General features: G+C 46.1%; 1 long non-coding RNA gene across 1 annotated transcript; it reads left to right on the top strand.

Annotated features, from left to right (window-relative positions):
* Nucleotides 1-23,654: 23,654 nt before the first annotated feature.
* On the top strand, nucleotides 23,655-31,464 carry LOC132658281 (uncharacterized). Its single transcript, XR_009597690.1, has 2 exons — nucleotides 23,655-24,002; nucleotides 30,805-31,464. It is a non-coding gene; the product is annotated as an uncharacterized LOC132658281 (long non-coding RNA).
* The last annotated feature ends 40,625 nt before the right edge of the window (nucleotides 31,465-72,089 follow it).

Consider the following 72,089-nt stretch of genomic DNA (forward strand, 5'->3'; position numbering starts at 1 on the left):
TGAACCCTGAGCAGTTAACAAGTAACTTTCATCCAGACCTTAAAATGTGGCATTTGAAGCGATCGTTCAGGACAAGAACAAACTCATACAATCCAGATAGTCTGCCTGAGTAGGGAGGGAGCTACACAAGCATGAGGTACCAAGTTGGGTTCAGAGAGCCTGCCAGGCTACAGGAAGGTTATAACAGAACAAGAGTTTCATGCTACAGGGATGAAGGTGCCAAGTAAGATGCTTGTGGTACAGAACCCCATGAGCCCTGCACTAACTCTGTGGCAGTCTATGGGGCAGCAGCTATAGAGTATATTGAGTACCCACCATGATGGGTACTGGTCTACAGTCTCCTATCGCCACAAGACCTGTTTAAGCCAGTTTCCCAGAGATTGGAAACTTGCCCAGGTTCTCAGAGCTAGTAAGTGACAGAGCCAGGGAAAGAACCCAGGTGAGCTCCAGCCAGTATCCTTAACTACGACCTGCCGTCCCAGTTCAACTCATACTGATCTTTTCAGCTGGGGAAATACATGAGTCTCCAAACATTTTAGTTTTTGCCAGATTTGAGTTCACATCTATGCTGGATTTGCCAACAGCAAGTCTCCTCTGTAGTACCTTACTCCCAGAGGAAAACTTTAGGATGCTTCAGAGGAGGAGAAGGAAAACAAGTGGGAGTGCCTCACCTCTGAGACCTGAGCACAGAAGCCAGGCCACAGGTTGTTTGAAAACAGGCTTGAGCAGGAAAGCTTTATCACCCTATCACAGGGCGGGCTAATGCTGAGTCACTGCTTGCTGCAAGTTTGAGTTTTTGGCTCTTGGGAGAAAAATCACCCCCTTCAGTGCATATACTCCAACTCAGAGTCCCATGCTCTTCATGTGAGCTCAGAGTTCATACCTGTGGCGCTAAGCAGAGACAGTTTCCCTCCATCCCCTGCCTGTGGATATAGGCCATTAGTCCCTGGAACAACCAACCCCCAGAAAGATCTTTCCCAGGAAAAAAGACAGCTTCCCAAAGAAACTGTAGCTCTGTTTCATGTACCAGGATTTTTTTTTTTAAGGCTTCAAGTTGGTAAAAGAAAACCCCCGAAGAAAGATCTTTACACAGAGGTTGATGTGGGGCCTCGAGCCAAGGAATTCAGACAGTCTCTCGAAACTACATAAAGCAAGAAAATAAATTCTCTCCTAGAACCTCTAGAAGGAATCACAGCTTTACCAACACCTTGATTTTAGCTTTGTAAGACCCTTTTCTCACATTTCTGACCTCCAGAACGTTAATAAATCAGTACTGTTTTAAGTCACACACAAAAAGGCTTTTCAGATGTAAGAAAGCAGGTAGAGGGAAAAAAAATCCCTGGGAGAAAGAGGCAGAGATTAGTGTTCTTATGACCCCAGGACTACCCGTGAAGAAAACAGAAGAGAAAATCCACATAGAAGAGCACTAACAGAGACTGGTGTTTGGAGAGAGTAGAGTCCTACACCCCTATTCCAAGAGTTTTCTCTTCTGAAAGAAAAGGAAGCTTTGTACCCTACCCTGTAGGCTTTTATCTGCTTTCTCTACTCCAACCCTGAGAAGCCACAACCACCCCAACCAACCAACACTCAGGCACAGACTGCGGGTTTTATAGGCTATGAAGACTAGTCCCACCCCTCCCACCCCAAAGCACTCTGGGTGGGCAGCGGTTCCTCTGTTTCTCATTGGCTCCCTGTCAATCAGCAGATTGCCTCCACCCTCCTCTGCTCATTTCCTGTCTGTAAGTCACCAACAGCAGTGTAAGCCAGGGGAGGTTTTAACAGTCTGCACTCAACCCTCGCCTAAAAGTGTGACTTCTCATGTTTTTAGGCAAGATTCCAGAAGCAATCTTGATTGGAAAAAGAGACAGCCTCTTCACAGACAGAATATATCATTCTTTTTCTATGTTCACCCAACTTTCCAGTTGTTAAGAATCATCTGAATCAGGGCTCTTTCCTGGAAATTATGTTTCAGAAAATCTTGATGAGAGCCTTGGAGTCTGTGGTTTTCCAGAGGCACCGTCAAGATTTGTGTCTTTAAGGAAGCCAGCATCCTATTAAAAGGTGGTATTGAAAAATTCCCTTCTAAGAAATGGCTTCTGTTTACCTGTTATGGTTATCCCCATATTCCCAATTCCTCCTTTGGATTTGAGTTTCTCCAGCAGCTGCCTCAAATAAGTGTTGTTTCTGGAAAAGAAAGAAAAATGCAGCGTTTAGGAGGAGGTGGCCTCATTCTGATCTTCACCACCTCTCTGCACTTAGGGAATGAACCACAGGTGGGAAGTAGCTTTCATAAGTCAATTCACCTGAGTCAGTCTGAGTTTGGCCACATTCCCCTTCTAGTCCTGAGTGAGGTCACAGGAAAGAGAAGGAGCCTTTTGATGAAAGGAACTGGGGTGTTTAAGGGCAGCCAGCAGATAGCGGGAACACATGAAACTTTTGGCAAGAAGACAATTGTCTGTGCACCATGCCTGTGGTAAGTGAACTTCATATCAGATACCCACCCTGGGATCAGAAAAACTTCAAGAGAGGAAAAAGCATTAAACTCGGTGGTTAATTCTCTTGTTGCTTATTTGAAAGCTGATTCATAAGCATTGGTTCCTAATCAAAGTAACTGTTGATTCCCTCCTTTCAACAGGCCCTTCATTTTTCTGACTTCCTGTCTTTACTCCTGCTGTTCCTCAGTCAGCCCTTTTCCTCATTTTCTGCCACAAATCAAAATTCTAGCCATGTAAGACCCAGCTGAGATGCTAAACCTTTGTGTTGTCTTGTCTGATCTCCCAGTTTGATTCCGCGTGCTCACCTTACTTTCTGAGATGGTTAGAGAATTCATGTGGCTGACACTTGGTCTTGTCCCTGAAGGACCTCACACCCTGATTAACAGATCACCCTTGCCTTGCTCTGTCATAGCACGCCTTGCACCTCCATATAACAAACACTGTATTTGCTTGGTGTTTGGTTGCTATCACGCTTGTCTACTGCCCCTGCTTTGCAAGTGCCTGCTAGGAGGGTAAAATGACTGCTTCAGCTCTGTGTCAAGAATATGGTACAAATATAATGTGTTTCTTGAGTGAATGGGGAAAAAAAGAGGAGGAGGAAATGACTGCAAAGAAATCAAGAAAGTTCTGCCTCCTTCAGTGTTCTCTTTGTAGACTCAGTTTGGTCTGGGGCGGGGGGTGGGGTGGGAATGAGATTAAGTTCTAGTATTCCTTGGGCTCGAGAAACAGTTCTAACTCCATCAAGTCAGATCAGGAAGAGCAGATATTACCAGAGTGAGAGAGGGGAGAGACTTCAGGGCAAGAACTAAGTCCTCTCTCCCTTATCCATGGTTTATGAGCTCACTTACTGCCCAACACAGCTATGAATAAACTTTGAGAACTTGGGCGGTGGTATAGTGTGGTCATTAAATATGGAGATTTGGGGTTCACATCCTGGCTCTGTGGCTTACTGGCCTGTGACTTTATGTGACTTGGTGCAAGTTATATAATCTCTTTAAGCTCCCACTTCTTTTTAGGCAAAATGGGGATGATTACGATCATAATAGCGGTCACCTCTCAGGATTATTGTGAGGTTTAAATCAGCCAATACATAGAAAACAGAATAGTGACTAGCACAGAGTAAGTACCAAATTATTATCAACATCTGCCGTGTAACATTCTTGGCTAAATCATAACAGCTAAACCTTACTGAGTTAGATATTATTCACTTGTTCTAATGGGAAAATGTAAATTCAACACAGCTGTAGACCAAAGGGGCACATTGAGAATTGTTAGGTCATGGCTCCTAACCCGTGGCAGGGATAAGTCAGTTCTGACTCCATGTTGGAACTGTTTGACCTGCTTTCTGTTGCTTTTGTTATTATAATCACACATAACGGCTTGCCTCAAAGAATCTTGCCCCTCTGCCTGACTGTTAAACTAGAGTGCCTTTGTTCAGAACACTGTCCTCCTGTAGATGGCAGGAAGGAAGAAATGAACACATCCCCCTGCCCGAGGCTTGCCATTCTAGGAGATATTCGCAAGATTAATGGCCTTTTTACTTTGTTTCCTCACCTCTCCCCATCTCTGACCCATAGAAGAAACTGGTATCCAGACCCAGGTAAGATCTTCTCAGTCAGCTGACTTTCTGAATAAGGTCGTATTCCTTGACTCAATATCTTGGCTCTCAGATTCACTGGACTGTTGTGCAGTGAGCTTAGCGCAAGCTTGGACTCAGTAACAAACCCCTTTCAAGGGCACCCATGCCTTCCCCCGACCTAGTACACATGCTCCTGTTAGAGTCAGAGCTCTGAGCACGAGAGGGCCTTGTGTGACTCAGGATGGAGAGAGTGACTGATGTGTTCATATTCTTGTTATTGGAGGAGCGGACTTCTCATCCATTTGCAGAGAACTAACAAACTATAAATGACTAATTCTGTCTGTGATATATAATGACTTTGCATCATGCGGGCTGTCGTTGTATAGTGACAATAAGACAATACAACCTTCTGGGATTCTAATTAGTTTCTGGAAGAAGCAAAAGGGGCATAAAGGTTGCCTATTTCCCCCTCCCCCGAAGGAGGAACTGAAAAACAGCTATGGGGCTGGGGTAGCCGTGGCAGTGAGTATCCAAAGAGGAACAGAAGTGCGACCAACAAGCCTACAACCCGCGGGCAGAGTCTCCTCCTCCACTGAAATGCCCTGGGGAAATACCCATCCCTGAGCTGGGGCCTTGGCAGGGATGGGCGACTAGATCATTCGCAATGGTGGTGGCTGAAGGGGGTGTGAGTGTGTGCGAGAGGGACAGGTGGAGTCTGTTCTGAAGACTGTGGTTTCTCGTCCTGTCCCTGGCAGGATGGGGACAATCATTCTTGTCCACCTGCTCCCCATTCCACCGCTACCTGGAACGCTGAGCGCATTCCTCTAAACCAGTGCTTCTCCTGCGCACAGCACACACAAATCCCCCAGGGACCTCGTTAACCTGTAGACTCTAATTCAGTAGATCTGGGTTGGGGTCTGAGATTCTGCATTTTCAAATGTTTCCAGGTGATGTTCATGCTGCTGGAAATGAGAAGAATTTGACAAGGTCAAAGACCTTGTATCTGACAGCTCCGTCACCACCAGGAAGCTCTTTAGAAATGCAAATGCTTGGGCCCTGCCTCAGAACCAGAAACTTGTTTTAACAAGCCATCCAGGAGATGATGGCGCGTATTTAAATTAGAGTCACTGTTACAGGTGATACATGAACTAGTCTCATTGGAAGGACAGATGAGGTTTTAGAAAAGTGGTGTTCAACTAGCCAAGAGCCCCAGGGTGGGGAGGCTTCCCCAAGAGGTTACCTGGCCAAGTCCCCTTCCAGGCGGGCCCTGGGACAAGTCCCTTGCCCAGGGGGCACCCTTCACAGGATGTTCCACAGGAACTCATTCTGATAAGGAGGCTTTCCTGCAGTGCTGGCTCCCAGCATCCACAAAGGGAAGCTTCTCACCAACATTGGCAAATACACACAGCCCCTGGGCTGATGAACAGAACTGACCTCTCTACCTGGTGGAGACACACTGAGTGTCTGAGGCCTGAACAACGGGCCAGCAGGGTCCTTGAGCTCAGAGGAGAGAAGGAAAGGACAGGGAAACACGTCTCACAAAATTCTCCAGCTGTCTTCACATCCAGTTAATTAACTAAATTAAACCCTGAAAGCCTTACTAGATTTGGAGGGGACCTTTGATGTCTCTGAGCACCAAGCCCAGGGAGGCGGGTAGTGCTGGGTTGGGAACATCTCCCACGGATGGCCGAGCAGCATTCTGTTAATCGTGGCTATTAAACTGCTTTCCTGGGAGTTGTTTTTGAATCATGTGAAATAGATTAAGAGTCTGTTTTGAATCCCTCAGGGTTTCCTGTGGCGCATAATTATAGATGCACTGGAAAAAGAATTGAGGTCAACAATTACTTTAATGAGATGTCTGAAGAGCATGGCCCAGCAAGGCGGAGGGCAGAGGAGGAGCTGGGAGAGGACGTAGGGTGGGGGAGAGACGAGAGAAACTGGAGGAAGGCAGGGAAATGGGCAGGATGAGGGGCAAAGATAGGAAGGTTTCTGCAAGGAGAGCAGAAGAGGAAAAGGAAGAACGCAGAGCAAGAGAGCCGGAGGAGCAAGCAGAGGGCAGAGGAGCAGACTTCTCTGAGTCTGGGGTATTTTTGCTGCTGCTGCTGCTGCTGCTGCTGCTGCTGCCGCCGCCCCTGCTAAGTCGCTTCAGTCGTGTCTGACTCTGTGTGACCCCATGTTCTTGCCTGGAGAATCCCAGGGACGGGGGAGCCTGGTGGGCTGCCATCTATGGGGTCGCACAGAGTCAGACACGACTGAAGTGACTTAGCAGCAGCAGCAGCAGCAGCAGCGAGTCTGGTTTCCATGGGCATGGACAGAGCAGGGCCAAAAGCGAATCAGGAGAGGCAAAAAGAAGCTGCCTGGCACAACTGTGTCTGGCCCAAAGCTTTGCAAAGTCTTATTTTACCCCACTGCCCTCTCTTAACCTCTCTCCCCATTCAAACCAGAGTGACATACTAAAGAGGGCTAACTTTCCCAGCTACTTAACTCCATCCAGCGGCTCCCCTCAAGGACTAACTTGTACAAGGTCAAGGGATGTCTGCCTGCCTCAAGGCACAGGGTGGCCCTTGAAGACGCTTGCTTTTTTATGAGTAAATAAAATGCTATGGGCAAGCCATGTATTTTGGAGTTCAGGATGGTGCTGATTTCAAACATGTCTTCCTCTTTTCCCCAAGCATTGAAAAGTCCTGGAGTTTCAGTGTCTGTATATCCAAACTCTATCTCCTAGGTGCCACTAACTGAGACCTACGATGCGGCAGGCACCCTGGAAATGTCTTTCTGAATAGGATGACTAATCTGCACAATGAGTGCCCCCACCTGTGTTTTTCACGTTAGAAGAGGGACTCAGTGGTCAAAAATGAGTTGCCCACAGGCCATCTGGGGTCCCAGTAGAGAAAGTCACTCCTTTTACGTTTCCCTTCCGTCCTTCCCACAGGCACACTTCCCCTAGATGCACCTTCCTCGTGGGATTATTCCAAGGACGTGCTGTGCTCTGCTTAGTCGCTCAGTCATGTCTGACTCTTTGTGACCCCATGAACTGTAGCCCACCAGACTCCTCTGTCCGTGGGATTCTCCAGGCAAGAATACTGGAGTGGGTTGCCGTGCCTTCCTCCAGGGCATCTTCCCAACCCAGGGATCAAACCCAGGTCTCCCCCATTGCAGGTGGATTCTTTACCATCTGAGCCATCAGGGAAGCCTAAGAATGGAGTAGATTAACTCATGCCAAGAGTTTAGAACAGTGCCTGGACCTTAGTCAGTGTGTAGTCGCTGTTAGCTCTTATTAACATGTCATCCTCTTCCAAGCTTTTGCATGGAGTATCATTTCTGCCAAGTGGACCCTCCCCCACCATCTGGCACACACTCACGCAATTTCATATAATGATCAAGACTTATGGCATCCTGGACACTTTCCAAGGCTTGCACCTCCTGAATGTATTGCCTCCAGGGACTCTGAAGAATATGTCAATAGTTTTGAAGAATGAGAGCATGGGTTCAACCCCCTTGGATAAGGATGCTGAGTGGACTTGATCTGTCCTCACATCAGGAAAGCCTACATGTCCATCCACTTCCCGGTACTCATACTGGCTTGAACTCCAGCCCTACCTCCCCTGCACCCTGGGGGCTCCCCTGCTCTCTGGGCACCTGCTCAGAAGGGTCACCCCACCCTACTCCCAATATTTCTTCCTTCCCATCCCCACAGGCATGCACTACAGCCTCCTCAGGGGAGGTATTTTATTGTAAGTCACGGAGTGGAGGCAGCACATCACAAGTATTAATACATCCCTCCTCCCCTCTCCTCCCTCCAGTTCTCACCACATCCCCCACCCCTTCTCTTCGTCCCCTCCCCACTTTCCCTGCTCCCACTGTCTGCTCAGGTTGAATTACCCTCCTGGGCCTGTGGAGACTTGAGATGCCCTCACTTCAATAGGATCCCTTGAATCAGACATCTCTTGGTTACCACTTCCCATCCTGTTGGCCTTCCCATCCTCCAGACACAGGCTGAGAACAGCTTCCTGCACATGGCTTCGGACAGCTCCCACCCCATCTTAGCCTGAATTGCACACTTTAGATTCCTGTCCTTGGACTTTTCTGATGCTGAGGGATGGGACAGCTGCAGAGACCCACGGGGCACTCTCACTGGCACACCTGGCAATGCAAGGGGAGTTCCCACCCTTGGCTACTGGTGGTGGATGGTGAAGGCTTTCCCCTTTCGCCATCCTCTGCCCAGATCTGTGGTTCACTGTAGGAAGCCCTGGTGGGAAGGGGACCTGCAACAAGGCATCCTTAGCTGGTTCTCATTCCTTCCCTGTTTCACTCCCCTGACTACTTCCAATGTAAACTGCTTGTACACAAGTCACGTCTCAGTCTGTTTTGGGGAAATACAAATTAAGACACCATTGTCTCCTGGAACAATATTCCTTCCCATCTTCCAGTTTTTTCCATGGAATTCTTCATGAGCTCCTTTCCACCTTTCAAAGTCTGACCCATCCTTCAAGGATCATCTGAAATTCCAGGCCCCTGATTGCATCAACCCACAAAGATCTCTTCTCTTCCTGGGTAGCTGGAGCCCTTTCTAAGCACTTAGAACAGTTGTATGCTCTTATTTTCTTCTCAACATTAATAATGAATAATAGTAACTAATAATTGTTGATGCATACAGTTGCTGGCTTCAATTCTAAACCCTAAAGAAATTATAAACACCCTGAGGCCAAGCCTGCATCTAAGTACCCACAGAGCCTGGCATAGAGGGTAGCCTGAACTGTGGGATTTTCCCAAACTCCTTCAGTAGGGGACAGCTGTCTCCTGGGCACCAGAGCCAGGTGGAGAGGCCCCTCTTTCCTATCTCTGCTGTATCTGGTATCTAACCTACAGGAAGACATGAGCTCCTCACAGCCTTCCTTAAAAGCTCTATGAAGAAAAGTGAAGGATTTCCTTAGGGTCCAATGGCTAAGACTCTGAGCTCCCAATGCAAGGAGCCATGGTTCGATCCCTGGTCAGGGAAATAGACCCCATGTGCCACAACTGAGAGTTTGCATGCCGCAACTGAAGATCCCACATGAAGTCTGAAGATCCCACACGCCACCGTGAAGTCTGAAGATCCCACATGCCACCGTGAAGTCTGAAGATCCCACATGCCGCAACTAAGACCCAGCACAGCTAGCTAAGTCCTGGTGTAGCTGGCTAGCTAGTTAGTAAATACGTGCATAGAAAAGCGAATGGTCACTCATCCCAGCATATGAGTCTGCAAATCCTTCTTGACCTCCAAGGCCCAGCTTACATGCAACCTTCTCCGTGTGGTCTCCCTCATCCTTCCAGAAAGACCCCTCTGTGCTCTAAACTTCAGTAGTTCTTTATCTTCACCCTTTTAACGAACCTGTCATTTTCACACACGTCTTGCAATTAGTTATCCATCATTTGTCTCTCATTTAACGATGAGTAAGTTAATCAGTTACCAAGCCCCGGAGCCCACCCCTTAGTAGCTACTCAATACATTTTGAATGAATGAACAACTGGGGTGGGGTGGGGGCGGGGAGAGAGCCTGAGAGGCTACAGGCAGACAAGTATCAGGCTTCCTGGCATCTTGTTGTAAGTCCAGGGAGGCCCACAGTTACAAATTCATAAAGATGATGGAGGAGTCTGCTACTTGCCTCCTCAAACCCATTCTTCTCTTCGGATGCAAATTTCCCAGCCTCCATCTTATGACTAAGTACTGATGTCTGTGAACAGACGTGGTGTGACAACAAATTACAGAGCATGTTCTTGAAAGGAAGAGCCCTGTGTTCCCTGGGAGGGCCGGAGCTCGGGCAGCCATTTCGGACCATGAGGTGAGAACTGCGTGTTGAGACTGGCAGAGCAAAAAGGCAAAAGGCGTCTGGGCTCAGAAGGATTATGGAGCCACCTTGTCAGTCCTAGGCCACTCACTTGAGACTCTTGCATGGGAGAAGCATAAACTTCTTTGTTGTGTGAGCCAGTCTTATTTGGTCTCCCAGTTATAGTAGCTGAACTTGTATTTTAACTAAAGCCAGACACATTCTGTAAGTCTATCAGTTCTGAAGGAGTGAAAGGAAAGCACACTCCAGAGAGATGCTGGGCTGAGGGTCTGCGGTGGGTGTAGGCTGGGGCTGAGGGCAGCTGCATGGCTGGATGGGCTCAGAGCACGATGCTTGTGTGCTCTTAAACATACTCTGCTGCAGTTCTGCTGTTTCTTCACATGGGACAGAAGTGACTGCGCTAACTGGACTCGAGCTCGCATTTGGAGCTCAGATGGAGAAGGGCTGGGGAAGGTATGCCAGCGAGGAGGCAGAGGGCAGAAAGCTGGTGTAAGGAGCCCTGGTGGGAGACGCGGAAGGCAGCCGTGAGTTCCTAATACAGACACCGAGTGTCCAGGGGCCGGAGCAAGACGCTGAATCAAAGCCAGACCCAATAGTTGAGGACTAGGACGGTGGGCCCAGCAAGCAGATTCTGGGATGACTTCCATGAATACAGATGAGTAACATGGGGTATGGTAGTATATGGTGTATTCTATTGAATTAAAGATTCAGAAGGGCAACAAGGAGCAATTTTTCACCCTGTGTCCTCATTCATGATCCCAGGCTTGGAATCCCTGCCCTGGCCTGTCTCCATTTGTTAGCTTCACTTACCCTAAAAGACTTGTCTCGGGTGTCACCTTCTCCAGGAAGCCCTCCATGACACTATGGCTAGGTCAGCTGCCCCTCCTCTGAGCTTCCCCTAGACCATGCGCTTCTATTGTAGTTACTAACATGTCAGTTATTGCAGGAGTGCAATGCTTGCAACACAGCTTATGACCAAGTTTAACAGAGGTGCCCAAGAGCAATGATCATTGCTTGATACCCTCAGTGTTTCCTATGATTGCTGATACACGGAGGGAGAAAATTCACCTGAACAGGACCACAGGGGCAAGTGGGTGGGTGATCGGATCGGTTGGAAGCAGAGCATGGGGGCCTCAGACATCACAGAAGGTGGACAGTGAGTGGATTCTCTAAAAGCCCACTGAGATCCTGAGCGGGGCCGGGGTGGGGTGGGGGGGTGCGTTACCCTGGGAGGTGGGAACAGGCAGTGAACAGAGGGAAACGGTCAGGGCTGAGCTGATCTCAGCATTAGCGCTGCCCAGAACTGCCTAACTCATGTCATCACATTCCCAAATCTGGTGCCCGAAAGGGACAATTATCAGCGACCCAAGGAGCAAGCAAACATCCTCAGAGTGGACACTGCACATCCCTGATTATGCACCGCTCGTCCCGTCTATTTTTCTACCCTGTGTTCTGGGAGAGAAGAGGTTGTAGAAAATTCAACATTCCCCCCTCCCTAAGATACACACCCACTCCCTGAGATGTGTTTTCTTGGGGGAGGAAGATCAAAAGGCCACCTTTCAATCTAAGGAGAGTGCCCAGAGAGAGGAATCATCATCTGATGTCTTCTGTTCCTATTTAATCATTTCATTACTAATTAATAGGGTCATTACTGCAATTCAAAGGGAAAGAACTGTGATTAAAGGTTAATGCCGTTGCTGCACGCATCACACCTCAAATTATGTTATAAAAATGTCCAGCGTATTTAATTGAACCTATAAGTAACAATGTAATTACACTTAATAACGTACGTGCCTTGTATTTATTTGTTCCTTTCTGAGGTACAGAGAGCCCCACGTGGGTGGGTTAGGGAAGATCACGGTGACTCGCTGTCACAGCGTGCCCTCCGTCTCCTGGTCCTATCGGCTTCCAGCCCCCACAGGACAGGAATGATAGCTGACTGGTTGCAAGAAATCCAGCCCTGCCCCTTCAGTACTTCTCAGTGTTCAGTTCAGTTCAGTTGCTCAGTCGTGTCCGACTCTTTGCGACCCCATGGACTGCAGCACGCCAGGCCTTCCTGTCCATCACCAACACCCGGAGTTCACTCAAACTGGTGTCCAGTGAGTCAGTGATGCCATCCAACCATCTCATCCTCTCTCATCCCCTTCTCCTCACACCTTCAATCTTTCCAGCATCAGGGTCTTTTCAAATGAGTCAGCTCTTTGCATCAGGTGGCCAAAGTGGGTGTTTCCCAGGAGGGAGGCGAGGCGAGAGGGGCAGAGAAATCGGCCCCTGGCTGAGCCCCTGGCACTGTACAGTCTTGCCAAAGGGCTAGGATGCTTCTAACTTTTGTGTAATAGCCTGGGTGGCACATAAACAGTGATCATTTCTTTCTCATGGTTCTAGAGCCTGGGAAGTTCAGATCAAGCCACAGGCAGCTTCAGTGTCTTCCTGATTCATAAGACAACTTCTGGCTGTGACCGTCCATAGTGGAAAGTGTGAGAGCTCTTGCACTCTCTCTCTCTTTTTTTTTTTTTTTAGTCTCTTTTTTTTATGAAAGCATTCATGAGGGCTATACCTTCATGACCTAATCATATCCCAAAGGCCCCACCTCCTCATCCCATCACTTTGGGGGCTTGGTTTTAACCTGTGAATTCTGGGGAGACACAAACATTCAGTGTATACAGCACTATGATCTTTTGTAATCCCCTCCTTTGAAAACACCTTTTTTCTCCTCTTGGAATGTCCCCTCCTTCACAGAGTACAGTGCATACAGCTACTTGGCTCTCAGCATTCTTCTCAACTTCTAGTATTTTCTTTCATTACTGCAAAGGCTGCGAAGGTTAAAACTGGCTTTTCTCAGACTCTCTTGCAGCTCGGATTCTGGATGCAAGTTAGCCGCCCCGCTTCCCTGCCCCCAACACTGGAGATACTCATGGGAGATCTGGAAGGTAGCAGTGAGCCAGGGATATTGTTGCCTTGGCTGTCTCAGTGACAAGCAAGTTCATGGAGATGTGACTATTTCTATATCAGCATTCCTTACCTTAGGGATGATACATCAGAGAACTGAAGGAGTAGAGGACTTGGGCAAGTCATTTATTTTCTCTGTGTCACTTCTCGAGTGACAGTCAATAAAAAAAGAGTTCTACTATTTTTACAGAGTTGTTGTAAAGATCAACCTTTCAAGAGTATCTTTGAGAAGCTGAAATCACCTTTGTGATCATAAATTATCATTAGTCTCGTGCAAGCGTTCTATCTTAAATCAGAATTTCTTCTAAGGCAGCTGATCTCGGATGGTTCGGTTTTTCATTTTCTATAGATTTTAGCATATAATTCAGAGAGTGTAGATTCATTTCCTCTGCTGGCTCCCCTGCCGATATCCATATGTCTCCCCACACGTAATGCTAGAAGGTTTTGCCAGGAAAGATTTCCTTGTGCAGAACCAAAGGAGCCTTCCCTGCTGGCGTGCAGCTTTTGCTAGCACTGCTACTCTTTATTCTATGTTTGGATCACTGGCCCGTTTTCACAGCCAGTCTCCCTGTTGAAGTCAGTCTCCTAGGGTCCTCTGCGGAGGCACCGCCCCCTCTCCAGCTCTCTGGCACCATGTCCCTTTGTGATGAACACTTACACGTTTTGGCCAACAATTCCCCAATTTCACCCTCGAGTTCCTTCACTGCTCTCGAGTGAGTGCCATCTGGTCCTGGTGATTTATCTACGTTTAGTTTGTCAATTAGGTATAAAATCACTTGCACATTTACTGCTATTTGAATTGGTATCTCTGCCCCGTCAGTCCCAAAAGACAGTCTAGAAGTGGGAATCTTATGGAATCACATAGAACGATAGGACCTCAGCGCTGAGAGGGTCCTTGGAGAGCCTTTCAGGGGAAACATCATTAAGCCATTCATTCAGCTATTCATTTATCCTAGACGTAATGACCACCTAGTATGTGCCAGGCTGGGTGCGGAGATAAAGCAGTGGGCAAGACAGACTCTAAAATTGTCCCTGGGGGCTTCCCTGATGGTCCGATGGTTAAGATTCCAAGTTTCCAATGCAGGGGCCCTGGGTTTGATCCCTGATGAGGGAACTAGGTCCCACATGCATCAACTAAAACCCAGCACAGCCAAATAATTAGCTGATTTGAAAATAAGCAATTAGGAGCTTCCTTAGTGGCTCAGTGGTAAAGACTCTGCCTGCCAATGCAGGAGATAAGGGTTGTATCCCTGGTCCGGGAAGATCCCACGTGCTGAGAAGCAGCTAAACCGGTGCCCCACAACTATTGAGATTGTGCTCTCGAGCCTGGGAACTGCGACCACGTGTGGAAACTACAGCCGCTGCAGCCTACAGCCTGTGCTCCGCAGCAAGAGAAGCCACCGCAACAGGTAGCCCCCACTTGCCACAACTAGAGAAAAGCCCCGCACAGCAGCGAAGACCCAGCGCAGCTACAGATAAATAAATAGATACAATTATAAAAATCAATAAATAAAATTGCCCTTGGAGCCTCTGTCAGCATCATCCTGCAAGCACCCTCTTTCGTTAGTGGCTAAGGTGGGGCAACAAGTGGAAGTCCTCTGTCCCCTGCCACCTGTCTCCCAGAGTCAGCCCCATTAATGACAGGAAGAGGCACACAGGAAGAGAAAGATGGAGGTGGTTGAAGGGCGTTATGGAGAATAAAACAAAGGGAACTGGGACGATGAGGGGTGAGAATAAGGTCAACATAAAGACCAAAGGCAATGGGAAAGGGTGCCATATTGATTGTAAGAGAAGTTAAGAGGAGGGACAGGGCGATTCAAGACTGGGGTTAGGATTGAAGGGAACAGCTGAGAAACAGCGGGCAGGGGTCTAGACCCCTTCATCCTCTTTATGCTTTATTCCTTCCCATCTGCACTCTGATTGGCAGGAAGGGAGGTGGAGGTGATGCATCCATTGCTTAGCATCATTATAATCAAGGCATTTATCATCCTAACAGATGCTCCCCTCTGAAATATCTGATAGCCCAGAGCCTGCTCCCAAGGGGATAAGAACCACTGGGACCCTTACAAGATAAAGAATATCTTTATCTTGACGGGATATTCCCAGCCTTAATTTTGTAGGGCCGGGCAGAATGAAGCCAGGAATTTGTGAGCAGGGCAGAGGCAGAGAGGAAGAAGTGCAGGAGAGAAGAAAAGTGAGGCGTCACATAAGAAGATGCTGGAGGTTGTAAAGAAACACTCTGCTCTGTTTTCTGGGCTGCAGGTATTGATGATGGGCCCTGAGTGGACAGCTGGAAGTCCAGAAAACAGGACGAAACATCTGTCGGCAACTCCCACACTGAACATGGAACATGAGTGAGAAATGAACCTCTGTTATAAAAGTCGCTTCAATTCGGGGCTGTTATTGCAGAATCCTCTAGCCCATCCTGGCTGATCAAGGGAGGCTATTGGGGCTGGGGAGGCAGGACAGCTCTGGTGCTGGCAACAAATCAGAAAAGATCAAAGCCGAGGCTTCAACTACACAAAGGGCTCCGTGCCAGGGAGGGACAGATAGTGGCGATGGGGTGGAAGGGTCTGGGTGTCTGCAGGACTGGCCCAAATAGACCCTTTGAGATAGAAAAGAGGCTAGAGATTGTCCTCAGAGATGAGAGCCTTACCTGATGATGGAATGGGCTCTGGCACCACGGCTCTTTCCTCTGCTTGCTGAGCAATTTACACTGCATTTCAGTGCCCTTTTCTATAAAATGAAGAGAGCGGCACCTACGTGTAGGGTTGTTGCTGGGGCTAAATGAGTTACCCACATGTGAGTTAACACGTGTGCTTAGAACACGTATAATGAACTACGCACATGTAATGAGGTACCACGGGAGCTTATGAAGTGCATATCCGACTCACTACAGGTTCTCAATACACATTATCCCTCAGTATTTTCTTCCCAAGGCTCCCAACTTGCAGATAATAAAACTGAGTTCCAGACAGGCTACAAGACTTCCTAGAGATGACATGGCCAACTGACAGCAGAGAAGGTCTCCCCCACAGTCAGCCAGGAAACGGGCTGACTCTGCACGTCGTGGGTGTGGAAGGCCAATGACAAGCATTTAATTCGCTCTTAAGCCAAAACAGTTGTTAGTAAATTAAACATTGATTGTAAGAGGGTCTCCAATTAAGATTCACTAATTACATCACCAGCTCAATTGTCATGCAGTTTATATACAATTACCCAAGAACTGCAGTTTATACACAATTACCCAAGAACAAATATTTAATTACTTTCCTCTTAATACATTAAACTAATATTATTTCTCAAGCTGCGAGATAGAAATATAGAAGCATTTAATTGACACGGAGACATGAAATCAGACAGTTAATGAGACAACAGACATATTGTCCTGTCTGTTGGTGTGACATAGCCCCGGGGTAATGAGAAGGCAGGGAATCAGCAGGGAGAAAGCCCTCGGGTCTGTATCTTCCGCTCCTGTGATTGTTGAGATGGAAGTGGCTGGGGGATGCTACAGAAGCATGGACCATCCCCAAGGGGAGTTGTCCACAATCCTCGCGGGCCGAAGCTGCTGTTGGTTGAGTCTGCATTGCGGCTTAAGGTCCCCTTCCACTCCACTTTGCTTCCTTCCTTCCCCAAAGATGTCAATCCTGAAGGCACTCCCTACTGCTCATCCTGGACACTGAGTTGCCTCGTATGGTCTCTTCAGAAAAGCCCATATGCAGTAGGAAGCCGCGAGACTTTTCTGAGCGTGTATGCGGTATGACCTGACGTTCACATTAACAGTCTATAGTCAAAGGGAGGCACGAGGTGAAGCTGAGACAACTGTTAGGATGCTTTTGTCGGGAGTGAGAGCAGAGCCTCTAGAGCCGAGGGTTTCCCTCGTAGCTCAGTGGTAAAGACCCCGCCTGACAGTGCAGGAGACTAGGTTCAATCCCTGGGTTGGAAACCTCCCCTGGAGAAGGAAATGGTGATCCACTCCAGTATTCTTGCCTGGGAAGTTCCGTGGACAGAGAAGCCTGGCCGGCTACAGTCCATGGGTTCGCAAAAGAATTGGACATGACTGAGCTACTTAGCAGCTAAATAACAATAACTCTAGATTCAAAGGGTGGAAGGAAAGTCAGTCAGGGGCCCTGGAGGAGGAGGACTCTGAGAGTCTGGTGTGGGAGAGAGAGGGGAAAGGGCTGGGCGTGGGAGCCTGTCTGAAGAGCAAGTCATGTTCCTCAGGCACCTAGCAAAGGGCTCCCCCAGTGAGTTGCTCTTGGGACCACCCCTGTGTACCCCCGGGCCCTGGGACTCCCAGCATCCATGGGGATGCTTGTGAGGTTGGTTTGCAGAGGGAGCTATGCAGCTTACATCACGTAGTTATTTCACAAACTGATGAAATCGCTGTAATAGATTAATAATCTGCAATGTAAAACTTATTACTTCCTTAAACCTGTCAGCTCAAGAAAAACCAAATTTGATTTATAATGTTCTAGAAGTGCAGAGCTCAAGCTATAAACTCTGGCCTTGAGGAGAGGGGAAGAGTCTTGGATGTAAATCTTTTCCCTGAGTTTTCTGAGACACCGGATTCCATTCGATACTGGCTCTGCCACTGGCAAGCTGTGTGACCTTAGTCAAGTTATTTAATCTCTCTGCACCTCCTTCTTCTTCTGTAAAATGGGAGTGATTACCACACTGGATAGTCTGCCCGCTGAGTCATGAGTAACAGATGAGATATTTGTGTGGCTGCAGTTGATATGCTATAAAGGGACAGAGGAAAGGCTTTCCTGGTGCTCAGATGATAAAAAAGTCTGCCTGCAATGTGGGAGACCTGGGTTCAATCCCTGGGTCGGGCAGATATTCTGGAGAAGGAAATGGCTACCCACTCCAGTATTCTTGCCTGGAGAATCCCATGGAGAGATGAGCCTGGCGGGCTACAGTCCACGGGGTCGCAAAGAGTTGGACATGACTGAGAGAATAACACTTTCACTTTCAAAGGGACAGAGAAGCGTGGCCTGGGTGTTGTGGCTATGCCAGTGGTCCCCAACCTTGTTGGCACCAAGGACCGGTTTCGTGGAAGACAATTTTTCCACAGACAGAGGGGAGGGTGGTTTCAGGATGATTCAAGTACATTACACTTATTGGGCAATTTATTTCTATTATTATTGCTCCAGCTGCACCTCACATCAGCAGGCACTAGATCCAGAGACTGAGGACCCCTGGGAGATTTTCTCTGGAATAAGCACACCAAGGGGAGAGGATCTGAAGTGACCAGATTCCTTCTACCGCAGAGACTGTCCAGGTCAGATGTGACTACTTCCACTGCTGAGCACTGAAACCCTTGGTACACATTCCTCTAGCAGGATTCGCCTCAAAGAAAATCTTTCCCTGTGATTTTTTTTGTTTGTTTCAGACTGAAAGATGGGGAAGGGAATTTTCAGATACTGAGTGCCCATGATATGCCAAGAGTGTTTCCCAGGTGGCGCTAGTGGTAAAGAATTCACCTGCCAGTACAAGAGACATGAGACCTGGGTTCGATCCTTGGGTCAGGAAGATCCCCTGGAGGAGGGCATGGCAACCCACTCTAGTATTCTTGCCTGGAGAATCCCATGGACAGAGGAGCTTGGCGAGCTAGGGTCCATGGTGTTGTGCAGGGTCGGACGGGACTGAAGCGACTTATTACATAGCACGATGTGCCAAGAACTGTGTGAGATGTTTCAAATATATCACCTCCAGGCATATTTCTGTTAAAACATTTTTGTGAAAAACTTTGGAATGGGGGGAAAACAACAAAAATACAAACTGTTGGGTATTCTCTTCAGTGCAACCTGCCAGGTTATCTGATGCTATTGAGGCCTGTGTATGTTATTGTCTTTGAGCCATTTATAACCGTGCAAGTTCGAGAACACTGATAGTAATGAAAGAATTCTTATCCTTAGAAATGCAAATGAAATGTTTGGCAGCCAGGCAGCTCATTATTACCCAATGGTTATTGACCAGTTTTGCAGATATTTGTAAATCTATTCCAGTATTCCCGATTGCTCACATATATGTGTTCTTTGAATTCTTCCCTCAACTGGTTCTCATATCTTGCTGGTTCTCTCATTAACCAATGAGTTCAATAAATTCTTTGGCATGTATTTGTTTTATGTTTATATGAGTCATGATTTTAGCTTTTAAAAATTATCTTTTAATACTGCATATCAGGGGTATCAGGGGGATGGGATGAGGGCTCAATAGGAAAGGAATGTATAAATATAGATATAGTTATGACTGACTGTTGTTATACAAAAGAAACCAACACAACATTGCAAGGCAATTACCTTTCAATTAAAAAAAATATAATACATAAAAAATACTTTCCAACACAAAATAAAAAGCTTAAAAATAAAATTAAAAATTTAAAAATACTGCATGTCAGAAAATTGAGAAAATCTTTGCCCAGGGTCACAGAGGTAGAAATCTCAGAGCTGGGATTTGACCTTGGTTCTATCTGGTTCTGTCCACTTTATGGAGTGGCCTCAATAGGTCATGCACTCTGCTTTTCTCTCCTGCTTTGTGTGAGTCCTGGAGGTTTAAAGGGCCTGGGCCTCACACTTAGGAGTAATTACTCTTGGAAGAGACAAAGGAGCAGGGTCAGACTGGTTTCTGGGCATTACCGTTCATGTGACAGGTGGGCGGGTGAGGGATAGACTTAGGTGGAGAAGAGCTAAGTCCCTGGAGAAGGGCTTGGGGGTGAGCATAGAAAGGGATGGGTGGGACAGGAGAGATGTTCCTCCCTTTTTTCTACAAAACGCCTCCCACCACCTGCCACATCCTGAATTCTCTTTTTAACTATGGTGTGGAGTGAGGAACGGGAAAGCCCCAGTCTCCATCCTGAAGGATTTTGGATTTAGTCCTCAGATTTTCCTATGAAATGCTCTGAGTGAAAAAATAAATAAATGTTGCCTGCTGTCTCAGTGAACAAAGGATGTTGTAGTCATTGCAGCTGCCACATTAATGAGCCCCGAGGGAACTCAGGAGAGAACCAGGATGCCCATACACCTGAAACTAACACCACATTGTAAATCAACTATACTCCAATTTAAAAAAAATTAGGGACTTCTCTGGTGGTCCAGTGGGCTTCCCTGGTGGCTCAGAGGTAAAGAATCCCCTTGCAACGCAGGAGACATAAGAGACGGGGGTTCGATCCCTGGGGTGGGAAGATCCCTTGGAGGAGGGCATGGCAACCCACTCCAGTATTCTTGCCTGGTGAATCCCATGGAAAGAGGAGCCTGGTGGGCTACAGTCTGGGGTTGCAAAGAGTCTGTCATGACTGAGCAGCGGCAGCTGGTGGTCCAGCAGCTAAAGACTCTGCGCTCCCACCTCAGGGTACCAGGAACTGGATCCTGCTCTCTGAAACAGAGAGTTTGCATGCCGCAACTAAGATGAGTACAGTCAAATAAATAAATATTTTAAAATAATACAATGAAGTAAAAATTAAAAAGCAGACAAATCCCCTAGTATCTGAAAAAAAGAAAGAAATAGGATACCCTCCATCAGCCACTGCAGCCATCCATGAGAGGGCACCTGGAGGAGACCCAGGAGGGCATACCACAGGGTACTGGCTCCAGATAGCCGAGGTACATGTCAAAGGACTGATGGCAGTGATCCCAGACTCTTGCATCCGATAATACAAAAGCGCTAAATTCCTAAACTTGGGACGTCTGGTTTTCTTTAACAGTAGTCTTCTGAAGTCCTGACTACCTGGGCTCTGTTGCAAACACTCCTATATACCCTGGTTCCTCCCTTACCTCTTCGGCAGTCCCTTCAAGCTGACAGGCTGTCTCCCAGGCTTGAAGTCCTCAGAACATCCACAGAATAAAACATTCAGGTTGTGCCATTTTTTCAGTCGATCTACAGCCTCACAGAGTCCTTCCGCGGGTCCCAGAGCTACGTGCCTGGGTCAGCCCAGATGCTTGGGTCAGCCTCCTAACTTCCAGTTTCTCCAAATTCAGTTTCTCCCGCACTGATCCATCTCATATGGTGTTCTACCAAATTAATCCTCCTGAAAGAATGCTCTGAACGTGGATGGCTCTCCTGTCTGGTGTCTGAAGTGCTCAGGAAGTACTGGGTTGGCCAAAAAGTTTGTTTGGGTTTTTTCATGGCATAACCTGAAAGAACTTTTTGGCCAACCCGATATTGCTGACCGAAGGGCAGGCTTCTTCTTTCCCTCATTCTTTTTTGTTACTGGTGCTTATATGAAATGCTTATCCCCCACTGGTTAACATTATAAAGCCTCCCCTGGGGGAACTCCCAAAAATTATAAGAAAGGAATGTTCAGGTTCACATGGAAAGACCTTAATAAATTACCACCTAATAATATCACAAGCCCTGTCCATCGCTGGTTTATCGGTCCCAAGCACCCCTTACTTTCTAAGCACAGTATCTGTCTTGCTTATTGCCTGTCTCCAAGGTAACAAAGTAAGCCCCAGGAGGGCAGGGATTTGGTTTTGGTCTTTTGGTTTCGGGGGGTCTTTTGTCTTGTTTACTGCCTGGTGCATAATGAACAACCCATAAATGTTTGTTGAATGAATAAATGTGTGTGTATCACACTCATCAACTAAGCAGTGAAAGACATTGAATCGCTTGGATTTTCAGATGAGGAAACCAGAGTTCAGGCACTGACTTGCCTAAGGGTGACCCAGTTAGAGGATGGCAAAGCCTGGATTCAGATTCAAGACTCCTCGGTCATGGCACCTGTACACACTGGTCAGGTAAGCGATGCTGAATAAAGATACACAGCAGGTCATGATGTGAGGGTCACAGAAAGCCATCCTGACCTGGAGGGTGAAGGACATGTGTGCGGGAGGAGCAGGCAGGGGGCCACCTCTGGAGAAGGCTCTAGAGACCACAGGGAACGGACACAACAAGCTTAGAGCCAGAATCAGCGAAGCACGTCAGCGCCCAGGAGGCCAGACAAAGAGTAGGTATGGGGAGAAGGAATAAGATGGGGGAGCAGGGGTTGGGGCTTCATTCATTCCTTCAATCATCCATCCATTCACGCAACATGTGCTGAATATCTACTATATTCTGGACACATTACTAGGCTCTGGGAATTAAAAAAAAAAAAAAAAAAAGATTAAGACACAGCACTTGCTTTCCAGGAAGTCTAGACAGAGAGAAACACATAATAAGCAGAAGCTGTAGGAAACATTTGTACGAGTTTGGTGGTTGCACAAAGATAGAAGCTCTGAATTCACAGGGAGAGAGGGACAGAGGCGTGAGAAGGAGCCGAGATGGCGCCACGGAAGAGCTTTGTCTTGAGCTGAATTGTGGGTGACAGGTGGGTATTCGCCAGAAGCTGGGATATGCAGAAGAGGGCTCCAGGCAGAAGCAATGCACGAACAGCTCTAGAGGCATGAAACACGCTGGCAAAGGGGCCCACCAGATACGCGGGGGCTGCCCACGGCTAGGGAGGAGGGACACACAGGCAAGGGGGAAAACTAGGCGGGGCAAGGTCAGACTCCCACATACGGGGTTAGGGGACACAGACTGTATTCCAGCCATCAGAGGGGTCAGCAAGCTTTGTAACAGAAAGTGAAAGTGAAGTAGCTCATTCGTGTCCGACTCTTTCGCAACCCCATGGACTGTAGCCTACCAGGCTCCTCTGTCCATGGGATTTTCCAGGCAATAGTCCTGGAGTGGATTGCCATTTCCTTCTCCAGGGGATCTTCCCCACCCAGGGATCGAACCCAGGTCTCCCGCATTGTAGACAGACGCTTTACTGTCTGAGCCACCTGATGGTAATTACCAGAGTCTTTGGATTCTGCTGTCTTATTACAAGAGCAGCCACAGACCGTGTGTAAAGAAATGGATGTGGCTGTGTTCTAGGCAAACTTTCTTTAGGGAAGCGGCCTGCAGAATGAATTTGCCTTCCCCTGTCATAGACAATGAGCAGCTATGCAGTGTTTCAACAAAGGAGAGAATCCAAAGATGATTTATGAGGCTAGAATGTGCCAGATAGACTGAAACAGGGGACTCGTGGGGAGCTGAGGAAAGCAGCCCAGCTGTGAATTAAAGTCTGAGCGAGATGGAAGCAACAGCAAATGAAAAGAAATGTAAAAACCACTTTGTAAAAGCTAAACGAAAAAAAAGAGATGCAGAGGAAGGGAGAGTTAAAAGAGGATCCCAGATATGAGCATGGGTAGGAGGGAGAAAAGCGGTGGTTTTGTGATTTAATTTTAGGCAGTGCTCTGCCACTCTATAACAGAGATCTAGATAAAAATATTCATCAGGAATTGCAAAACAAATCAGAAAAATTGCTGCTATGTGACTGTCAAGGCAGAGATTCTTTTTAGAAGCAACTATTACCTGCAGGTGGAAGGGAAGGGATTTCGGGTGGTGGGAAAGGGGTGGGGGTAGGGGGCAAGGCAATGTCATCCAAATAAGCTTTTTACTAACTTGAAGGGAAATGGATACATCTGGAAAATTCAGAACTGTTTGCATAAGTGATGTGAGGCTGTTCAGACCCTGTTTCGCAAACCCCAGGTGTTACATAAGATAATGTTACTAAAATGTTTGGGACTTCAGGGAGAGAAACTGTATAAACATGTGGTTTTACTATAGCTCATAAAAGATGATTGTGTGAAAACCTCAGAAAAATTGAAACTCTGTAAAGTATAAATGAATGGCTTCCCTTTTTCTTTTATGGCTGCACCTCGCTCAAGGCTTGAAGATGTGATTAGAAATGAGTGTCTGGGGGCCGGGCTAAGATCTGAGGATTTAGCAAGCCGCCTCTGTCTGTCTCTCATGTTCCAGTGACTCTGGTGTGGGGGGAAATAGAGATGGTGGGGAAGAATGCATGGGTGTGTGTTCACGGGTGGGCCAGGCCAGGTGTGGGCCGTGAAATGAGTGAACAGAGTCATCAGCTGGGGTACAGGGAGGGGGCTGGTTTAGGCAGCGGAGGCTCTGAGCCAGAATCCAGGGGGCCTTGACCTTGATGTGTTGCCTTGGCATTTTCCATTTCCTCAAGTAAAATGAAATGTGAAACGGACTTTTTTTTTTTTTTTTAGCAGCAGTATTTTGTTTTTATCTGCCCACAAGGGGACAGAACATCGGTTGCCTTTGAAGAGCCGTCTATGTGTGCAGCTCTGGGTCTGCTCCCTGGAGCAGGCTGTGCGATCTTGAGTGAGTCCAGATACCAGAAAATCAGACAGAAAGGAATGGGGGAGGATGGGAGGGAATGGGTGAGGGGAAGTGAGTGGGTGCTGGGAGAGAGGAGGCTTACAATGGACCACTTGGCAAGCTTTCTCTCTCAGTGGGAGAGGCGTGCTTCCACCGGAGGGAAGCCCGATGGTGCGGAAGAGCCAGGGCCTGGCAGACACGCCAGGGGTCTGCTACTTGCTGGAGGCCAGGCCTCGAGCTACTTACTTAATCTCTCTGAATTTCATTTCCTTATCTGTAAAATGAGTCTGCAAAGATCTCTGGGCTTTTTAAAGACTTTGTAAACCACCAAGCCTTTGTTGGTTGCTGTTGTTGGTGCATAAGCCGTGGTGTCTCTTTTGCAACTGTGTGGACTGTAGTCCACCAGCTTTTCCGGTCCATGGGATTTCCCAGGCAAGAATACTGGAGTGGGTTGCCATTTCCTTCCCCAGGGGATCTTCCCCACCCAGGGATCAAATTTGCATCTCCTGCATTGGCAGGCAGATTCTTTACCACTGAGCCACCGGGGAAGCCCCAGCCTAGGGTCTGCCCATTCAGTTCAGAGCAGCCTGTGTATATATATATGCTGGTAAGTCGCTTCAGTCGTGTCCAATTCTGTGCAGCCCCATAGATGGCAGCCCACCAGGCTCCCCTGTCCCTGGGATTCTCCTGGCGAGAACACTGGAGTGGGTTGCCATTGCCTTCTCCAATGCATGAAAGTGAAAAGTGAAAGTGAAGTTGCTCAGTTGTGTCCGACTCTTAGCGACCCCATGGACTGTAGCCCACCAGGCTCCTCTGTCCATGGGATTTTCCAGGCAAGAGTACTGGAGTGGGGTGCCAGCGCCTTCTCATATATATCTATATATCTATATCTATATCTATATCTATCTATATATATATATGTATGTATGTATGTATGTATACTGCCAAGTCTTGATGCCAACAAGAACCCAAGAGTTCTGACTTCACAGGTCAAGTTCAACCCTGGTTTTCAGTGAGTGGTTTCCAAAGGGGTCAGAGGTTGCTGAAACCTTCTTTACTGACAGACTGTGCTACCTTCTTATGTTCTGGCTTTGCAGACAAAGCAAGTCACTCCTATTGCCTGCAGGCAGAGAGGAGGGGCGTGAGCCCCAGTCACTGTAGCTCAAGGCAGACGCTTAGAGCAAGGAAGGCTCAGGCAATGGCAGATGGTGGGGTGCAGAGGAGAGAGTATTCTCTGGCTTATTAGCTGTGTCATCATGAGCTGATCACGTTACCTCTTAGAGCTATGTCCTCTGCATCCACAGAAGGATGGAAAAGGTATGTGAGTTTGCCAGGAAAACTAAGCAAAATAACCTACGGAAAAGCAGGCAGCAAAGAGCTGATCTTGGTTTGATGGTTATGATGTGCAGGTTTAAGTCCATAAGTTAATTTTCCTTTCTACTCCTCATTTGGCTAATCCCGCCGCTGGAGCCGTCTGATGGGAGGAAAATCACTCTGAACTCCAGGAGGGCAGAATTCATGTCTTATCTCTATGCACACAGTCCAGCACAGGGTTTGGCAGATGGGGCTTTTTCTGCCACGGTCAGCATACAAAAAAGAATGCATTTAATGGGCCAGCCAGAGAGAGTGCCCTGTATTCTTATAGCTGGAAACTAGGAAAGGCCTGGAAGAAATATAACAGCTCTGATCTCCCCTTTTGTGTGTTGAGGTCCACTCTCTGCCCCTCAGCACCCGGTTCTGGCCCTGGAGAGGCTGTACCTACAGAAACTACATGAATGGGTGCCTTGCCTTTGGGCTCCTACTTGGGTTCAGTCAGTGAAAAGTACCAGCAGGAGATCAGAAAACAAGGCAGAAAGTGAGACGAGGTATTTATTACTGGGGATCCCTCTTTGCTAGGCTTCCCCGGTGGCACAGTGGTAACGAATCCTCCTGCTGATTCAGGAGACACTGGAGGCGTGGGTTTGATCCCTGGGTCAGGAAGATCTCCTGGAGAAGGAAATGGCAACCACACTCCAGTATTTTTTGCCTGGAAAATCCCGTGGACGGAGGAGGCTGGTGGGCTACAGTCCATGGGGTTGTAAAGAGAAGGACAAGACTGAGCGGCTGAACAACAAACAGCAACAATACCTTCCTGCCAGGTCACTCTGTTGACGGCTGAAGTCCACTGAAGGTCATAGCTCCTGTTGGACACTCTTTTCCTACAACCACCATCTGTGGTTCTGGAAGTAATGCTGTCCTTTCATCCCATCATGCCCAGGGGAGGCAGAAGTCTCCTGCTGTTGGCACACCAGCATAAACTATGTCCAAATAGCAACTCACTCCAGGATTCTTGCCTGGAGACTCCCCTGGACAGAGGAGCTGGGCGGGCTACAGGCCATGGGATCACAAAGAGTCAGACACGACTGTGCAACTAACTTTGACTTTTGACTATATTTTCATCCAGCCCAGAGCTTTGTAAGTAGACCCTGCATTAATCTCCCCATTGACTCTCTGTTAACATCCTGGGACCTTCTCTTTTACAAAATTTGTCAGAGAGGCTAGGAAACAATGAAAGGTGATTTTATGTAGAAACGAAGGCTACTAATAACATGAAGACCTGGAGCCCATGAAACCTGGGGGAGGGAGGTTATTGTAAGGATGTTTCTGAGCATGAGCAGAAGTGAGCTTGCTTCATCCAGGATGGCAGATCTGAGGACCCAGGGATGGAACCCGGGTCTCCACTGCCTCCTGCATTGGCAGGCAGATTTCTTACCACTGAGCCACCTGGGAAGCCTTTCGATAAGTCACTTGCACTCAAATCCTTACCCTAGGGCTGCCTCATTGGGTCAGCTTTTTATCTGGTGCCTGTACTTGTGAGTTGGTTCCTGAGCAGCAGAGGCTGAGAGTCTTGTTCAGTTTGCTATTTATCTCCTGCCCCTTCTCACTTCCCCCATTCCTTTCCTCCTGAAAGCACTGCTCCCCCTTCCCAGTAAGTCACAAACAAGAATTTCCACCTCAGGCTCTACTGCTCAGGAACTGACTCACAAGCAGAAAGAGAGACACAGACGTAGAGAACAAATGTATGGACACCAAGGGGAGTAAGGGGTGGGGTGGGGTGAGATGAACTGGGAGATTGAGATTGATATATATACACTTCTATGTATAAAAGAGATAACCAGTGAGAACCTACTCTATAGCATGGGGGGGGGGCGGTAATAATCTGTTTGTAGGTCATATATTAAGTTAACCTTAAAAATGCATTCAAAAATATATTAGGTGCAGACAAATACTGTTTGAGTCCACTTGTACCTAGAACAGTCAGATTCGTAGAGTCAGAAAGTGCAGCGGTGGATGCCAGGAGCTGGGGGCAGGCGTGGTGGGGAAGGGATGGGGAGTTGGAGTGTAATGAGCGCAGAGTTTCAGTTTAGGAAGATGAAGGATTTTGGCGATGGTGAGAGCTGTACATCAGTGTGAATGCACTTAGTGCCACTGGACTGTGCTGCTAAACACGGTTTAAATGGTGTGTTTTATACTCCATGACTTTAACCACACAAAAAATTTTCTTTAAAAAAAAAAAAGCTAGGTAAGGACGTGGTCCCAGTGGGAGCTCGGGGGTGCAAATTGCACCACAGGGTTGGCCCTACCTTGAGGCCAGGAGGCCTCAAGTCCCCTTATGTTCCCTGTGCAGTTGGACATCAGCTGAGGTGTGGGAAGGGGAGGGGACACAGCCTCCTCTGGCCAAGGCCCGTCCTCTTCATCATCCTGCAGATCAACCTCAGGGTGGAGGCTCCCCGTGGAGGCTCCCTTTGGCCTTGGGCAATTCTCTTGAGTGGGAGCCAATTCTCCATTCAGGAGACAACGTCAATTCTCCCAAATGACGAACACCTGTGGTCGCTGGGAGCTACAGGGGCACCAGCATCGCCCTCTACAGGCCTTCTGTAGTACTACAAACGTGGTACATTTTCTTTTCTGAGGTCACTTTTACCTGTGAACTCTGCCAGTGAGCCCCATAAGGAGAGGAAGCTAGATAAGGGCTGATCCCTGAACTCAGGAGCTTGCAGTCTACAGAGGGAACCAAGAAAAAAACAATTATCCAGCAAACAAGAAATTTACACAGCATAAAATGGAACTGCTGTGGGAGCTTAACTAGGAGGTAGAGAATGCCCAGGTGGGGAAAGATGACCCTGTAAGGGTTTGATAAGGAAGCAGTATTCCAGCTGGTACGTAACCGTTATCTTGAAGGACTTTACTAAATATTGCTTAGATTCTGTGCAATAGAATGGATGCTAAAATACCGCTTAGATTCTGTGGGGCTCAGACTGCTGTGAGAGTTTCTGTCTCCAGAAATGAGAGTCATCCTTCCCGCATTCTGTACACACATCACACGCTTGACCCTAACGCTGGAATATTAGGCATTTTTCTGGGCTAGTGGGTTTTTTAAAATTTGGTCTAATTTAGTATTTTATTTTTAAAATATCAGGTTGTTCTCATGTACTTTTGAAATGGCTATGAGTATTCTCTCCTTGGCCATCTTACACCAGGGTCCCCTTCACAGCTGGACGTGGCACCTCTCTCTGTACCTACACACACACCTGCCGTCTCCTCCAAAACTTCACAACGTGGGGGAGGTGAGGGGCGAGCTGGGTTATCAGTCAGTGGGGACCAGGCCTCCATCCCTGCATTGAGAGGCAAGCCCCAGGTAGCTTCGTGCATGCCCTCTCCCTGCCTCTGCCCCATGTGGTGTGACAAGCCCCCCTCCCCCACCCAGCGACAAAGTAACAGGTTTTCCCCGTCAGTGTTCAGTTCCAATATCCTGTCTGCCGCTGGTGAGCCACCCTGAGCCAGTCCTTAATAAGGTCCGCGTTTTCCATCCTGCTTAAAGCCTGTGTCTCGGGGGCTGCTGGCAGTCTGGGAACTTATCAAAAGAAAACAGCGTCCTGCTTTAATAATCTCTGCTGAACCTGGGTCCTGACCCTCCCCATTGCAGAGCCTTGGCCAGAGGGTGAACATTCTAGAAGCTGGGCATAGGGTAGGATTGAGAGTTCTAGGAAGGCACAGGGTGTCTCCAGGCAAGGAGACACGGTTTCAGTCTCGAAGCTCTTCTCCATTTATTTAATCTCTCAAGATTTCAGTCAGCCAGGCCTAACCTGACGAGTTCCACAGACCAGAGAAAAATCATATTTCCTCCTGAGTGAATCATTCATTTCACACAGACCAGCTGCTACCTGAGAGCCTCCCCCAAAGGCATCAGCAGTCCTGAGGCACTCCCGCACCTCCCAGACCTTTCCTCCCTTGTGCACGCGCTTTCCTCCACTGTTACAGTGCCTAGTGATGACGGGCTAGGGACTCTGGGAGGAAGGAAGTGCCGAAGCCACAGGTTTTGTCTTCAAAGGCTCTGACACAACAGGAGGGTGACAAGTTTGGGGGAGCTGGTCCCTCTCTCCTTAAGAAGCATTAGGAGGGAATTCCCTGGCATTCCAGTGGTTAGGACTCTGAGCTCTCCGTGTGGAGGGCCCGGGTTCGATCCCTGGGCAGAGAGCTAAGATCCCACAAGCTGCGTGTCCTAACCCCTCAGGAAAAAAGCACTAGCAGAAGGAGCGACGGCTCCTCCAGTCCTGTTCTCGGCATAGTTGTCCCCGCAAGCTCCCCAAGAGATGGGAGCAAAGGTGAGGAAAGGGATCCAGAATGTTCCACAGGCCTAACACAGTGTAATATGCATTTTATAAGTCAGGACATTTCATCATCTCTGTGATTATTCTCATTTCTCTCGCATGGACACTGAATTGCCCAGGGCCACACAGCTGCTCAGGGCTGGCAGCGAATTCAGGGCCGTGTCCAAAGCTTGCTGTGTTTCCATCCCCACTCACTGATCATGTAGGTGGCAGTTTATTATGCAAATTTTGTAGACCCTCACCCCGAAGTCTATGGTGCAGCTTCTCCTGCTGCCCAGCTACAGGGATCTGGAAAGCCGAGGGTGGGAGCGGGTGGGTACCCTTGTTAGCAGACCCAGGGACCCCAGACCCAAATGCCTTCCTCCTTGCACAGGGTGCTGGGCCCTGTTGGCTTAGATACTCAAATGCCAGGGGAGAGATGTTCTGCCAGGGAACACACTGGCATCCAGAGAAGCATGGGGCCTGCAGGCCGCGTGTCCCCCTGCCCAGGTCCCCACAGATGTGCACAGAGGCAGACGCAGCTCTTCTCACCTGGTCCTGATTTGTCAACACCTGAACCACAGCTGGCCACAGCAGTCCAGCTACAGACCTCCTTGCACGTCTGCTTTTTATTCAGAGCACATCTGTGGGTGGTTCTGGGTTTGATGCAGGTCACCTGCAGAGGTTACGGGAGGCGGGTAGTATGCTTCCCTCTTACCAATGTGGTGGTCTGGTGATGAGCCCCTGGGGTCCTCTTCAGGGAGGAAGCCTCTGGTTTCCCACCTGCAAGTCTCTTGAGGGTTTGCCAAGGCTAAAGAGAGCTCCTCACCCAGGGTCACACCCTCCCGGAGCGCTCCCCAGACCAGGGCAGACCAGCCCCTTCTTTTTCCAACCCGCCCCCCGCTCCTACACCAAGAGATTGGCTGAGGCTTGAGGCTCCCACGAAGGCTGCATGACAGCCCAACATCCCCCTCTGCCCATTTCAGCTTCCGCCTTGCCCCTCCCCAGCAACCCTGACAAAGCTCCTGCCTGCTAACCTCCAGCTCAGAGCCTGCTCCAGGGGAGCCCCTGCCCCCCAGGGCTAGGAGCCCCAGGGAGGCTACACCTGAGGAGACAGGAGAAGGACCAGGCGCATCGTGGGAACCCTCTCCTCTGTTTCCTGTTTTGCTGCTTAGGTGCGGTGTGGTCATGGAGTAGCCAATGGGCCTGTCTGGACCTCAGTTTCCCTCTCTGCACTCAGAGAAGGGTGTGGACTGGATCGTCTCAACAGTCAACAGACTCTACGACCACTTGATCCTAAGGAACTCATGTGAGAACTGCGGTGGAACGCACAACTTCTGCACTTTCTGGGATCTCCCCACCAACCCTGCCGTCGCGGCAGGGATTGGGGCATGGTCCCTGCAACTCCTGGAGAAACTGTCCCCTGGGCCCAAGCTGGGAGCTCAGGAAATCATTTCCCAAGATTCACCCCCTCTTCACTTTCCCCCATGGGAGCTCTCCCCACATCCCTGGCACCTTCCACCAGCTTGGCATGTCACGCACCAGGAGGGGTTGTCAGAACCCCTGCCCCTCTCTTGGCCCCAAGCCTGGTGACAACCTTTGCCCTAGTTGACAAGAGGAAGGTGCTGGGTGCCAGCGGGAGGCAGGAGGCTGCTCCATGAAATGCATGGATGAGTTTGTACTCGGCACTGGGGATGTAGGTGTGGACAGTGGTCCCCAACATTTTTGGCACCAGGGACCGTTTTTGTAGAAGAAAATTTTTCCATGGATCGGCGTGGAGGTGGAGGAGTTGGTTTGGGGATGATTCAAACACACTACATTTATTGTGCACTTTATTTCTATTATGATTACGTCAGCTCCACCTCAGACCATCAGGCATTAGATCCCGGAAGTTGGGGACCCCGGGTACAAACTTCTGTGGTCGTCAGACTCCAGATGCCAGGCGGCAGATCTCCCCTGCCCTCCCCCTCGCCCTTCTCTAGGGCAGCTTTCACTTGGCCACCAAAGAGCACCAACAGACCTGCAGACCTGGGACTGCCCGCTTCCTGGCACCCTGACCTGTACCCTCGCCGTGCCGATCCCTTCTTTCCAGTCACATTAAGGGTCAGTCCCTCTCCCACTCCCACCATCCCTCCAGGGCCGGCTGGGCAGCGAGCGCCCGACCTGCAGCACTCAGCTTGATTTTATAACTGAGCAGGACAATCAGCATTAGATGGAGTCGGCAATATCCCCAAAGCCCACATGGCAAACTGACCGAGCTGCGTGCCAGCCTGTGAGCAGAACACCTTGAGTGGCTCAGGCTGACGGGCACCAGGCCTTGGCAGGGCTCCCTGAGCGCAGGGACCTGCCCCTCTGTCCCCCGGGCGGCTGCCCTTGGCCTTTGACTCCGCAGTGTGCACGTCACAGACCTGAGCCATTGGTGAATCCCTTTCTCAGCACTTTTCCTCTTCGCCTCTAGGGTCAGCTCCCTTCATGAAACCAGTGGTGCAGATCCCATCTCCCTCATCAGATGGGGTGCTCCAGGGGGCAAGGGCGCCTTACAGCCTGGGGCTCCCTGAGGCAGGGCTGTGTCTCCCCTCAGCCTGGGGCTCCCTGAGGATGGGACTGTGTCTCCCGTCAGCCTGGGACTCCCTGAGGCAGGGCTGTGTCTCCCCTCAGCCTGGGGCCCCCTGAGGCAGCGCTGTGTCCCCTCAGCCTGGGGCTCCCTGAGGCAGGGCTGTGTCTCCCCTCAGCCTGGGCTCCCTGAGGCAGGACCATGTCTGCCCTCAGCCTGGGGCTCCCTGAGGCAGGACAGGATGCTGAGTGAGGGGGATTCCGCACCTGTTAGATCCTGGAGGAGGAAATGGCCACCCACTCCAGGATTCTTGCCTGGAAAATCCTGTGGACAGAGGAGACTGGCAGGCTACATTTCATGGGGTCACAAAGAGTTGGACACAACTGAACAACTGAGCACTCACACATGGCCCGTTGGGAAGCAGTCCTTGGGAGACCCAGGAGGAGCGGGACAGTGAGGCAGGGAAGAGAGAAAGCCAGAAGGAGTTCATGGATGAGGGGTTCACCCCTGTTGGTACCTGGCGCTCAGTCCTGCTGGAGACCCTTTGAGACATTGTGAGGAGTATGCCTAAGAACTGTGCACTTGGAGGGGCCAGAAGTTTGATATTTATCCATCAGCTCCTGTGCGTTCTTGGTTGAGGGCCACTCCTAGGACAGGAAGCCCGAACACTTCCAACGTGGCTGTTCCAACAATGGGGAACACGCTCAGACAGAGACACAGGAAGGCGCGGGTGGCCAGGGCAAGAGTTACAGGTGACTTACTGGATAGCACAGGAGGATATGGTTGGCAGCACCAAGGGCACATGAAAACCAAAACCAAACCAACCCACACACACAAAGGGTTATTCAGGTGTGGCCACCTGAACGGCGCCAGGGACTTTACAGTCAACATAACACCAAAGGAACTCACGCTTTTCCTTCCCATCAGCCAAACCCCAAAGCTGCTACTTCTCTTGCTTCACCACCTTTTGCAGAACCATCCAACCAGTTGATCCAAGCCACTGGATCCTCACTTCCCCAGATCATGAAGCACAGAATCCTTCGTCCAGCCACTCTATCTTTGAAAACCCCCAGGGAGGCCCTCCATCTTCCATGTCTGCTTGGCTATGGCCTGTCATCCTCCAGAGCTTCACTGCTGTTGAGTGTTGTTTGTTTTGTTTTGCCTCCAGGGAGGCACTCCCTTCTTTCTTGACAAGACAGGTATTTGCCAATCAGATAGCCTGGCCTGGCAGCTTCCCACCAGGCCCCTCAACCAAGGAAAGGGCAGTGACCGAGCCCCATCTTTCAGTCTGAATTCTAGAATCCCCACTTTGAAGAACTCTCTCTCGGAAAAACAAGATCCCCTTGCTCAGCAATGCTAAGGTTTTTGTTTGGCATATCAACCCTTCCCCTCTTTCTGAGGCTCCCTGGGAGACATTTCTCTGTTTTCAGAACCAGCGCTGCCTGTGTTTCTCCCAGGCAGCCAGAGTGCTTCTACGTGACGGGCTCTGTGAATCAGATGATGGACTGAGCCTCCCTTTGCACTGATTTTCAGAAAATCAGCCAAATTCATGGCTCACCCTAGGCAAGTGTAAGGACTCAAATACCCCAATGTGAACTTCATTCATGGTCTCTATCTTTCCTATTTTGTTTTTTCCTTTCGTCCTGCTCCCTTCTACATTTAATTTAATTTGATTGTTTATGCATTTATCTAAGCTGCCTTTTTAAGACAAGGCAGGTTATAAATACATAGAGACACACACATCAGCATGCAAACAGGTCTACCTCTTATTATTGTCAATAATGTTATCTCTTCCCACCCCAAGACTATCCCAGACTGGTGCTCACACAGGGCTGCAACACAAATAATCTCCCTCTGGTAAAATGGCCTACTTCTGGGTCTGATCCCCAGTCCATCGTCCATGTGGCCACCAGGTTAATCTTTCAAACATGGAAAGTTCCTAGGGTCACTCTTCAGCTCAAAATTCTTCAGCAGCTCCCTCAACATCCCCAAGATAAATCTCTCTTTTCCTCTCCAAAGACCTGGCCCCTAACTGCCTGTTCGTTCAGCCTCATTTCTCATTCTTCCCCACCCCCTGCCGAAACCCCCAAGACACCCCAACTGACATTCCAGAAAACATTTCATGAAACACCAGACAGTCTTCCCTGCCCACCTGCCATACTCCTCTTCATCCTTTGAGGTGCATTGCAAAACCACCTCCTCTGTGAAGCCTTCCCTCATTCCCCAGGCAGACTCTGAAATGCTCCAGCTATATGACTGATAGAACGTGAGAGTGTCAGCCACAACATCAGATAAAATGTGAGGAAACCCAGCACCCTACAGACTTACATTCAAATGTCTTCCAAGCTGGAGCGAAAGACACTGAGATGTCTTAAGAGAGAGAGAAAAATATGGAAAGTCCAGGCAAGCAGGGAAGGAGGCTGGGTGGGTAAAGGAAGATATGCATCATTCCCTTGACTCTTCTCAGAAGATATAGTTACTTTTGGATATGATTCAAACACAGGAACGAGAATTGCAAAAGCCCAGATGAAAAAGAGGACCTCCCCCACTGTCATAGAAGTCGTCCAAGGACCAAACACCTCCATATGCTCTCGCATACAGCCATCATCTCCATGTCCACTCAGGAATCAGGGCAGGAAGCAACTGCAGTTCAGGAGATAGTTGCAGTGTAACAGACCTGAGTTATTGACCTAGTAACTTTCACTCTCTGTAGGCAGTAACTCTGCTTGCCTGCAACGGTGATCCTCAAACACGAGCCCTGAGCCAGCAGCATCAGCATGGCCTAAACTTGTGAGACATGGAGAGCCTCAGCCCTGCCCCAGACCCACAGTTCAGAGCCTCTGGGGTCAGGGCCCAGCAACCCGAGTGCTACAAGTCCTGCAGGAGATTCACATCCTTGGCTGCATGCTAGAATCAACGATGCTGATCCCCAGTGCCTACGGGATGTCTTTTCAACCCTAAACAGTTTTATTTTTTAATAGCTTTAAAAAAATTATTTACTTATTTGGCTGTGCTGGGTCTTAGTTGTGGCACACAGAATCTCCACTGCAGCATTCAAACTCTTAGCTGAGGCACGTGGGGTCTGGTTTTCTGGCCAGGGATCGAACCTGAGCCCCCTGTATTGGGAGCGCAGAGTCTTAGCCATTGGCCGACAAGGGAAGTGCCAACTTTAAGTAGTTTTAGAAGAGATGGCGAAACAAATCAAATCCATGGCATTCAAGTTTTCAGATTAGTTGAGGAATACTTTTTACAAACAAGGATAATGTGTGAGTTTATTTGATGGATTTTTTTTAAAAAAATATCATCACTTAAGAAATCTCAGAAATTGGCATTAAAATACTAATTTAATTTTTTAAATTGTTTATTACGCAGAATTCCAAACAAATGCAAATGTTTATAGTATAGTCCTGTGATTCCCCATGAACCCAAGCTCAGTTTCAACAACTGCGAACTCAGGACAAACTTTCCCTTCTTCATCCACTTCTCCCCTGGGAACAAATCCCACACGTCATAGCACTATATATAAGTGTATATATGAAGTGATGCCTTAGTAATATCAAGTGTCCAGTGTTGGAATTTCTTTCTTACAAATGCCATAAATTGTTTTTTTTTTTTTTTTAATCAAGAAGCAAATAAGTTCCACACATAATGATTGGTTCTTTCTTGTGCTATGCTTAGTCGCTCAGCCATGTCCAACTCTTTGTGACCCCATGGACTGTAGCTCACCAGGCTCCTTTGTCCATGGGGATTCTCCAGGCAAGAATACTGGAGTAGGTTGCCATGCCCTCCTCCAGGGGATCTTCCCAACCCAGGGATCCAAGCCAGGTCTCCTGCATTGCAGGCAGATTCTTTTACCACTTGAGCCACCAGGGTTCTTTCTTATAGTTTTTTAAACTGACCACTTCATTTTTCTTTTAAAAATTTCCTTGTGACTGATTTCTTGGAGAAACTAATTTAAAACTAATAATTGATTTTAGGCCTGTGATTTTTAACACTGAAGTTTTAAAATCATTTGAGTAAGTTTGTTAAAAACGTCACTATTAGCCTGATATTCATAAATTCAGTTCAGTTCAGTCGCTCAGTCATGTCTGACTCTTTGCGACCCCATAAACTGCATCATGCCAGGCCTTCCTGTCCATCACCAACTCCCAGAATTCACTCATATTCATGTCCATCAAGTCGGTGATGCCATCCAGCCATCTCATCCTCTGTCGTCCCCTTCTCCTCCTGCCCCCAGTCCCTCCCAGCATCAGAGTCTTTTCCAATGAGTCAACTCTTCGCACAAAGTGGCCAAAGTATTGGAGTTTCAGCTTCAACATCAGTCCTTCCAAGGAACACCCAGGACTGATCACCTTTAGAATGGATTGGTTGGATCTCCTTGCAGTCCAAGGGACTCTCAAGAGTCTTCTCCAACACCACAGTTCAAAAGCATCAATTCTTCTGCTCTCAGCTTTCTTCACAGTCCAACTCTCACATCCATACATGACCACTGGAAAAACCATAGCCTTGACTAGATGGACCTTTGTTGACAAAGTAATGTCTTTACTTTTCAATATGCTATCTAGGTTGGTCATAACTTTCCTTCCAAGGAGTAAGCATCTTTTAATTTCATGGCTGCAGTCACCATCTGCGGTGATTTTGGAGCCCCAAAAAAGAAAGTCTGACACTGCTTCCACTGTTTCCCCATCTATTTCCCATGAAGTGATGGGATCAGATGCCATGATCTTCATTTTCTGAATGTTGAGCTTTAAGCCAACTTTTTCACTCTCTTCTTTCACTTTCATCAAGAGGCTTTTTAGTTCCTCTTCACTTTCTGCCATAAGGGTGGTGTCATCTGCATATCTGAGGTTATTGATATTTCTCCTGGCAGTCTTGATTCCAGCTTGTGCTTCATCCAGCCCAGCGTTTCTCATGATGTACTCTGCATAGAAGTTAAATAAGCAGGGTGACAATATACAGCCTTGACGTACTCCTTTTCCTATTTGGAACCAGTCTGTTGTTCCATGTCCAGTTCTAACTGTTGCTTCCTGACCTGCATATAGGTTTCTCAAGAGGCAGATCAGGTGGTCTGGTATTCCCATCTCTTTCAGAATTTTCCGCAGTTTATTGTGATCCACAGATTCAAAGGCTTTGGCATAGTCAATAAAGCAGAAATAGACATTTTTCTAGAACTCTCTTGCTTTTTCCATGATCCAGAAGGTGCTGGCAATTTGATCTCTGGTTCCTGTGCCTTTTCTAAAACCAGCTTGAATATCTGGAAGTTCATGGTTCACTTATTGCTGAAGCCTGGCTTGGAGAATTTTGAGCATTACATAAATTAAATGCAATCAATTTACTACAGTTATTTAAACACCTGGGAACCTTTTGTTGTTTGTTATAAGTTTTCCCTCTAAGGCATTTGATGGTCTTAAAGAGAAAAAAAAATACTAACTGTATGAATACAGTTAAAAATATTTAGCAAACCTAGCTAAGTGTGTAAATTGGATTCTTCAGAGAGAAATGTGTTCAACTTGAATTGATGGGACATTATTCAAAAGTCTGATGAAAAGTGATCATTTCACTTTACCTAAAATTTACTAGATTTGTAAATAAAATAGCAAGCAAGCACTGTAATTGAGTGTGGCGGTTGTGGTTAGTCTTTAAGTCATGGTTGACTCTTTTGTGACCCCATGGACTGTAGCCCACCAGGCTCCTCTGTCCATGGGATTTTCCAGGCAAGAATATCAGAGTGGGTTGCCACTTCCTACTCCAGGGGATCTTTCTGACCGAGGGATTGTACCGGCATCTCCTACTTAGCAGGTAGATTCTTTACCACTGAGCCACCTGGTAGCTAATTTCGAAACATTTTGTCTTAAAAATCAATTTAAAACCTATATAGTTGTAAGTAATCCTTCATGCACAATTACACACGAGCCCAGGCTGACATTCTCAGCCCACTTCAGTTACAATAATTACTGTATTATTAATAATGCCCATGGCTTGTGCCCTGCCCTGTCTGCCTGCTGCCTTGTGAAGTCTGAGGCCTTTGCAAGAAGAGGCTCTCTGGCCTGAAGATTTCAGGCCCTGGACCCTGCCTGCGACGGGCTCTGGGGAGCCTGGCTGGCTTCACTACTGCCCCGGGTGCTGGGGTGCTGGCCAGCAGACGTTTCTCTTTCTCTGGGAACTCCTGCAGCTTCCCAGAGCCGCTTGCCCGAGGCCGCGCCCTGCCAGAGCAGCCCCTCCCCAGTGCCTGATGCCTGGGGCTGGGGGCGAGGAAACCACTCCTCTGAGGCACCAGAGCTCACAGGGGTTGTCCAGGATGCCTACGGTCAGCATCCCAGCTCAGTGCCTCCTTCTCTGCCCAGGCGCTGACCCCCAGTGCATGCGCGCTCAGACCCTTACTTGTGTCTGACTCTTCAGGACCCCACGGACTGTAGCCCTTCAGGCTCCTCTGTCCACAGGATCTGCCCCAGCAAGAATAATGGAATAGTTTGCCATTTCCTCCTCCAGGGGATCTTTCCAACCCAGGGATTGGACCTGTGTCTCCTGTGTCTCCTGCATTGGCAGGCAGATTCTTTATCACCGTGATACCTGGGAATTCCACTGACCCCCAGGATTCCTCCTTAAGAAACATCCTGCATACTGTTCTTTCCTTGAGAGCTTATTTCCTGGGACACTAGCCTGCAACCTTACCCACAGAGAGGAAAAGCAGGAGAGAATTATCCCCAGCTCAACAAGGAAAGTGTTGATAAAAGTGTAAGATTCGGAATGCTCAGGAAGAAGCTGTCCTGGGCAGAGATAACTGGCATTCTTAGCCCCCACATGGCGGGCACAGTCAGGACCACATCTCCAGGTGGGAAGACCATTCATCAGAGCAAACAGAAGAAGCCAAGAGAACAGAACTAACCAGACAAAGAGGGAAAGCGGAGAGTTTAGAAGAGGCAAGTGGATCTCCACTTTGACAGTATCTCCACTGAATCATGTAAAGTCAACACCGTCAGGAAATTAAACACACACTGTGAGAGACCTTAAGGTATAAAGGTTAAATTTTACCATATCAAGGCAATCTAACTCTTCTCAGCATTTAACATGTGTTTTCCTACACTTCATTTTTTATTATCTTTAACTTTACATTTATATGCTCTTAAATATTTCAATCCACTTCTTTGGACTAGGCAAGATATACATCATTTTAAAATACATTATTTCATCAATTAGCTCAGACCCCCAAGATATAAAGAAGCACGACTCAAAAATGAAATAGAGGAGGGACAACTCTGAAAACTAAACTCACCTCCCGTGCAAAAAAGGGCCTCCCCCTTTATTTCACTTATTCCGTGAACATTTACTTCATGCCAACAGTGGGTGTAATGTTACACTTGGCTCTGTGGGAAAATGGGTGAAAAAGGCAGAGTCTCAGCCTCAGTGAGGTTATGAATAAAGTTGCTAGATGAGAAAGGAAACATATCTTTCTTTTGTATTCCTTATAATTTAGTAGAAGAATTATTCTTGGTTCCATGGTAATAAAGTTGATATCTAACTGCAAGTACATAATTCCTCATACATATTTTTAAATTCCAAGAACTGCTATGAAACCAATGAATCACAGAATGAGATATACTAAGCGATGTGATTAAAGACTTATCCTGCACAAGGAAGCTACTCCAGATGGATTCCCTAGGTGCTTTTCTTAACTTTCGAAAAATCGAGGATGCTTGAGATTTATGAAGTTTTAAGAATATAAAAAAAGATGAAATGTCAGCTAACAGTTTTGCAGGCTGATACAGGCTAACTTTCACATCTGACAGATACCAGTCAGGAAAACAAACTGGGACAATTCACTTTGGAAAAATAGATTCAAAAATCCCAGTTAAAAACTTAGGAAATAAAAACACCTTAGGAGAATTACTCATGAAACCCAAGTCTGGTTTAATCATGAAATTCAAACCATCACACAGAAATTAAAAGCCTCAATATAGTTAATCATATTAACATAAAACCCAAAATAACAAGTGTCATTACATTACCTTTATATGTTCTGGAAATAACTTTGACATGTTTAAAAATCCATTTTGTGCAAATCAAAACTATAACGAGTAACACCTCACACTGGTCAGAATGCTGCTGCTGCTGCTGCTAAGTCGCTTCAGTCGTGTCCAATTCTGTGCGACCCCATAGACAGCAGCCCACCAGGCTCCCCCGTCCCTGGGATTCTCAGGGCAAGAACACTGGAGTGGGTTGCCATTGCCTTCTCCAATGCATGAAAGTGAAAAGTGAAAGTGAAGTCGCTCAGTCGTGTCCGACTCTTAGCGACCCCATGGACTGCAGCCCACCAGGCTCCTCCATCCATGGGATTTTCCAGGCAAGAGTACTGGAGTGGGGTGCCGTTGCCTTATCCATGGTCAGAATGGCCATCTTTAAAAAATCTACAAATAACAAATGCTGGAGAGGGTGTGGAGGAAAAGGAAACCCTCCTAAACTGCTAATGAGCGCATAAAGTGGCACGGCTACTATGGAGTACAGTATAGAGGGTCCTTTAAAAATAGAGCTGCCTGGAGAAGGAAATGGCAACCCACTCCAGTATTCTTGCCTGGAAATCCCATGGACAGAGGAGCCTGTTGGGCTACAAGCCATGGGGTTGCAAAGAGTCAGACTTGCCTTAGGGACTAAACAACAGACAGACTCTTAGAAATAAGTTTGATATTCATTTTACATCTGGAAAACGAATGTTAATATTTCCCTAAAAGGGGAAGTTATTCATGTGGCTCAGCTGCCTCAGAAGAGATGGCTTCTTACACACACTTTGAAAGAACTGAAAATAAAAGTATCTTCTTTTTAAAAAAATAGAGCTACCATATGATCCAGCAATCCTACTCAACATATATCTGGACAAAACTGTAATTTGAAAAGACGCATGGCCTGCAGTGTTCATAGTAGCACAATTTATGATAGTAAGATGTGGAAGTAACCTAAATGTCCATTGACAGGTGGATGGATAAAAAAAGATGTGGTGAATATACACTGTGGAATACTACTCAGTCCTAAAGAAGAAGGAAATAATGCCACTTGCAGCAACATGGATGGGACTAGAGATGATCACACCAAGTGAAGTAAGCCAGAAAGAAAAAGACAAACACCATACGATATCACTTATATGTGGAAACTAAAATGCGATGCAAATGAAGTTATTTACAAACAGACACAGACTCACAGATACAGAGAACAAGCTTACAGTTACCAAAGGGGAAGAGTTCAGTTCAGTTCAGTCACTCAGTCGTGTCCGACTCTTCGCGACCCCACGAACTGCAGCACGCCAGGCCTCCCTGTCCATCACCAACTCCCAGAGATCACTCAGACTCACGCCCATCGAGTCAGTGATGCCATCCAGCCATCTCATCCTCTGTCATCCCCTTCTCCTCCTGCCCGCAGTCCCTCCCAGCATCAGAGTCTTTTCCAATGAGTCAACTCTTCGCATGAGGTGGCCAAAGTACTGGAGTTTCAGCTTTAGCATCATTCCTTCCAAAGAAATCCCAGGGCTGATCTCCTTCAGAATGGACTGGTTGGATCTCCTTGCAGTCCAAAGGACTCTCAAGAGTCTTCTCCAACACCGCAGTTCAAAAGCACCAATTCTTCGGCTCTCAGCTTTCTTCACAGTCCAACTCTCACATCCATACATGACCACTGGAAAAACCATAGCCTTGACTAGATGGACCTTTGTTGACAAAGTAATGTCTCTACTTTTCAATATGCTATCTAGGTTGGTCATAACTTTCCTTCCAAGGTGTAAGCATCTTTTAATTTCATGGCTGCAATCACCATCTGCAGTGATTTTGGAGCCCCCCAAAATAAAGTCTGACACTGCTTCCACTGTTTCCCCATCTATTTCCCATGAAGTGATGGGACCAGATGCCATGATCTGAATGTTTTCTGAATGTTGAGCTTTAAGCCAGCTTTTTCACTCTCCTCTTTCACTTTCATCAAGAGGCTTTTAAGTTCCTCTTCACTTTCTGCCATAAGGGTGGTATCATCTGCATATCTGAGGTTATTGATATTTCTCCTGGCAATCTTGATTCCAGCTTGTGCTTCTTCCAGCCCAGCATTTCTCATAACGTACTCTGCATAGAAGTTAAATAAGCAGGGTGACAATATACAGCCTTGACATACTCCTTTTCCTATTTGGAACCAGTCTGTTGTTCCATGTCCAGTTCTAACTGTTGCTTCCTGAACTGCATATAGGTTTCTCAAGAGGCAGGTCAGGTGGTCTGATACTCCCAACTCTCTCAGAATTTTCCACAGTTGATTGTGATCCACACAGTCAAAGGCTTTGGCATAGTCAATAAAGCAGAAATAGATGTTTTTCTGGAACTCTCTTGCTTTTTCCATGATCCAGAAGGTGCTGGCAATTTGATCTCTGGTTCCTCTGCCTTTTCTAAAACCAGCTTGAACATCTGGAAGTTCACGGTTCACGTATTGCTAAAGCCTGGCTTGGAGAATGTTGAGCATTACTTTACTAGCATGTGAGATGAGTGCAATTGTGCGGTAGTTGGAGCATTCTTGGCATTGCCTTTCTTTGGGATTGGAATGAAAACTGACCTTTTCCAGTCCTGTGGCCACTGCTGAGTTTTCCAAGTTTGCTGGCATATGAGTGCAGCACTTTCACAGCATCATCTTTCAGGATTTGAAATAGCTCAACTGGAATTCCATCACCTCCACTAGCTTTGTTTGTAGTGATGCTTTCTAAGGCCCACTTGACTTCACATTCCAGGATGTCTGGCTCTAGATGAGTGATCACACCATCATGATTATCTGGGCCATGAAGATCTTTTTTGTACAGTTCTTCTGTGTATTCTTGCCACCTCTTCTTAATATCTTCTGCTTCTGTTAGGTCCATACCATTTCTGTCCTTTATCGAGCCCATCTTTGCATGAAATGTTCCCTTGGTATCTCTAATTTTCTTGAAGAGATCTCTAGTCTTTCCCACTCTGTTGTTTTCCTCTATTTCTTTGCATTGATCGCTGAGGAAGGCTTTCCTATCTCTCCTTACTATTCTCTGGAACTCTGCATTCAGATGCTTATATCTTTCCTTTTCTCCTTTGCTTTTCACTTCTCTTCTTTTCACAGCTATTTGTAAGACCTCCCCAGACAGCCATTTTGCTTTATTACATTTCTTTTCCATGGGGATGGTCTTGATCCCTGTTTCCTGTACAATGTCAGGAACCTCCGTCCATAGTTCATCAGGTGCTCTATTTGTCAGATTTAGGCCCTTAAATCTATTTCTCACTTCCACTGCATAATCATAAGGAATTTGATTTAGGTCATACCTGAATGGTCTAGCGGTTTTCCCTACTTTCTTCAATTTGAGTCTGAATTTGGTAATAAGGAGTTCATGATCTGAGCCACAGTCAGCTCCTGGTCTTGTTTTTGTTGACTGTAAAGAGCTTCTCCATCTTTGGCTGCAAAGAATATAATCAGTCTGATTTCAGTGTTGACCATCTGGTGATGTCCATGTGTAGAGTCTTCTCTTGTGTTGTTGGAAGAGGGTGTTTGCTATGACCAGTGCATTTTCTTGGCAAAGCTCTATTAGTCTTTGCCCTGCTTCATTCCGCATTCCAAGGCCAAATTTGTCTGTTACTCCAGGTGTTTCTTGACTTCCTACTTTTGCATTCCAGTCCCCTATAATGAAAAGGACATCTTTTTTGGGTGTTAGTTCTAAAAGATCTCATAGGTCTTCATAGAACCATTTAACTTCAGCTTCTTCAGCGTTACGGGTTGGGGCATAGACTTGGATAACTGTGATATTGAATGGTTTGCCTTGGAGACGAACAGAGATCATTCTGTCATTTTTGAGATTGCATCCAAGTACTGCATTTTGGACTCTTTTGTTGACCATGATGGCTACTCCATTTCTTCTGAGGGATTCCTGCCCGCAGTAGTAGATATAATGGTCATCTGAGTTAAATTCACCCATTCCAGTCCATTTTAGTTCGCTTATTCCTAGAATGTCAACGTTCACTCTTGCCATCTCTTGTTTGACCAGTTCCAATTTGCCTAAGGTAAGGAGCAGTGGCTGTGCTTTGCTGGAGCAGCCATGAAGAGATACCCCACGCCCAAGGTAAGAGAAACCGAAGTAAGATGGTAGGTGTTGCAAAAGGGCATCAGAGGGCAGACACACTGAAACCATACTCACAGAAAACTAGTTAATCTAATCACACTAGGACCACAGCCTTGTCTAACTCAATGAAACCAAGCCATGTCCACAGGACAACCCAAGGCGGGCGGGTCATGGTAGAGGGGTCTGACAGAATGTGGTCCACTGGAGAAGGGAATGGCAAACCACTTCAGTATTCTTGCCTTGAGAACCCCATGAACAGAATGAAAAGGCAAAATGACAGGATACTGAAAGAGGAACTCCCCAGGTCAGTAGGTGCCCAATATGCTACTGGAGATCAGTGGAGAAATAACTCCAGAAAGAATGAAGGGATGGAGCCAAAGCAAAAACAATACCCAGCTGTGGATGTGACTGGTGATAGAAGCAAGGTCCGATGCTGTAAAGGGGAAGAGGGGAGGAATAAATTAGGAGTTTGGGATTATCAGATACAAACCACCATCTATAAAATAGATAAGAAGGTCCTACTGTGTAGCACAGGGAACTATATTCAATATCCAATAAACCATAATGAAAAAGAAAACTCCATTTTGTATACAATTCTAAGATTCAACAGGTAGCTTCTCTCTTTAAATTATTTATTTTAAATAGAGTATTCATCTCATTTCAACTTACATATGTTGAGTGTTAGTTAAATACAAGGCACATTATACATGTTGGAGAACTGTTAGAATTAAACCCTTAAAAAGAGGAAAAGAAAACAGAACCAAACCAAAGATGCCTTCTTCATTGTATCTATTTAATCATTGTGCCAGAAGAACCTGCAATAACTTGCAGGAAAGACAAGAGGGGAGACAATAAAAGACATAAATAACAAAGAAATACAAATGTTGCTTTTTGCCGGCGATCTAGAGAATCAAAAGAAATCAACCAAAATATTATTAGAAGTAAAAAATGAATTTTGTAGAGTTATGGGATATAACATGCAGCCTCAAAAATCAATTGTGTTGTCATGGACTTGGTAGCACGCTGAAAATAAAGCGAGAACAAAGAGCTCATTTATAGCAATAAAAAATTTGAATATCAACCCACACTGTGAGAGATTTATTCAAATAATGTTATAAATATTTAATGGCAAAAAGAAGACATTAATACGTAGAGAGAGAATTACATCGTGCCTAGAAATATCAGAGGCAGTGGAGTAACAGCGCACCTGTGTTTTCCTGATGCTCCTCAGCCCCACTGGTGCTCCCTTTCTGTCTACCCAGGTGTGCCAGCGTCACTGTGAAGGGAAAACACAGAATGGCGGGCACAATCGCCAGTGTGGCCAGCTTACTCTCTGCTTTGTCCATTTCTCCATCACTGCCTCTGTCTGACTTTCCCAGTTCTGATTCCCACCCAGTGAATTTCAGGTCTCAATTTCTGGCACATTGTCTTGCTCATTCATTTCGAAGCATCCCTTCCTGGTGAGCCATCTATCAACCAATTGGTGGTTGTCTTAACTGGCCAGCCTCCAGACACCCCTCTTCGGGTATTACTTTAGCCAGCAGTGCTCCCAGTGCATTTGGACAATATAAGTGTGAGATTTAGTGCAATTCAAATTCAAACTTCTGTGGGATAATACAGAGTGGAATCCAACTGGGACAAAAAGTGGTGAAGAAATAATTTAGAAAAGGTGACAGGGACTTTCCTAGTGGTACAGTGGATAAGAATGAGCCTGCCAATGCAGGGGACACAGGTTCAATCCCTAGTCCCGAAAGATTCCACAAGCCTCGGAGTAACTAAAACCTGTGCGCTACAACTACTGAGCCCAAGGTCTAGAGCCTATGAGCTGCAACCACTGAACCCCAAGTGCCTGGAGCCCAAGCTCCGCAGTTAAGAGAAGCCGCTGCAATGAGAAGCCACTGCAATGAGAAACCTGTGTGCCACAACAAAGAGCGGCCACCATTCAATGCAGCAATGAAGACCCAGTGCAACCAAACTAAGCAAATGCAAAAATTTAAAAGAGGTGATAAGGTATGCACGTATGTTTCATGAACTTTTATACTTCACTATCAAAATATATATGAGAAAGAAAAAGGAATCATGATGAGCTAATCTGAGACAATAGCTTCAGAGAAGACAAATGGTGTTTTTCCAAGGTCACATAGGCGGTATGGAGAAAAGACAGGTTTTGAACTTGTATCTTTTGATACCAAAGTCTGGGCTCTTAAGTGCTACTCTACAGACTCCATAGGGACCAGAGATAAATATAAAAATCCAATCCATAAACAATATAGAAGAAAACATAAAAGAATATTTATCTCAGTTCTGGGGAAAATAAATTTATGAATATTAAAAATGGAGGTTATCAATGCGAACAAGATGAATGTGTTGGCAATCCATAAAACCAAGGACTTTTGTACAACAAAAAGCAATAAAATAAATATCAGAAGAAAAGCAACAGAAAAGGGAAATATATTTGAATATAATCAGAAAAATTTATTGTTCAAAATGTATGAAGACTTGATAAACTATATAAGGTTGATACCCAGATTCTACACAATAAGAGATAAGAAAATGCTAACTCAAGGAAATTTAGACAGTAAATCATCTCAGGAAAAAGGTATTCAGACTATAAATTAAAGATATGCAGATGAAAACAAATTTAAGATGTAATTATACACATTCGATGAGCAAAACCAAGTAAACCATTTTTAAGGAGGTGGGAATGGGCTATTTTCACATTACGTTTTCAACAGCTACAAGACTGTCTTAACCATAACTCACATGGGGTCTGTTACCGGCCCCTCTAAGCAGATTGGGAGGGGTGTGATTCATTCTCCCTGGTCCGGACTCAGCACAGAAGAGAAAGTTAATAGAGCCATAGATGCTAGACCATTTATGCTCATCATCATTGTCATCATTATTATTCACATGATTCATTTACCTAATTCCTGTCATCCTCCTCTTTGTTGGGGTTATTGAACAATAGACTTTTCTGGAAAGAGCCCAGGGGGCTATAGCAACTGGGCATCTCTTAGGTTCTCAGGGAAGCCAGAGGTCAGGACAAGAAGAGCAAGGGCAGAGGCAGAAGGGGCGCCCAACAGCAGGTCACCAATCTGATGGGCCAGGGCCTGAGCCAGAATACAGTGAGAAGACCTAGGGCCTTGAAAACCACCAGAGCGAAAATCCAGACACCCAGGATGTGGATGACAGGATATGGCTTGGATGCCTTACCCAGTGGCAGCTTCACATTCCCAGTCTGAGTTCATTTAAAAGGGAGATTTGCGAGACACATAAACACCCAAGACTGCCCAGAACTCCAGACTGGTCCTCCTGTCTATCCATTTGCACATGTGTTTCTGGCGGCCTGGGAGGCTGTGGGAATAACCACTGACCATTTGTGGCACTTCCTAAGGAGCAAAGGGAATGTAAACTGAATCATGGAAGAAGGTAAGTTATAAACACCAGCTACGACCATATCACCAGATTTAGAAAAGAGGAGGCAAGGAATTACGAGTTCTTTTCCTCTTTTGGTATGAATATATTTTGCATTTATTAACCCATTTTCCCTCATCTCATTCTATCATCTAAGTAAAACTGTATTAATAGTAGTTAATTTTATATCTTACTGTCTGAGTTTCACAATTTTAAAGAGAAGACATGACATGGACTGAAGGGAGTTAATATAATGCAAAGGTGGATAAAATGTGTCTCTTCTTTTGAGGAGAGGGGTGGGGTGTTTTTAGTTGTATAAAAGACAGAGTTGCTTCATGTTAGGCAGAAGGTTGACTTTGCTATTGTCTATACTTGGAAAGTCAGTAGAGTTAAAAGAGCTGTGTATCCCCATGTCCTAACTTCCTTATATATTCCTGACTTATAAAGGTTAAAATGATGTGACTTAAGACATACAGAGGCATTCAGTTAATGGTATTTTATTTTTATTAGTAATATATTGGGATCAAATGCAAGTCTATCAGACACTATAAATAAAATATGCTAACATGTTTATGACTGAGATAGAGAGAATGGAGGAACAGAGATGTGAATGGATATTAAGTCCTTACAGTGTGGGCTGCGGTGGGTTTGTCCTGTGTTAGCTGTACTAGAAATGCATTTCCTAGAATGCATGGTTTGAGGCTCAAGTTGGTCACAAGAAACATTGAGCAGTTTGCAAGGCAAAGGCAAGGATACCCAAGACGGTGGAGTAGGAGGACGGGTGCTTATCTTATCCTGTAAGAACTTCAAAATCACAACTCACTGCGGAACAACTGTCAACAGGAGAATGTTGGATCCCAACAAAAACAGACACCCCACGTCTAAGGGCAAAGGAGAAGCCCCAAGAAGATGGTAGGAGGGGCAAAATCGTGGTTAAGAATCAAACACTATACCTGCCAGAGACACTCAGGAGGCTCAAACAAAGCCTTGTGCACACCATCAGACCCCACAGAGACTGACCCAGACCTGCCTTTGTATGTTACGGTGTCTCCTGCAGAGGTACAGGTCATCAGTGGCCTGCCTCAGGGGCAGGGGCTCTGGGTGCAGCACACCTGGCTATGGCATAAGCCCTCTTGGAGGAGGTCACCATTAACCCCACCATACAGCCACCAGAACTTACATAGGAATGGGGAAACAGGCTCTTGGAGGGCACAGACAAAACCTTTTGTGCACCAGGACCCAGGAGAAAGAAGCAATGACCCACAAGAAACTGACCCAGACTTGCCCATGAGTGTCCAGGAGTCTCTGGTGGAGGTGTGGGTCAGTGGTGGCCTTCCACAGGGTCTGGGCCACTGAGTGCTGTACCTTTTGAAGGAGGTCACCATTATCTTTATTATTTCCACCATGGTTTGACCTCTGATCAAACAACAGGGAGGAAGCATAGCCCCACCATCAACAGAAAATTGGATTAAAGATTTACTGATCATGGCCCCACCCATCAGAATAAGACCCAGTTTCCCCCTCAGTCAGTCTCTCCCATCAGGAAGCTTCCATAACCCTCTTAGCCTTCTCCATCAGAGGGCAGACAGACTGAAAACCACAATCACATAAAACTAACCAATCTGATCACATGGACCACAGCCTTATCTAACTCCGTGAAACCATGAGCCATGCCCTGTAGGGCCACCCAAGACAGATGGGTCATGGTAGAGAGTTCTGACAAAACGTGGCCCACTAAAGAAGGGAATGGCAAATCACTTTAGTATTCTTACCTTGAGAACCCTGTGAACAGTATGAAAAAGCAAAAAGATAGGACACTGAGAGATGAACTCCCCAGGTCGGTAGGTTCCAAATATGCTACTGGAGATCAGTGGAGAAATAACTCCAGAAAGAATAGAGAGACAGAGCCAAGGTAAAAACAATACCCAGTTGTGGATGTGATTGGTGATGGAAGTAAGGTCCGATACTATCAAGAGAAATATTGCATAGGAACCTGAAATGTTAGGTCCATGAATCAAGGCAAATTGGAAGTGGTCAAACAGTAGATGGCAAGAGTGAACATTGACATTTTAGGAATCAATGGACTGGAATGGGTGAATTTAATTCAGATGACCATTATATCTACTCCTGTGGGCAAGAATCCCTTAGAAGACACGGAGTAGCTATCAGAGTCAACAAAAGAGTCCCAAGAGTACTTCAGTGCAATCTCAAAAATGATGGAATGATCTCTGTTCATTTCCAAGGCAAACCATTCAATATCACAGTAACCCAAGTCTATGCCCTGACCAATAATGCTGAAGAAGCTGAAGTTGAACAGTTTTATGATAGACCTATAAGACCTTCTAGAATCAACATCCAAAAAAGATATTCTTTCCATTATAGGGGACTGGAATGCAAAAGTAGGAAGTCAGGAGATACCCGGAGTAACAGGCAAATTTGGCCTTGGAGTACAAAATGAAGCAGGCCAAAGGCTAACAGAGTTTTGCCAAGAGAACATGCTGGTCATAGCAAACACCCTCTTCCAACAACACAAGAGAAGACTCTACACATAGACATCACCAGATGGTCAATACCAAAATCAGATTGATTATATTCAAAGAAGGAGAAGCTCTATACAGTCAGCAAAAACAAGACCGGAAACTGGCTGTCGCTAAGATCATGAACTCCTTACTGCCAAATTCAGACTTAAATTGAAGAAAGTAGGAAAAACCACTAGACCATGCAGGTATGACCTAAATAAGATCCCTTACAGTGGAAGTGGCAAATAGATTCAAGGGATTCGATCTGATAGAGTGCCTGGAGAACTATGGATGGAGGTTTGTGACATTGTACGGGAGGCGGGGATCAAGACCATCCCCAAGAAAAAGAAAGGCAAAATGGTTGTCTTAGGAGGCCTTAAAATAGCTGAGAAAAGATAAGAAGCTAAAGGCAAAGGAGAAAAGGAAAGATATACCCATTTAAATGCAGAGCTCCAAAGAATAGCAAGGAGAGATAAGAAAAAAGACTTCCTCAGTGATCAATGCAAAGAAATAGAGGAAGACAATCGAATGAGAAAGACTAGAGAGTTCTTCAAGAGAATTAGAGATACCAAGGGAACATTTCATGCAAAGATGGGCACAATAAAGGACAGAAATGGTATGGATCTAACAGAAGCAGAAGATATTAAGAAGAGGTGGCAACAATACACAGAAAAACTACACAAAAAACATCTTCATGACCCAGATAACCATGATAGTGTGATCATTCACATGAAGCCAGACATCCTGGAATGTGAAGTCAAGTGGGCCTTAGGAAGCATCACTATGAACAAAGCTAGTGGAGGTGATGGAATTCCAGTGGAGCTACTTCAAATCCTAAAAGATGATGCTGTGAAAGTGTTGCACTCAATATGCCAGAAAATTTGGAAAACTCAGCAGTGGCTACAGGACTGGAAAAGGTCAGGTTTCATTCCAATCCCAAAGAAAGGCAGTGCCAAAGAATGCTCTAACTACCGCACAACTGCACTCATCCCACATGCTAGTTTAAGTAACTCTCAAAATTCTCCAAGCCAGGCTTCAACAGTGCATGAACCGTGAACTTTCAGATGTTCAAGCTGGATTTAGAAAAGACAGAGGAACCAGAGGTCAAATTGCTAACAACCGTCAGATCATCGAAAAATCAAGAGAATTCCAAAAAAAAAACCATCTATTTCTGCTTTATTGACTATGCCAAAGCCTTTGACTGTGTGGATCACAATCAACTGTGGAAAATTCTGAAAGAGATGGGAATACCAGACCACCTGACCTGCCTCCTGAGAAATCTGTATGCAGGCCAGGAAGCAACAGTTAGAACTGGACCTGGAACTGACTGGTTACAAATCAGGAAAGGAGTACATCAAGGTTGTATATTATCACCCTGCTTATTTAACTTCTATGCAGAGTACATCATGAGAAACGCTGGACTGGAAGAAGCACAAGCTGGAATCAAGATTGCCGGGAGAAATACCAATAGTCTCAGATATGCAGATGACACCACCCTTATGGCAGAAAGTGAAGAAGAACTAAAGAGCCTCTTGGTGAAAGTGAAAGAGGAGAGTGAAAAAGTTGGCTTAAAACTCAACTTTCAGAAAACTAAGATCATGGCTTCTGGCCCCATCACTTCATGGCAAATAGATGGGGAAACAATGGAAACAGTGACAGACTATTGTGAGGGGCCTAAAAAATCACTGCAGCCATGAAATTAAAAGACACTTGCTCCTTGGAAGAAAACCTACGACCAACCTAGATGGCATATTAAAAAGCAGAAACATTACTTTGCCGACACAAGTCCATATAGTTAAAGCTATGGTTTTTCCAGTAATCATGTATGGATGTGAGAGTTGGACTATAAAGAAAGCTGAGCACCAAAGAATTGATGCTTTTAAACTGCGGTGTTGGAGAATCCAACCAGTCCATCCTAAAGGAAATCAGTCCTGAATATTCAATGGAAGGACTGAGGCTGAAGCCGAAATGTCAATACTTTAACCACTAAATACGAAGAACTGACTCATTTGAAAAGATCCTGATGCTGGGAAAGATTGAAGGCAGGAGGAGAAGGGGAGGACAGAGGATGAGATGTTTCGGGCATCACCAACTCGATGGACATGAGTTTGAGCAAGCTCGGGGAGTTGGTGATGCACAGGGAAGACTGGTGTGCTGCAGGCAATGGGGTCACAAAGAGTCAGACGTGACCGAGCAATTAAACTTAACTGAGCTTGCAAGGCAAGTAGTCTGGCTTCCTCCCTGAAGGTCACTGTAGATGGGTCTGCTTCTTTGGTGGGATCCTGACTGGTAAGAGTCCCCTCCCTGTGGCGTCTAGCATATTGCTCTCTGTCGACAGAGCCAGGGACCACATATCCTGCCTGTTTCCATAAAGACATCTCTCACTTCATTCCTATGAAGACTGAGTGTTGGAATGATTACAACTGGCTTTTCTTCTCTTTAGGAGGGTAACAGGCAGAAAGGCCAGGGGTCTCCAAACAGAGGAAATAGGCTGCAAGTGTCAGACATTTTTTATCTGTCTCTTAAGCGGCAGGAGAAAACAAACCAGTGTTACACTTTTTGTTTCCCCTTCTCTATACAAATTTAAAAAGAGGTTTCTCTGAAAATTCTGTGTTGCCATAATGAAACCTGGCTCCACCTGAACTTTTCTCTAATCTTGAGCTAACCAATGCATTTTTCTTAAGGAAATGTTTGTCTTAAGCTATGTTAATGTGCTATGTATTTACCCCAGACTCTGTCTTCAAGTAGGTTCCACCTAAAGGCTCAGAACCAACTTGACAAACCAGTCTGTTATACCCATACATTGTTCTCCTAATCTATGTTAATGAAACTATATATTTGAATGGAAATCTGCCTTTCTTCAAAGATTCATGTCAATCCTTTAATGGCCTGGATGACTCACCTGGTGCCAAGATTATCTCAAAATGCATCTTGTTGGTGAGGGGCCTGGTGCCATTCTCTGAATACTGAGACATTTCCTTTCTTTAATTAGCAGACTGCTAGTAGCTGTATAACATCCAGCTAAAGACTAGCAGGATGAAAGACTAGCACTGAAACTGTAATCACAGAAAACTAGTCGATCTAATCACATGGACCACAGCCTCGTCTAACTCAGTGAAACTAAGCCATGCCGTGTGGGGGCACCCAAGACGGGCGGGTCTTGGTGGAGAGGTCTGACAGAATGTGGTCCACTGGAGAAGGGAATGGCAAACCACTTCAGTATTTTTGCCTTGAGAACCCCATGAACAGAATGAAAAGGCAAAATGATAGGACACTGAAAGAGGAACTCCCCAGGTGGGTAGGTACCCAACATGCTACTGGAGATCAGTGGAGAAATAACTCCAGAAAGAATGAAGGGATGGAGCCAAAGCAAAAACAATACCCAGCTGTGGATGTGACTGGTGATAGAAGCAAGGTCCGATGCTGTAAAGAGCAATATTGCATAGGAACCTGGAATGTCAGGTCCATGAATCAAGGCAAATTGGAAGTGGTCAAACAGGAGATGGCAAGGGTGAATGTCGACATTCTAGGAATCAGCGAACTAAAATGAACTAAAATGGAATGGGTGAATTTAACTCAGATATCCCTTAGAAGAAATGGAGTAGCCACCATGGTCAACAAAAGAGTCCGAAATGCAGTACTTGGATGCAATCTCAAAATGACAGAATGATCTCTGTTCGTCTCCAAGGCAAACCATTCAATATCACAGTAATCCAAGTCTATGCCCCATCTAGTAACGCTGAAGAAGCTGAACGGTTCTATGAAGACCTACAAGACCTTCTAGAACTAACACCCAAAAAAGATGTCCTTTTCATTATAGGGGACTAGAATGCAAAAGTAGGAAGTCAAGAAACACCTGGAGTAACAGGCAAATTTGGCCTTGGGATATGGAATGAAGCAGGGCAAAGGCTAGTACAGTTTTGCCAAGAGAATGCACTGGTCATAGCAAACACCCTCTCCCAACAAAACAAGAAAAGACTCTACACATGGACATCACCAGATGGTCAATACTGAAGTCAGATTGATTATATTCTTTGCAGCCAAAGATGGAGAAGCTCTTTACAGTCAGCAAAAACAAGACCAGGAGCTGACTATGGCTCAGATCATAAACTCTTTTGTTATGCCCAAGGTCCCTATCACCAGAACTGAGAGAACAAGACATCCACAGCAATGCAAACGTGAAAAGGGAATTTATTGCTAGCTCGAGCCAGGGCCCAAGTCACATCCAACGCACTGGAGTGGAACGAGGGCCCCGAGCCCTGAATTGCAACAGTATTTATAGGGTTAAGACAAAGACAGGGAGTTGGCAGGGGCGGATTGGTTGCCAGGGTTCCTTAGCATCTGCTAATTGGCTAGATTCCCACGCTTGCGGGCTTTCTCTGGGGGTTTTCATCCTTGTCCTGATAAGCTTGAACCAGGCTACAGGGAGTACACTGATTGGTAGAGTCCTGGCACCGGCGGAGGATGATCTCAGCTCCTCCTTGGCAATAACTCAGCCCCTCTGTGAAGGAGACTTAGGCCTACCTTGGCCCCCTGAAGCCTGTCATGGTGCCTGTTTGGTCCTAACATCCTTATTGCCAAATTCAGACTTAAATTAAAGAAAGTAGGGAAAACCACTAGACCTAAATCAAATGACCTAAATCAAATCCCTTGTGATTATACAGCGGAAGTGAGAAATAGATTTAAGGGCCTAGATCTGATAGATAGAGTGCCTGATGAACTATGGACAGAGGTTCCTGACATTGTACAGGAGACAGGGATCAAGACCATCCCCATGGAAAAGAAATGTAATAAAGCAAAATGTCTGTCTGGGGAGGCCTTACAAATAGCTGTGAAAATAAGAGGGATGAAAAGCAAAGGAGAAAAGGGAAGATATAAGCATCTGAATGAAGAGTTCCAAAGAATAACAAGGGAGATAAGAAAGCCTTCCTCAGCGATCAATGCAAAGAAATAGAGGAAAACAACAGAGTGGGAAAGACTAGAGATCTCTTCAAGAAAATTAGAGATACCAAGGGAATATTTCATGCAAAGATAGGCTCAATAAAGGACAGAAATGGTATGGACCTAACAGAAGAGAAGATATTAAGAAGAGGTGGCAAGAAAACACAGAAGAACTGTACAAAAAAGATCTTAATGACCCAGATAATCATGATAGTGTGATCACTCACGTAGAGTCAGACATCCTGGCATGTGAAGTGAAGTGGGCCTTAGAAAACATCACTACAAACAAAGCTAGTGGAGGTGATGGAATTCCAGTGGAGCTATTTCAAATCCTGAGAGATGATGCTGTGAAAGTGCTGCACTCAGTATGCCAGCAAATTTGGAAAACTCAGCAGTGGCCACAGGACTGGAAAAGGTCAGTTTTCATTCCAATCCCAAAGAAAGGCAATGCCAAAGAATGCTCCAACTACCACACAATTGCACTCATCTCACATGCTAGTAAAGTAACGCTCAAAATTCTCCAAGCCAGGCTTCAGCAATACGTGAACCATGAACTTCCTGATGTTCAAGCTGGTTTTAGAAAAGGCAGAGGAACCAGAGATCAAATTGCCAACATCAGCTGGATCATGGAAAAGCAAGAGAATTCCAGAAAAACATCTATTTCTGCTTTATTGACTATGCCAAAGCCTTTGACTGTGTGGATCACAATAAACTGTGGAAAATTCTGAAAGAGATGGGAATACCAGACCACCTGATCTGCCCCTTGAGAAACCTATATGCAGGTCAGGAAGCAACAGTTAGAACTGGACATGGAACAACAGACTGGTTCCAAATAGGAAACGGAGTATGTCAAGGCTGTATATTGTCACCCTGCTTATTTAACTTCTATGCAGAGTACATCATGAGAGATGCTGGGCTGGAAGAAACACAGGCTGGAATCCAGATTGCCGGGAGAAATATCAATAACCTCAGATATGCAGATGACACCACCCTTATGGCAGAAAGTGAAGAGGAACTAAAAAGCTCTTGATGAAAGTGAAAGAGGAGAGTGAAAAAGTTGGCTTAAAGCTCAACATTCAGAAAACAAAGATCATGGCATCTGGTCCCATCACTTCATGGGAAATAGATGGGGAAACAGTGGAAACAGTGTCAGATTTAATTTTGGGGGGCTCCAAAATCACTGAAGATGGTGATTGCAGCCATGAAATTAAAAGATGCTTACTCCTTTGAAGGATAGTTGTGACCAACCTAGATAGCATATTCAAAAGCAAAGACATTACTTTGCCAACAAAGGTCTGTCTAGTCAAGGCTATGGTTTTCCAGTAGTCATGTATGGATGTGTGAGTTGGACTGTGTAGAAAGCTGTGCACCAAAGAATTGATGCTTTTGAACTGTGGTGTTGGAGAAGACTCTTGAGAGTCCCTTGGACTGCAAGGAGATCCAACCAATGCATTCTAAAGGAAATCAGTCCTGGGTGTTCTTTGGAAGGAATGATGCTGAAGCTGAAATTCCAATACTTTGGCCACCTCATGCGAAGAGTTGACTCATTGGAAAAGACTCTGATGCTGGGAGGGATTGGGGGCAGGAGGAGAAGGGGACGACAGAGGATGAGATGGCTGGATGGCATCACCGACTCGATGGATGTGAGTCTGTGTGAACTCCAGGAGTTGGTGATGGACAGGGAGGCCTGGCATGCTGCAATTCATGGGGTCACAAAGAGTTGGACACGACTGAGTGCCTGAACTGAACTGAACTGAACTAAAAGACTAGCAGGGGGGCACTCTTTCTGCCCCCTTCAGATGTCTATGTCAGAAGCTTTCTCTATCTCTTTTATACTTTAATAAATCTTTATTACACAAAAGCTCTGAGCGATAAAGCCTCCTCTCTGGCCCCGGACTGAATTCTTTTCCTCCAGAGGCCAATTCTTCTCATCCTCCCAGCATCTTTCATGGTTCAGCTGCAACATTTCACCTTCATCTTGATTAGACCCCCCCTCCGCCCCCCGAGAGGAGCGGCCAATCTGATTGGCAAGCACCAGACATCCTTTGAGCACAGTCCCACGGCTGGGAAAGGTCAGTGTCAAAAGGCCACTGCTCACCTGGGGCACATTCTCTTACCCTCTCAGACAAACACACTTAGACTAAAGACACCCTTCTCCTACTCTCCCTGGGCCCATCTAGCTTCAGCTAAGAAGAGAGGCTCCACGTACAATTTCATGATGAAGGATGAAGGATTCTGTCGCCTTGTCCTACATAACAGTTACTGTAGACAGAGAGGAGGGTGGGAGGGAGTGTATGAGCATGTGTTTGTGTGAATGAACATTTGTTTAGCAGCTAATAAACATAAAAGGTAATCAACAAAATTAAAGACTGTTCTATTGTCTCTAGGTTTCAAAACAGCGACATTAGCTTATTTATTTCTTTAAAAAGAAAATCTCTTCTGTTGCAGCAGGAAGAGAGCAGTGCACTGTTCATCATAACCTTTTGGAGCTTTCACTGAGCCTTTTTTTAGTATTGAAAATAATGCACCTTCAGAAAGAAGCTTAGTAAGCATGACTGCTGGTTTATTTATATCAAGTGGTAGAGATTTTTAAATTGTGAAATAGATCATACATATAGGAGAGCACAAAAACACAGTTACTATAATGTGGTAAACCAACTATAGTTCAATAAGAAATAAAATAAAATGTCTAAGATATAGTTTAAAAAATCATTATGAGGTTATTTAATGTTAAGAAAGGCCAGCACCTTAGACCAGTGGTCCCAACATTTTTGGCATCAGGGACCAGTTTTGTGGAAGATAATTTTTCCATGGACCTGGTTGCGGGGGGGGTGGGGGGGCAGTTTCTGTTTCACCCACTACTCACCTCCTGCTGTGAAGCCCGGGTCCTAACAGGCCACAGACGGCTACCAGTCCATGGCCCTGGATTAGGGACCCCTGCCTTAGAAGCCCCTGTGAGTTACTCCCCAGTTGTATAGTCCCCCATCCGCAGAGGTAACCATTATACTGTTCTGTCTTAATCATTCTTTGTTTTTGCTTTTCGCCACCCATGCATCTTCTCTCTATTAACAGAGTCAGGCACAAATCCAGCTGGTATAAGGACAGAGCAATGCGGCTCCTATTAGATAAAAGCTCCGAAGAAAAACCAAGCTGAACTGCGTCTTTTGGTCAGAGTCTGAGAGCGGTTAACTGGGCACACAGGTAATGCGAGCCAGAGAAGGAGAAAAGCTGGGACAAACTCACCAGAAACTTCCATCTGTAGATTCAAAAAAATAAGGTAAGCAGCTGGGATCCTTACACATGAGCTGCCTATATCCAGACAAACGCTGTCTATGCCTGCGGTGCAGCTGGCATCACAGGATCTCCGTTTATTATATTTGCCCCTGTGATGGGTCTCCTCTTCTATTTCATCTTCCTCTTCCTTAATCTAATCTCTCATTTTTAGTGAAGCACAGCGCACAGCTCATTGTGGAGAAAGGATGCAGAGGAAGCCCATTTTTTGATTCTCTGAATATCAGAAAATATCTTCTCTGCCCTCACTCTTGGATGACAAGTTTGGCAGCAAGTAGAGTTTGATTAAGCAGTGACAACTTGTCTCAGTCTTATATCAATGATAACATGCTTCATTGAGTACACTTGTGCAAACCAACCAATCCAGGATGGCCGCTCAAAGTCCATCAGTAGCCAACTTACTGCAGTGAAGTCTTCTCTAAGTTAATTCCTGCCCAGCCTAACACAGCTTACTCCCTTCTCTAAAACCATTACAATCCCCACATTATCCCTGACTCCCAAACTTTACATAAGCCCAGCCATCTTTGCTCAGATAAATTGATCCTAACTAGTATAACTTTTTGTTGCTCAAGCTAATCATGAAGCAAGCCCCTGTGTATAACTACCTAATCACATACACTTTCACCCCTAGATGTCACTATTATTTTTTGTTTTAATCTTTTTTAAAACTTTTTACCACCTATGCATGTACAACTAAACTAAGTATCAGGCACCAATCTAGCTACATAAGGAAGAGTGGCATGGCCTCTGTTGCAGGAAGGCTTCCGGGAGAAGCTGAGCTGGGTGGAGTCTCTTGGCCATAGCTTTTTGTCTCAAATGTTAAGGGGCAACCTTTTCCCTTCACATAACTAAGGGATTGAAAAACAATGATCGTGTGCTCACTCACACTTAGGATCACTCTCACATCAGAAACTGATGCCTGCATGGTGTGTTATTGCTTACAATTTCTGTTGGTCCCATTTGAGGTTCTACCCTTCCAAAATCCCTGGGTTGCTGGCCCCAGTCTTGCTCTTCCTTAGCTTAAAACTCCCCTCCCAACTCCATGCCAAATCTAATAACACCTTCTGGAAATCTTTCAACTCTTCATGGGGCAAGAGCAGTCAGTCATCCAAAGAGAAAGAGTGCTGAATGGGTAATCAGGACCCTGGGGTTCAAGTTCTAGTTCAACAAGTGATCAGCGAAGTGACCTTAAGCACGTGCCCTCGTGTTCCTCACTGTGCTTCTGTTTTCCTGTCTGTAAAATAAAGCTTGGACAAAATCAATAGCTCTCCGCCTTGGCTGCACATGAAAATCACCAGGCGGTAATTTTAAAATACTGACTTCTGAACTCTACCATAACCAATTAAACCAAACCTCTGAGGACAAAGTCTGGGCTTCAGTATTTAAATCTCCCATGTGAGTCTAACATATATCTGGGATTTAAAACCTGCACCAGCTGACCTTTGAGGGACCATTCAGTGCTCACATTTGGCCTCCTAGGAAGTACTGTGATACATCACTGAATAAGTTGGAAATTATGTCACTAGAACTCTGTTTGTTGGGTTTATAAGAGAATAAGAAGTAAAAGGCATAACACGAGAACATCTATGATGCAGTTTGTCTATATGACAGATATTGATGAGCAGCAAGCATGATGGAAGCTTGTAGAAATCAATGAACACAAAGTGCAGATTGCAACCTTTTCTCAACCATGCCTGCAACTGGTGACTGTAGTTGTAAGTGATAAACATGGTGGGTAACATCCATTAATCACTCTCTAACTTACAGAGGCTGTATGTATTGGGAGGTGGGGGCCGATCCAGCTTTTAAGAACCTCAGTCTAAGCAGCTGAAAGACATTGTGACCACATCTTCAGAGTCGAGGGTCCCTTCTGAAGCAAAGTTGGAGCCCAGATATCATTAAAGACATCATCCTTGTTCAATTCAGTTTAGTTCAGTCACTGGTCAGTTTAGTTCAGTCACTCAGTCGTGTCCCACTCTGCGACCCCATGAATCACAGCACGCCAGGCCTCCCTGTCCATCACCAACTCCCGGAGTTTACTCAGACTCACATCCATTGAGTCAGTGATGCTATCCAGCCATCTCATCCTCCGTCGTCCCCTTCTCCTCCTTCCCCCAATCCTTCCCAGCATCAGAGTCTTTTCTAGTGAGTCAACTCTTCGCATGAGGTGGCCAAAGTACTGGAGTTTCAGCTTTAGCATCAGTCCTTCCAAAGAAATCCCAGGGTTGATCTCCTTCAGAATGGACTGGTTGGATCTCCTTGCAGTCCAAGGGACTCTCAAGAGTCTTCTCCAACACCACAATTCAAAAGCATCAATTCTTCGGTGCTCAGCCTTCTTCACAGTCCAACTCTCACATCCATACATGACCACAGGAAAAACCATAGCCTTGACTAGACAGACCTTAGTCGGCAATGTTATGTCTCTGCTTTTCAATATGCTATCTAGGTTGGTCATAACTTTTCTTCCAAGGAGTATGCGTCTGTTAATTTCATGGCTGCAATCACCATCTGCAGTGATTTTGGAGCCCCCCAAAATGAAGTCTGACACTGTTTCCACTGTTTCCCCATCTATTTCCCATGAAGTGATGGGACCGGATGCCATGATCTTCATTTTCTGAATGTTAAGCTTTAAGCCAACTTTTTCACTCTCCACTTTCACTTTCATCAAGAGGCTTTTTAGCCCCTCTTCACTTTCTGCCATAAGGGTGGTATCATCTGCATATCTGAGGTTATTGATATTTCTCCTGGCAGTCTTGATTCCAGCTTCTTCCAGCCCAGCGTTTCTCATGATGTACTCTGCATAGAAGTTAAATGAGCAGGGTGACAATATACAGCCTTGACGTATTCCTTTTCCTATTTGGTACCAGTCTGTTGTTCCATGTCCAGTTCTAACTGTTGCTTCCTGACCTGCATACAGATTTCTCAAGGGGCAGGTCAGGTGGTCTGGTATTCCCATCTTTTCAGAATTTTCCACAGTTTATTGTGATCCACACAGTCAAAGGCTTTGGCATAGTCAATAAAGCAGAAATAGATGTTTTTCTGGAACTCTCTTGCTTTTTCCATGATCCAGTGGATGTTGGCAATTTGATCTCTGGTTCCTCTGCCTTTTCTAAAACCAGCCTGAATATCTAGAAGTCACAGTTCACATACTGCTGAAGCCTGGCTTAGAGAATGTTGAGCATTACTTTACTAGCATGTGAGATGAGTGCAATTGTGCGGTAGTTTGAGCATCCTTTGACATTGCCTTTCTTTGGGATTGGAATGAAAACTGACCTTTTCCAGTCCTGTGGCCACTGCTGAGTTTTCCAAATTTGCTGGCATATTGAGTGCAGCACTATCACAGTATCATCTCTCAGGATTTGAAACAGCTCCACTGGAATTCCATCACCTCCACTAGCTTTATTCGTAGTGATGCTTTCTAAGGCCCACTTGACTTCACATTCCAGGATGTCTGGCTCTAGATGAGTGATCATGCCATCGTGATTATCTGGGTCATGAAGATCTTTTTTGTATAGTTCTTCTGTGTATTCTTGCCACCTCTTCTTAATATCTTCTGCTTCTGTTAGGTAGTCGATACTAATTAACAGGGCTCCCTAGTGTCTGACTCTGATGCCAGAAATGGCAGATATTCAAGGGCCACGTCTGAACTCTGTGATTTTGCCACCAGCAGTCTGTTTTTCCAAAAGAGGTTTCTTGGGAGAAATTCCATGTTTCCTACTGCTAATATCCTTGACGCATTTCTGTTATCAACCCATCTTGCATCCAGGTTGTCTGGCTGTTCTTTTGATTTTTTGTGAGCTGTCCCACTATCCTTCACACAAAATTTCTTTTTTATTTAACAATTTCTATTTCTTGCAGCCGAAAGAATCTTAACTGTTGTAGCCCCCATCCTTAAATTTCCCAACCCAGGGATCGAACCTGGGTCTCCTGCATTGCAAGCAGATTCTTTACCATCTGAGCAGCCAGGGAAGCCTTTAAATAGTAACAACTTCCACTTATTGAATATCTGATATTCATCAGGTATTTAACTATACTATTACTAATTCTAAAAACAACCCTGTGCCAGAGTTGCCCAAATAAGAAAATTGAGTTTTGAGTAATTTGCTCAAAAACATAAAGCTAGCAGTCAGCATAACCAGGATTTGAACTTACTTTGAACTTTTGAATATGCTATTTTTCTGCTATTCCATGCAAAAAAAAATTTTTTTTTTTTTACTATCTAACAACTGGTCCTTTCTGCTACCAACTTCTAGCCATATCCAAACTCACTCATACTAGCCACTGAGTACATCTCACAAAGAGGATGGGGAAGGTTATGGGAGATTAATCTACGGTCCACGAGCATCTGTGTTTTTACTGATGACAGGAGCTTGCTGGGGTCAGAACCAGGCTCTTGACACCAAGGGCTTCAGGATGCTCAGTCAAAACTAAACATGGAGATGATAGGAGCAAAAATTCCTGCCCCCGAACTTCAGCAAATGAAGAGTCAGCCTCAGGAAACCTGCAAATTAGATGGGCCTCCCAGGATAGATGCAGATGAGGGTCTTGTGACTGATGAAGAATGTGGCTAGAAAGGACCAGAAGAGTCACTTCCTTTTAACTTCTTCTTCTTCTTCTTTTCATTTGGGAGAACCAGGGTCCAGGGAGAAAGGACTCAGAAGGAAAGGGTGGCCAGGTTGCTCACCAACGTGAGTTTAACTCACGGAGGCAGTCTGACCTTTCGTCTATGTTTTTCCCCGCTGGTTTATCCCATCAACTGTCACCTTAGTATCCCTATTTGTCATAGTGATGCAGCTTTTGAAAGAGGGTCAGATTTGGAAACTGGCCTGTCTTTGTCCCCCACGATCTGAGTGTGTATACTTGAAACAGGTTTTGTCCTCAAGACACGCAGGCTCTGGGAAGGAAGTCTACATCTTCCCACGTGGAGACCCTGTGATCATCCTTTACTTTTTCTCTGGGGATGCTAATTATTAAATTTCTGAAATGCAGGTGTTCAGAAGTGAAAGAAAGCTGATGCAATGGTATCGGAGAATCCCAGAAGGGGCTGGATTTCAGGTGGACACCCTCTGTGTCACAGGTGACGTTCCCCTGATGATTACCAGCTGGAGATGCTGCTCAGGGAAGCCAGCCCATCAGTCTGCCTGCCTCAGATGTTGGCAGTCGTGGAAGCCCCCTGTTGTCCTGAGACCTGAGGATGTACAAACTTCTCCCTGGTGAAACCACCCACCGCTTCCTTCAAAGGGGCCCTGCTGATGAAAGGGGATTCCCAGACCTGCAGGGAGGAGCATGCGACATGAGGCGGTTCCTCACATCACTGATTTCAGCATGTCTGTGGACAGATCCTGCCTCAGGGTACCAAGGAAGCCTCTGCTTTCTGCCTCCAGGCTTTCCGCGGGGCTGCAGGACTTAGTCCGCACCTGAGCACAGCCGGGAAGTGCTGGAGAGTTAGTAATCCAAAGCGCAACTCAACTACTGGAGGACAGAAGCCAGTGAACAGGTATCCCAGCTATTGATCTTTCAAAGGGACAGTTCTCAGGTATATTCTGCGTGGTTCCCCAGGCTGACCCTAGCAGGACTGAACCCCAGTTTTCCACAGTGGTCCCCAGCTCACTCAGTAATACGCTCTTTCAAAAAAAATTGTAGCAAATTACACACACACACACACACACACACACACACACACACACACACACACACGTATGGGCTCCCCAGCTGGTGCAATGCTAAAGAATGCCTGCCAATGCTGGAGACGCTGGTTCAATCCCTGGGTTGAGAAGATCCCCTGGAGAAAGAAATATTCTTGCCTGGAAAATTCCTTAGACAGATGAGTCTGACAGGCTACACATAGTCCATGGGGTCCCAAAGAATCAGACATGACTGAGTGAGCATGCATGCAAACATACCCATATATATGGACATAAAATGATGATTAAAATGGTATGCTTTGTTTATATATATTATATTTTGGGCTTCCCAGGTGGTGGTAGTGGTATAGTACCTGCCTGCCAATGCAGGAGACTTAAGAGATGTGGGTCCGAGTTGGGAAGATCCCCTGGAGAAAAGCATGACAATATAATTTATATATTTATGTTATATATTTCAATAGATGATAAAATAGGCCATTTTAACCATTTTAAGTGTACAATTCAGTGGTGTTAATTATGTTCACAACGTTGTGCCATCATCACCCCTATCGATCTCCAAGCTGTTTTCATAATAATTCTGCGCCTTAAGCCAGAAATCCCTCAACCCTTTCTACCCCCAGCCCCTGATAATCTCTAATCTCCTTTCTGTCACTAGGAATTTATCTGAGATATTTCATATAAGTTGAATCATATTTGTCCTTTTGTGTCTGGCTTATTTCACTTAGCATAAGGTTTTCAAGATCCATCCATGTTGTATCAATAGCATGAATCAGAACTTCATTCTTTTTATAGCTGAATAATATTCTACTTGAATGTAAATACCACATTTTGTTTATCCATTCATTTTCTGATGGACACAGGTTGTTTCCATCTTTTTAGGTACATATCCAGGAGTGAAATTCCTGAGTCATATGGTGGCTCTATATTTAACTTTTTGAGGAACTTCCAAACTGTTTTCCATAGCAACTGAACCATTTTGTATTTCCACCAACAACATTTAAACAGTTCTAATTTTCCACATTCTTATATTATTATTATTGTCATCAGAGTAGGTGAGAAGTGGTATATCATTGAGGTTTTATTTGCATTTCCCTAATAACTAAAGAGTAGCACCTTCTCGTATGCTTATTGGCCATTTGTATATCATCTTTAGAAAAATGTCTAAGTCATTTTTAATTAGGTTGTCTTTTTTCTGTTGCGTTTAGGAGTTATTATTTAGTAATTAAACACTTATGTGGTTTGCAAATCTTTTCTCTCATTCTATAAGCTGTCATTTTACTTTGATAATGTCCTTTGCATGAAAGTTTCTAGTTTTGATGAAGCCCAATTTATATACTCTTTTCCTTTGTTGCTCTTGCTTTTGGTATATTGTCTGAGAACCCATGACCAAATCCAAAACCATGAAGATTCACCCCTTTCTTTTTCTCTTAAGTGTTTTATGGTTTTAATTATTGCTTAAGGTTATGGATCCATTTTGAGTTAATTTTTATATAGTATGAGGTAGGAGTCAAACTTCATTTGTTGCCATTTGGAAATCCAATTTTCCTAGCACCATTTGTTAAAATGACTATTCTTTCCCCTTGAATGAACTTGGTACCCTTGTTGCAAATCAACTGACTATAGATAAATGGGTTTATTTATGGACTCTCAATTCGATTCCATCTATTCTTACAACAATACTGCTCTGTTTAAATTACTATAGCTCTTTAGTATATTTTGAAATTGGAAAATGTGGCTTCCAACCTTATTATTTTAAAAAAAAATTTTTTTTGGTTTGTTATCCAAGGCTCTTTGCAGTTCTATATGAATTTGAGAATCAGTTTTTCCATTTCTGCCAAAAAAGATTTGAAATTTTGGCAGGGATTGTGCTGGGTAGTACTGCCATCTTAACAATACTAAATCTTCCAAGTCATGCACAAAGAACGTCCTTCCATTTATTTGCTGCTACTGCTGCTAAGCTACTTCAGTCGTCTCCGACTCTGTGCGACCCCATAGACGGCAGCCCACCAGGCTCCCCCGTCCCTGGGATTCTCCAGGCAAGAACACTGGAGTGGGCTGCCATTTCCTTCTCCAATGCATGAAAGTGAAAAGTGAAAGTGAAGTAGCTCAGTTGTGTCGGACTCTTAGCGACCCCATGGACTGCAGCCTACCAGGCTCCTCCGTCCATGGGATTTTCCAGGCAAGAGTACTGGAGTTGGGTGCCATTGCCTTCTCTTTATTTAGGTCTTCTTTAATATCTTTCAGCAACTTTTTATAGTTTTCAGTGCATAAGACTTTTACCTCCTTGGTTAAATTATTCCTCAGTATTTTACTCTTTCAGATACTGTTCTAAATGAAGTTGCTTTCTTTTCAGATTGTTCATCGCTGGAATAGAGAAACACAACTGATTTTTGTTCTGTTGATTTTATTTCCTACAAATCTACTGAATTTGTTTATTGTTTCTATTAGCTTTCTTATTGTTTCTTTGGGATTTTCTATATATAGTATATGTCATCTATGAATAGGAATCTTCCTTATGAATTTTGATGCTTTATATTTCTTTCTCTTGTTTAATTGCTCTAGCTAGAACTTCTAGTACAGGGTTGAACAGCAGTGGTAAAAATAGGAATTTTTTTTTTTTTCCTGATCTTAGAGAGAAAATGTTCAGTCTTTCACCATCGAATGATGTTACCTGTGAATTTTTCATAAATGCTCTTTATCATGTTGAGGAAGCTCCTCTTCATTTCCAGTTTTCTGAGTTTTTATCATGAAAGGATATTGAATTTTGTCAAATATATTTTCTGTGTCAATTGGATGATCATCTGGGCTTTCCCCTTCATTCTGTTACATGGTTTATTACATTGATTATCTTGTGCTAAACCACCTTTGCATTCCCCAGATAAGTCATTTTTGGTCATAGGGTATCACCTTTTAAATATGCTGTTCAATTTGGATTGCTAATATTCTGTTGACTATTCCTGCATCTATAGGCATAGGAGATGTTGGTCTCTAATTTTTTCTGTCATGGATCTCTATGTAGCTTTATTATTAATAATGCTAGCCTCAAAAATGAATTAGGAAATGCTTCCTCTTTTTTCTATATTTTGAGAAGGACTGGTATTCACTCTTCTCTAAATGTTTGGTAGAATTCACCACTGAAGCCATCAGACCCTCGACTCATAATGTCCTATTTATTAGTTTTCCCTTATTCCAGTCTTTCTTTCCCTGTTTCCTCACTTCGGCAGCCTGGGTTCATCTCCCAAACAAACTTACTGCACCCAAAGCTTCCTTCAGCCTCTGCTTTCAGGGTAATCCAAGCTAAAACAAGATATGATGAAATTCAGAGGTTTTATATGAAAATGGAAATGTTGTGTGAGAGAATATTGACTCATTGGACAATCCAGGGAGATGGAGAGCAGGGGAAAGAGTTTTCTATCCTACACTGGTGAAATAGGTATTAGTATGATGGATTGGAGAGTCAAGAGAGGATGCTGAAATGTTCAGGAACATGGGACCCAACAAGATGAGAAATAGCTAGATGAGTTACTTAAGAGTGGGAGAGCTGGAAAAGGTGTCAGAGCCCATTCAAAAGGAAACAATAGATCATATAAGAGGAAGAAAGTGGGAGAAATGAAAAACACACTGGTTCAGATGGAAGACTCAGTACCCAGCCACTGAACAAGGCAAGGAGTAAAGGCTAGTTGAGGAATTCCTATGGGCAGAGAATAGGATGAGCTGGTGGGCATGGGGTGGGGTTTTGGCAGCCCTGAGAATATGCCCTGCAGACCTCCAGCTGCAGGGAGCTTAGCTGCCTAAGGGCCCCAGTGCTGTGCTCTGAAATCCAGTATCATGTTTGCAGCAGGGCAATGGTCCATGTCTCAGTGGGCTGCTCCCACCCCACGACGGAGTGCAGCGGGATACGCAGGTCAGCAGGTCCCCGAGAGACCCAGACACCTCGGACAGGGGATTTTGGCCTGAGAACAACAACCTTGCCAAACCCCCTTTAGCATGTATAGAGGCCTAGGGTGTTCCAGCCAACCTCCCATCTCTCTTTCCTTCATTCATCACCAGTTTCACCTTGCAGTCTGAGGACTCTCCTAGCCTTTACTGTCTCCTTCCTCTTTTTCTCCTTTAGCATCTCCCCTACTAAAATCCTTGCACATTTAATTCCATCCTAGCACCTGCTTTTTTAAGGACTTGAACTAGACATTGTCTGTGACATGTCCATTTTGACCCAAGGTTAGAAGGTGGACCTGGTGTGCAGGCAGAAAGGGTCCATGCTCCATCAGGCACCTTGGGGAGCAAGGAGACTCTACTGGCCTGGGACAGGAGGGGGTGATCCAGCAAGGGAGGGCAGTGGGAGGACAGTCCCAGGGACAGAGGGAGATGAAGAGCCAGAGCCTGGGAGGACCCTGGAAACAGCACTGCTGAGACAAGCCCCCTGAATGCATGAATTGGTGCTAAGTCATTTGGGTGAGGTGCTTCATACTCCTTATCTCTATTTTGCATGGTTGGTACCCTGAAATCACCCACATTGTATTAAAAATAGCTGTGTACACTCCAGTGGCGGACAACATTGCTGTCCATCTTCCCATTTCTTCAAGTGGTGGCCGCAGGCACTTACAAAGAGCAGAGATGTTGGGTAGCCGGCCTAAGGGATGCCTCCAAACCCCATCTACTACCTCAGGGATGATTCAGGAACGTCTCAGACTACTTCCCACCCTGTCCCTGAAGCATTCTAGATCAGCTCTGTCTCTGTGTGCCTTTCTTTCGGTTGGCAGATCACCCTCCATGGAAAAGTCTTCTTTACATTCTCCAAGAAACACAGCACTGGTGCAAGGAGGCTCTTCAGCTGCCCTTGAAGCCATCCCTTCCAACCTCTCTGAGGGTCAGGCTAGGCTGAGCATCCATGGAAAGTTGTCTCAGCAGGGGAACCAGCCTCCTAACCAGGTGGGGAGGGCTGTCTCTCTGAACCCACTGCCCAAGATCCCAGTGGGCAGACACCCAGATTATCTAGAGGCCTGGTTCTCTCTGCCCTCAAGGGCTCTAACAGGCTAGATAAAAATTTTCCCTCCAGATCTGCACTGCATCACTGGGTCCCCTTTCCCTCAAGCCCTGGTTGGGTTAGGCCAATGGGAGGCACTGGCGGGGAGTGGGGGAGAGAGGAGTCAGGGTCCTGGTCTCCTGGCCCTCTTTCGGTGGTATTGCTGTGAGCCGGCCACATCCCTTATTGAAGGTCACAGCTCCTCTTCCCTCGGGGTTCCACGTGACAGCCCTGCCCTTGGCCTTCCTGACCTGGAGGGGAGTAGAACCTCTCCCGCACTACAGCACCATCCTTTATCATCTCCCTTTCCCTGCCTGCAGCTTTGTAAGTGTCCCTTTATTTCAATCTCCTCAAATGACCTGATTTGAGATGCCATCTGTTTACCATCAGGACCCTGATGGATGCACCTGATCTCTCTGAAGAGCAGGGACCAGCTCACTCACGCTCCAGCTTTCCTCGTGATGGCTGCGTCCCAGCCCTACTCTCCAGGAGAGATGCCTTTCTCCAGGGCTGTGTGGAGGAAAGGGCAGTTGACGAGCTGGGGTCAGGCATTCCAGGCTGCTGTCCTCCTGCTGACTCAGGCGTGACCTGAATCAGTCCCTCTCTCAGGCTCTGCTCTCTGTAATGGCATGGATGGTCACGCCTGGTGGCTGTGCCCACGACTGAAGCCCAGGGTTCCTGTGGTTCCAGGCTCCCTTCTTGGGCCAGCCGGTCACATCAGTGAGAACCACTCCTGCACCAGGGGAGGGGGTCCAATGACTCAGACCTTCATCACTCCTCCTCCTCTTGGGGACAAACAAGATCTTCCCCGGGAGACACACAAACCACCCCCTCCCCTCACTCCTAGGACACCAGGGAGTGGAAGACAGGATCTAATTTTGGCTTCTGAGGGCTCAGATGGGAGAGCTGGCAACCTGCCGACCTCCGAGTCAGAAAGCAGGGTGTGGGACTTCTCCTGGGGACTCCCTGCCTCTGCAGAAGCCTTCAGGATCTCAGAATACCCAGAAGGAGACGAGTTACCCAATTAAGTACCTGAGGCTTCCTCAAGACTGAATATGTTTCTGATGAAACCATCCAACATGATCCGCAAGACTGAATGTTCTTATTTGTGAACAGGTGCAGATAAATTCATAGAAGTCACTGAAGCAAAGTGACAAATTGAGCAGGGTTCTGTACCAAGACTCAGCCTCAATGGTGGAATGAGTATTCTTGCTGGCAAGGGACAGTCCTCACTGGATGTGTGGAGAAGGGGGCAGGGGTGGTGAAGGAACATGTATCAGCCAGGTTCTGTGCAAGAAAAGGGATTGAAGACATGGGATTAAGTGCCTGAACATCTCCAAGAAGATCTGGAACGATATGGGCTTCAGTCTGGGTCCAGGACCCTGGAGCTGACCTATCAACAGAGCTGTCCCCAGAGGCCGCCACTGTTGGTCACTGTTGAGTTCAAGGCCCAGAGCCGTGATGCAGGATCCAGGGATCCAGACTCAGGAAGCCAGCCCTGCAGCTGTGTCCTCATGCCCACCTGTCTTGAACCATTCTCAATGCTGGTGATCAGCTGCAATGTGATTTTCAGCTGCTGTGTCCACCGCCGTTGCTTCTCAACCCAAGAACAAGAAGAACAGACATCTGAGTACTGCTGCAGGTGGGAAAAGCCACATCTCTACACCCTCATTTTCCAGCAGGAAAATAGCCTAAAGCAATAGCAAGGTGGCCTCCAAGTCACCTTTGTCCCTCAGGTCTTGCACAAGGACACTGAAATTAGAGAATTTAATTCACTTGCAGAGAGATAGCTGCAAAGAAGTCTAAGGAGTGTCAGTTTTAGCTCCCCAGCCTTGGCAGGGCAGGGAGACACCCCAGAAATAGCGGGGAATGGAGGGTGGACAAGCTGCTCCATCACGCCCCCTATAGACAGCCTCCTGCATTAGAAGGAGGCTGTGGGCCTGAGTGAAACTCCCCGGGGGGCAGGCCGTCCTCTTATCAGTTCAGTTCCTTGTAGTCACGTCCAACTCTTTGCAACCCCATGGACTGCAGCATGCCAGGCCTCCCTGTCCTGTTCTCTTATACCTTCCCCACTCTCAGAAAGGGTTATGGAGACCCAGTATGGCTGGATCATGTCACATCCATGTCAAAACAAATGGGGCAACAAGTTGCATACAGATTTAGTCTAGTAATTATATGTGGTGTGAAGAGTGTGAGTGGGTGTGTATGTGCGTGAGTGAAAGAGAGCGAGAGAGAGCAAGGAAGAAGAGACACAGACACTGGTGTTTTTGTTCTCTGGAGTAATGTTGATATTCAACCGTTCAAGTAATTTCACGTCCCCAAGATAACAGAGGTTTCGGACATACAGAGACTTGGGTTTAAATCCCAGGTCCGCCACTCTGTGACCCTAGACTAGTTGCTTGTCTTTTCTGAGCTCAGTCTGTTCATCTGTAAAGTGGAACTAATAACATTGACCTCACAGGGTTATAGCGAGGAATAAAGAGATGAGCCTGAAAAGTCTGCAGTTCAGTGCCTGGCACGTGCACACAGGGGGCTCCAACGTCCATTCTGTTGTCCAGGTCAGCACATTTTGCAGGAATAGCCAGTGCCCGTGGCAGGAAGTTGATTGTCCCGCCAATAAATACCAACTGCTTCATTGTGTTCGAGAGGCAAACATGATGGCATTTCTTCCCTTGCGCCTCAGGAAGCCGTCCACAGACCCTCATCACCTGGTGCTCTAGGCGGCATGCCTTTCCGGAGATGATCTCTTCCAAAGGGCAAGGGTCATAAGGGCAGCACGGGGAGGAGGAAGGGCAGCGGGAGGTCCTCAGACAGTCACAGCAGCAGGCGTGCTTACACTGCAGGTCAAGGCCCGTCAGTGAGGAGCCGTGGCGGTTCGGTGGTAGAATTCTTGCCTCCCATTAGTGGGGAGCAAAATCAGTTTAGAAGGTTGTGACTAGTATTTGTCCAAGCGGAAGAGGATGGAAGGAAAAATAAAAAGAG

This window comes from Ovis aries, chromosome 20 (assembly GCF_016772045.2).
Source record: "Ovis aries strain OAR_USU_Benz2616 breed Rambouillet chromosome 20, ARS-UI_Ramb_v3.0, whole genome shotgun sequence".
In the NCBI taxonomy this organism is placed as follows: domain Eukaryota; kingdom Metazoa; phylum Chordata; class Mammalia; order Artiodactyla; family Bovidae; genus Ovis; species Ovis aries.